The following is a 68,199-nucleotide window of genomic DNA, read 5'->3' as shown; positions in this document are numbered from 1 at the left end:
GAGTCAGGGGTGTTATTCAGCACAGCTTGGCATACCTCACATACTTGGCAGGGCGGTTTAGCTGCATGATGATGTAGCTCCCCTGTGTTGTTGCTCGAGCATTATTCAAGTTGTTATCGTACCGTTTGTTGGCTCCTGTTATCCCGGTTATTCGTTGAGCCTTTCATGCATTGCATATTACATTTCATTATATGATTATGCATGATTTATGTTATTGTTGTTATTGTTGAACTGTTTCATACCAGAATTCTAACATCAGTTGTTTACTGGAGGGGCTGCTGTGGTTGCATTTGGGCACCATGGTAGATCTCCCGAGTCGTTTTGCAGCATCAGGCCGAGGTTCCGCCATTGGAGCTCGGGATTGAGGCTGGATTGCTTGGTTCTGTTCAGTGGAGTCTCCTAGTTAGTCTATATGTATGTCTTGAGTTTATTTCAGTCTGGTAATGTACTTTATTTGCCGGCGAGATGCCCCGTGTATCTGTAGTAGTATTTGGTTGTTTTGTGATGTTCGGAGTCGATTATGTGGTTTGTATGATCTGGCGAGTATTTGGTAAGTTTTAAATTCTGTTTAGTCCTGGCCAGTGCGTCTTCAGGTTGTTGACTTTTGTTTTGTTTTAATGGCTCTTGTTGGAGTATATTTTGATATAAATTTCTGCTTGAGTTTTTCGGGATGTCCTATTTACGGGGAGGTCATGCCGAAATTTTTCTAGGCCTTGAGGTCCGTTTCAAATTATTTTAAACCATTTCCGCTGTAAATCTAAATCAAACCATTATTGTTTGATCATTAATTGTCATTAGAGTTAATGGGCCTCACACGGCATAACTCTTCTGTCGACTCTGAGCAGTCCTCATCCTGTCACGGATTACGACTACTAGATCAGCAGTCTGCTGAAGGATCTCTGGACCTAACTCTGATCTCTCGCCTACTTCATCCCAATGAATAAGCGATCTACACTTCCTTCCGTACAATGCTTCATAAAGAGCCATACCTATAGACGACTTAAAGCTGTTGTTATAGATAAACTCCACTAATGGCAACTTCAATTCCCAGCTCCCTGAGAGATTGATGACACAAGCACGGAGAAGATCCTCCAAGATCGATGACACAAGCACGGAGAAGATCCTCCAAGATCTAAACAACAATTTCGTACCCATCGCTGAATGCAGACTCTTCCAAAATGAGGAAGTGAATCTCGGATACAAATATCTCGGATACAAATATCCGGATCTCTCTCTTCATACCGGACCACCAATATAACATCTGCAGATCCTTGTACATCTTCGTACTCCGAGGATGAATAGAGTACTTGGACATATGGGCCTCAACTACAACTAATATGTCTGTTCGAATAGAATCGCTGCTAGGAACCCATATCCTATCTCGATAACGAACAATGCCATCATTCACTGTGTACAAAACACTGCGCTTCGCCTCATCTCTCTGCCTCCACTTCGCCAACTGCTCATCAGATGACTGACCGCTGCGAATACGGTCTAATAAAGAAGACTTAATCGTCAAGGTAGATAGACGGGGAACTCTACCTCGAGTATAAATCTCTAGATCACACCTCGGAATCTCACTCTGAAGAGGCCTCTAAACTGTCAAATGAGCCATCACTGCGACTTTCCGGCTCAAAGCATCCTCTACTACATTAGCTTTACAGGATGGTAGCTAATGTCACAGTCATAATCCTTGACTAACTCCAACCAACGCCTCTGACGCATATTCAACTCTTTCTGCGTAAAGAAGTACTTGAGGCTCTTGTGGTCGGTAAAGATCTGACACTTCTCTCCGTATAGATAATGCCTCCAAATCTTCAAGGCAAATACTACAGCAGCTAACTCAAGATCATGAGTAGGGTAGTTCTTCTCGTGGATCTTCAACTGACAAGAAGCATACGCTATTACTTTCCCATGCTGCATCAACACTGCGCCTAGACCAAGCTTCGAAGCATCGGTATACAATACAAAATCTCCGGGCCTAGAAGGCATGGACAAGATCGGCGCTGAAATAAGAGCTTGCTTCAAAGAATCGAAGCTCTTCTGGCACTCATTGCTCCACACGTACTTAGCATTCTTCTTAGTCAATAGAGGAGAAACCCTGAATAAACTTCCGATAGTATCCTGCTACACCAAGGAAACTACGGATCTCTGATGCACTATGTGGCACCTCCCAATCTCTGACGGTCGCAACCTTCGCTGGGTCTACCTCAATGCCACTGCTAGATATGATGTGGCCTAGGAACGCCACTTTCTCCAACCAGAACTCGCACTTGCTGAACTTAGCGAACAGCTTGTGCCTCTGCAACGTATGCAATACTGCAGTCAGATGCCTGTTGTGATCCTCTTGACTCTTTGAGTAGACGAGAATGTCGTCTATGAATACAATAACGAACTGATCAAGATACGGCTGAAATACACGATTCATGAGATCCATGAAGATCGTCGGCGCATTCGTCAAACCGAACGGCATCACAAGGAACTCGAAGTGCCAATAACGAGTCCTAAAAGCAGTCTTAAAAATATCGGCGTCTTTCACCCTCAACTGGTGATATCCCGATCGCAGAGCTATCTTGGAGAATACTGAGGCTCCCTGCAACTGATCAAACAAATCCTCGAGCCTCGGAAGTGGGCATTTATTCTTCACTGTAACCCTGTTCAACTCCCGGTAGTCAATGCAAAGCCTCATAGATCCGTCTTTCTTCTTCACGAATAAGACAGGCGCGCCCCATGGAGAGAAACTCGGGCGAATAAACTCCTTGTCAAGAAGCTCCTGAATCTGTTTCTTGGGCTCAACCATCTCTGACGGTGCTAATCTGTATGGCGCCTTAGAGATAGGCGCGGTACCTGGCATAATATCGATCGAAAACTTTATCTCTTGTACCGGTGGTCTACCAGAGACGTCATCGGGAAAAACGTCTGAAAAGTCCCTGACAACTGGGACATCTGCAACTGACTGGCTGGAGACCTCGGGAACAGATATAATGGTCGCGATGAATGCTCCACAACCCCTATGCATGAGCTTCCTAGCCTGAATACAATATATCATGATAGGCAAATTAAAGTACCGGTCAGGCTCAAATAGGAACTGCTCCCTTCCAAGCGGTCGGACTAGAACAGATCTCCGCTGAAAATCAATAAGTACTCTGTTCTTGTGCAGCCAATCCATCCCAAGGATAATATCGAACTCTGGCATTGGCAGCACGATCAAATCCGCATAGACAAGATTTCCATGAAGCTCGAGGTCTATGTCTCGTACTACGCTAGTCGCTGCCATTTCCTCGCCAGATGGAATAACCACAGAATACGCTACATCCAATCCAATCGTCTTGACCTCGATGGAATTCGCAAAGGTCTAAGATATGAATGAATGAGTGGCCCCTGAATCAATCAAGGCGTTCGTAGAAGCTCCGCCTATAAATATTCTTCCTGAAATGTTGGAACATATATCTAAATCCAATAATTTACCAAAATTAATCTTATAGACATGCAAAGGTCAAAGTTTTTCTAACTTAGATTCCCAAAACGACCCAAATAGAACATGCAATCTTATCACAATTTCTAAGTTCAAATCTTATAACCCAATAATTCAAAGCAATTAATCCCAAAATACTGAATTAAATATGCTAAAATTTTCCCAAATAAAAACTTAAAGATTTAAAATACCTGTCAAGAGCATAGTCCCTGGGTTTGCCTCCGCTGCATGGAGTGCAAACACTCTGCCCTGAGAAGGCAATGTCCCCTGAGGACAATCCTTTAGCAAAGGGCCTGTACCGCCACACTTGAAACACTTCCCAGAGCCATACATGCAAGTTCCGGTATGGCGGCGTGTGCACCTGGCACAGACCGGGTACTCCTGCTTTCTCGGGACCACACGTCCCTGCTGCTGCTGCTGCCCTATGCTCCTCGATGGGCCATGGAAAGGCCTCTTATGCTGCTGCTGCTGAGGACGGAGGTGGGGCGCCTGCAATGGCCGCTTACCCTGGCGGTCATTCTCGATATCTCTCTGATCCTGTTCTGCAGTAAGAGCTCTAGAGACAGCGACCTCATATGTCGTAGGGCCAGCAACCCTAACATCACGGCGCAAGATCGGCCGCAATCCATCCATGAATTGCCTAAGCCTGGCACCCTCGTTGTTTGCTATCAGAGGTACAAAGTGATAACCCCTCTCGAACATACGGATAAACTCCGTAACAGTCATGTCACCCTGTCTCAGGGTCATAAACTCCCTGGTTAACCTCGAATGTACATTATCAGTAAAATACTTAGAGAAGAACACCTCTCTAAAGCGCGTCCAACTGAGAGTAGCTAGATCCATAGCTACAGATGCGCCCTCCCACCATAGACGGGCGTCTTCTCCAAAAAGATAGGTCGCACAGCGGACCCTGTCAACATCCTCCAGCTCCATAAATCTGAAAGTAACCTCTAGGGACTTAATCCATCCCTCAGCAACCATGGGATCAGACGTCCCAGTGAACTCCTTCGGGTTCATCCTCATGAACCTCTCACAAATAGCCTCGGGTCTAGGTGGCCTAGCCACCGCTGCAGCATTGTTCCCCGCGAACTGTGCGAAGAACTGAGTCATACCCGCCATCATCTAAGTCTCATCAGCCTCGCTTTAAGCACCCCTCGGGCGGTCAATAACTCGTCTAGGAGGCATACTGTACCATGTAAAATCCTTACTTAACCAACATGCATAATTCTACTATTTTTCTTTAAATTTAAATATATATTTGCTAAAACATAATCTTGACATAAAATATTTTTCATGAGAACATGCTGATAAAATATTTCATGAGAAAATGCTGGTAAACTATTTCATGCTCAAAAAAATGTAATACGTGAAAGTATGACTCACTGACTGAAGACGTGACTTCGTGAGCTTCTCGAGATCAGTAGTAAGTACAACCCTTTACAAGGAACATCGCTCTGATACCAATTGTAACGTCCCAGATTCGACGACTGTCCTCACTGTACCAAGACGAGTCTTTCCAGCGTGCTTATGTCCTCACTCACACGCACCCTAGGAAACTTCCCAGGAGGTCACCTATCCCAGAATGGCTCCAAGCCAAGCACGCTTAACTTTGGAGTTCTTATTTGATGAGCTACCGAAAAGAAGATGCACCTTCGTGATATGAGTAGTACATATCAAATCTTTTAAGCCCTCTTCAACTGTACAGTCCATTACATTGAACAGTCTTGGAATCTCTCTCTTTCCGGTGCAAGATCGGTTCATTCATGTTCCCTTCGCCTAGAAGCCTGCCAGGAGCCGCTCATTGTCCGTGCAACCTCATGGCACCGGCGATCACCCCCCGCCCTCTTCGACCCCGGGCCTCACATGCCCACCAGCTTCCGCTTGGTTCGTCCCCGAACCCACACCGTACTAGGAGAGGTCTGCTCTGATACCAACTGTGAGGGCCCGTATTTTCGTATTCATAATTTTATTGAATTATTAAAAATTTTCTCTTTAAATAAATAAACCTGCAACGTATAAAAACTTTCGTAAAATAACCCAACGGTTTAACATAAACATAGCAGCGGAAACTGAATAATGTTTTAAACAATAACTTAAAATATATAAAAGTTATAACAAGAGTTTGAACATAAAACTGAATAACTAAACGTGAGGTCCTCGGGTTCGTACTACCGCCGATCCGAGCTAACTCACTGGTCCCCGCCCTCAGCCTCTTCATCTTCAGTACCTACATCAATCAAGTCTAGTGAGTCTAAAGACTCAGCATGCATATATCGTGAATAACAAGTAAATATATCATAAAATCGCATGCAACGTAAAAATATCGTATCGTAAAGCGTAACGTGAAAATCGTATCATGAGTAGTTATAAATACGTGCATATCTGAAAATCATACGTAAAAGCTTTGCTCGATAGATCTCTGTCATAACATATTATATCGTAATTTTTTCTGTAGAGATAATGTTCTATGCAAGCGGCCCATAACATAACATGCACGTCTGATCAGACTAAACCACAGTATACTGGGCGGTAGAGATCATCACAGCCCTTGGACTGGATATCCGTACCATACATAACCGTAAACCGGTCGTAAGTCACCGGGTGAAGCAATCCCATAAGCGTAAGGTGGCCACAAGACATATCGCATATATCTCAAAAATAAACATTTTCTATTTTTATGCACGTAATATAATTATTATCCTGTTTTAATTTACCAATTGAGTTGGATCATTCCCAGGCTCGCTGCGACCTAATTCTAACATGAGACACATGCAAATAATCCCAACTTGACCAACACTTCATAATCGTACTAAAGACGAGACAATTACGCCCAACAAACTTAGTATCTAACCATGACTCCGTACCAACCTGAACCAACATCAAACCATCGTTTAGTCATGATTAAAATACACCTAAAATACTGGAAACATAACCCTAGGGCTGTAATACACGAAAAATGTTAATGGAGGCCAAAAATCGTGAAATGCTCTTTCGAGAGTCACTTTGGCACATTGCACCGTAAATTCTCGTACGACCTCTAAACTTAACCAAATCACAAACGGTCAAAAACATGACCTTCTTAACTCATTGAGGTACTGTCCAGTCTAAGACCATAGGCTAAAAGCCAACCAAGATCTCGAAACAGCCCTCTGAACCGAAGCTCAAAGCTGCTGTCCAGAAAATGCAGCAGCGGCTGCTGTGATTCCTTGGCTTTGTTTTCAAGGCTTTGGCCATTGGGGGCTTGAACCACCAACCAGAGCCTCTTACCAACATTCGAAGGAGTGGCTCAGACCATGTATAAGGGCTAAAAGCCAACCACAATCCAAGCAACCACCCAAAACAATCCAAAGCTTCACCCGAGAAAACATATGCTGTACAGTGGGGAGTGTTGCTTGTTCTTGCTGTCATGTATCATTCCAGTGGCCATATGATTGACCATGGCATAATATAAACATCATGAGGTATTGTGTTAACCATGGCTAAGGGCTAGAAGCCAACCAAGATCCACCCAAACACATAGGACAACACAAAGCTCAAACCGAGAACACAAGAAAATTCTGTACCATGCGATTGTTTGGATCGCTTGCTATCAAATGAAGGATCCAATGGTTATGAGGTTAACCATGGTCCATGCTAGGCATGCTAAGGTGTTGTATGAGTCATGTCTAAGGGCTAGAAGCCAACCACAACCCACCTAATACCCCAAAACCGAAACTCAACACACTCAACAATACAAGAATTTTAAAACCGAAGGGGCGCTGTTCTTTGTTTGTTTTAAAAATCGATGGGGACATGAACCAAGCCATGAAAGGGCATCTTGGTCACGTCCTATACATGTCAAGAAGGGATTCTAACCATGGTTACAGGCCCAAAAGCCAACCAAGATTCGAACCTCCCTGTACAAACCGAAAACCAGAATTTTGAGACACAAAATGCACCATGGACGAGTTGCTGTCCATTCGTGTTGCTGGGGGAGAAAGGACTTTAACCAACGGACTAACACCTTCCTAGCANTTCCTAGCACACCATATACCATGTCTATAAGCAGCCTTGAGCCCCTAGAAATCGAGTCAACCCTGAAACCACAAAAACATCAAAAATGTGAGGTGCACAAGTGAAGAGTCGAAAAATCTGCACAATGTTTTTCGAAAGTTCTTGACATGATTTCGGTTTTGTCATAGATCAAGCATATGTAATGGTTTAAAAATAGATATATAACTTGATTGAAGAGCAAAGAAATAATATAGACATGCCTTAAGTTGTTTTTACAATAAACAACACAATACGTCGGATCGGGAGACACGGCAACGGAAATGAAGACACCTTGCTATTGTTGTTGTCTTGGCCAAGAATGGGAGCTGCCAAATCTCCTAATTTTAAGGGTTGTGGTCAAATAAGGTGGTGCATGGGGGAGTAAATGATGCAAAGTTGGGGGGGGGGGACATGCATGATGAATGGGTGGCCTTTGTTTTCTTGTTGGGGGAGTTAAATGGTGTCAAGTTGGGATTGTGTGGAGTGGAGATGACCGAGACTTGTCTTCCCAAATTGGTGTAGGATTTGTTTAAGTTTTGCTAAGTAGAATCCTATGTTAGATAAGCTTGATTAAAAGGTTAATTAAGCATAATCTTGATGAATTAAGAAGCCTACAATTAAATTGGTGATTAATTAATTAAAATAGACTTAAATCCACTTGATTTCATTAAAATAAATTATTTCTTAGCTTGGAATAAATTAAAGAATATTTTTGGATCATAAAATTCATCTCTGATTTCCTATCTCCGGTCCGGTCTCGCGTATATATTTAAAAAAGCTAAAATTTGAAATACGCGATTTAAAAATCCTTAAAAATTACGTAAATGATTTATATGCAATTAAATCAACAATTTCTTAAAATAATAACCATTTAAAATTAAATAATAAAAATTATGCACATATATACGCATATTGGTTTTTCGGGTACTACAGAATGTCTCTGATATGAATGAGTGAGTGACTTCTGAATCTATCAAGGCCTGAGTGGCTATTCTCTTAATGAAAATATTTCCTGAGAGACGTTAGCACACGCAAAACTTACATTCCCAAAAATTCTAACATTAACTTCAAACATATCAGAAAATTACTATCCCAAATCACTCAAAATATTACTAGCACCTTAGCAATCCCAAATAAAATCCACATGCAAGGCAAAATAATACTGAACTTGGGTAGAAAAGTTTACCGGTCAGCAAAGTCGTGTCTGGATTCGCCTCCTGTGCATGCATGGCGAATACTCTGCCCTGAGTCAGTTGCTTCCACTGTGGGCACTCCTTTAGCATGTGGTCACTGGCTCCACACTTGAAGCACTTGCCTGATCCATATAAGCATTGCCCTGGATGCTGGCAGTTGCACTTAGGACATACTGAGAAAATAACGGGCTTCTGAGGTGCCCCTTGCTGCTGAATTGGACCCTTGCCCATCGGCGGTCCCTGATAAGGTTTTTTTCCTGGTGGCCCTTGGTACGGCCTCTTGTGCTGGGGTCGCTGATGCTGATGCTGCGGCTGTTGGTGCGGTGGTGCTTGGTAGGGCCTCTTGCCCAACCTGTCAGCATCAATGTCCCGGTGTTCTTGTTCTGCCGCCAAAGCTCTATATACGGTGACTGCATAAGAAGTGGGGCCAGCTACCCTCACATCACGGCGTAAGATTGGCCGCAATCCATCCAAGAAATGCCTCAGCTTTGCCTGGACATCATTCGAAATGAGGGGTACGAAGTAACACCCCCTCTCAAACCTCCTAACAAACTCTGCAACACTGCTGTCTCCTTGTCGCAGCGTCATAAATTCCCTAGTCAGTATGGATCGTACTTCCTCAGTGAAGTACTTGGCGAAGAACACTTCCTTGAATCCAGTCCAAGACAAAGTTTGCAAGTTAACTGCCACCGACACACTCTCCCACCATAGTCTAGCGTCCCCTGACAGAAGGAACGTGGCACATCTGACCCTATCAGCATCGGTCAGTTCCATAAAATCAAAGATTACCTCGATGGACTTAATCCATCCTTCCGCTATCATCGGGTCAGTGGTACCCGAGAACTCCTTTGGACTCATCCTTCTGAACCTCTCATAGACAGCCTCAGGCCTGGGCCTCTCCCCTGCACCCACTGCTACAGCCTGGTTCCCCGTAAACTGCGCGAAGAACTGCTTCATACCTGCAAGCATCTGCGCCTGCATATCCGGAGGTGGACGAGGAGGGGTGACCCTCTCCTCATCGCGATGCTCTCTGTTCTCATCCCTAACTTCCCGGTTAATCAGACGTCTGGGAGGCATACTGTTCCAACAATTTACCCAACACGTAAATCCAATATGCATGAATATAATAACAATATCATAAGATGCATGAAATTTAACTTAAAACATGGACATGCTGAAATCATGATTCAATGCTAACTACATACATAATGCAAAATTTTAAAACTCACAGACTTGAGGTGTGACTTCGAGAGCTTCTTGCGACTGACAGTAGGCATAACCCTTTACAAGAACACCGCTCTGATAGCAAGTGTGACGTACCGTACATTTACTACTTAATATTTACGGAAAAATCAAAAGTTTTCTTAAATGTAAACATCCATACGGTCGTCAACTCATCGTGCATAAAAAATATATCTTTGAAATCATCCGTCACCAATAAAATTTTGGTAAACGAAAAGCTTGCTCAAAACATCTCGCAACAAAACATAAAATCAGAGTATTAATATTTTCATGCTTAAAATCTTAAAATAACGTGGGAGGTCCTCGGGTCTAGCCTTCCGCTCAGTCCAAGCCTGCTCCTTGGTCCCCACCTCCTGTCTCCTAATGAACATCCTCACCTGCATCGATCAAGTCTAGTGAGTCTAAAGACTCAACACGTATAAACTGGGAGTAACGAATAATACGTAATAAAACCACATGCAACTTCAAAATAGAGCTTACATACTTAAAACTTTAACTTGCATATCAAAAGCTTGAACATATGTACATACACATACATATACGTGCCATCAACATAAAACTTTTCTTAAACATGCTTGCATACTTGAACATACTAGAACATACATAACTTCATCATTTTTGCGTAGAGAATGTTTCAAAGCAAGTGACCTATAACATAATTCGCCTGATCAGACTAAACCACAATACTGGGCTGACAGGGACATATCCACTGCCACATACATGAGATCCCCGTTCATAATTTAACGGGCTGGTTGGTCCCCGTTCATAATTTAACGCTTTACAACCTCGATCTAACCCGTTCATAATTTAATGGGCGGATTGGTCCCCGTTCATAATTTAACGCTTTCCAATCCTAAACATAATTTGGTCACCAGACATTTAGCATATCTCAAAAACTAAAAATATTTTCTTGCACGTCATACATACTTACTTGGCGTTGAGGGATTCATTGGACTTCGATCGGGGCCGTTGCTGCACATACTAATATGAATTCACATACTTAACTTGCATAACTTAGACGTAGGTACACATGCTCACCATCAAACTCCATAGATAACTAGGACGTTCTAACACACTCGGGAATTGACCTTATTTAAATCAATGTATTAAACCACGACGTTGAACCTCGAACGATCCCTAAAAGATGTGTGAACATTCTCCAAGAATAAAAGACGTACACTTACTATTTAAAACTTGAAAAGAAGCAAGAACAACACATTTGGACAGAAGGGGTGGCGCTCGGGCGGTAAGAAATTACCGCCCGGGCGCCGAGCCTTCGAAGAATTTGGCCCCGACAGTGAAGGTGGCGCTCGGGCGGTAAATTCTTACCGCTCGGGCGCCGAGTAACTGCATTCCGCGACTTTGGTGACTTGAACCACCCAAACCGATCGTACGAAGCATGAGCAACACCTCGAGACCCATCCTAGGACGCTGATGCATTGACTCAGACTTCGTAAAAAATGTCCCAAAGGTTCCCAAAGAAACGACGCACTTCGTGCAATGCAACAAACACCATAAACCCAAATTTTGATACCAAATACTTCCAACGATTTCTAATGCAACCAAGGATTATCGACATGAAACGAAGCCCCAAAAATCAACCCAACATCCTACTCGACATACCTAAACGCAGCAGCGATCACGTCGATCCCCAACGAAGCCTGCAACAATAAAACTTCAAGAACACATCAATATCATAATTTTCAGAAAAACGCAGTTTGAGCAGTCTCACAAAAAACGCCATAACTCACTCAATATTTATTCAAATATTTTGAATTTTATATCAAATCGAAGGTATCAAAAGGTTTTACGATTTTGATGTTGAACGTTTTCTCAGATTCACGATCAAAAAGTCGCAATATTTAAAAAGACAGTAAAAACGAGTTTTCAGATCTAAAATCTATTTCAAAACTGATCCAAATCATTTTCCGCTCAAACGACGAACGTAACACATATATTTTTACGCATAAAACAACGCAACACATAATATGACATGATCGATGCAGCAAAAGAAAGATTATACGTGCCTTTTGATATCAAATTTTACCGAAACGACATCACCGAAGCGGAGATTGAAGCGAGGTTGATCCGGGACGAACGTGGCACGTTTTCTTGAAATAAAATCGATCAAAACTTGCTGGAAATTGACAAGGGAAGGGGCGGTTGCTTTTCTTGCCAAGAACCATAGTTTTCTTTCAATTAAAATCTGAGAATGAGTTGTGTAGTGTGTGTTGTTTGTGTTTCACGCTTTCTAGTGTGTAGAATGTGTGTGTGCGCGTGTGTTAGTAATTAATTTAGGGGAAATTATTGCTTAATTCAATAATTAACAAGCTAATTTAAAATGCTAATTGTCCCCTAATTAATAAATCCCTCAATTTAAAATAACTTGCACAAGTGATAATTTCTTAAAAGTTTTAAACTCATAGATTTACTAAATAAATAATTTAGGCTTTCAAAATGCTAAAACTACATAAAACATTTAACTCTGCCCCAATCCTAACTTAAAATAAAATACCACATTTTAAATTACCAAAATCGTCACCGGTCTTTTCCTCAATCCCGCTTCGAATGATCGCCTGAAACATGAAATTCGAAAGATATTTTAACGTGCATCACAATAAACATGAATAATTTAAAATAATACATTTAAATAAATCATGCAAGGCTAAAACTCATTAAAATAAATGCATTAACAATTTAAACAAGTGCATTAACAGTTTAAATAAATGCATGGGTTATACGTGTACAAAATTTGGGCACTACAATAAACGTTAAACAATAACAATTTCGTAAATATTTTCATAATGCATAAAATTTAAATAAATCATTTTTATAAACATTTTCTTGAGGCATAAACTTTAAATAAAACATTTTCATCAACTTTTTCATATCAACATAAACATATTCATATTCATAAATATATCCATATTCATATTTGTATCCATATTTATATTCATATTCATATTCATATTCGTATGCATATTCATGTTTGTTGAATTCAGATCGTGATTGTGACTCGTATTTTTGATCGTATTGGGCGATGGATCCATCTAAAGAAAACCACAGTACTAGGCGGTGGGGGACATCAGCAACACTCTCACCGGTCAACTAGGCCATGGCCTACGTATTAACATATTCGTATTCGTACTCGTATTCATATCTGTATCCAAGGAAACACGATCGTCGGGCTCCCACTAGGACCATAACCCTCACTATATTTCCAACATGTAGTAGTCACAATCTCTTCACGTCCTTCAACATGTTATCATCACTTAAAAAAAATCATGCATATACATATCGTTTTACTTTTGAAACCAAGCATGCAACACATCTTTTAAATGTCCCAATTAAACCATAAAAATTCATGAACATTTAAAAATCATAATTTATCATATTAAAATCTTAAGCATCCATAAACATTTTAAAATAAACATTTTAACAGATTAAAAATCCGTAAACATTTAAAATAAACGTTTTAACATATAAAAATCACAAAAAACCATAAACATTTTAAAATAACATGTTAATATCATAAATATTTAAAATAAAATTTTAACGTATAAAAATTTCATAAACATTTTAAAACAAACGTTTTAACATATTAAATCCTAAAAATCCATAAACATAAACATTTTAACATATTAAATCCATAAACAATTAAAATATATATTTTAACATATAAAAATTCATAAATATTTAAAATAATCATATTAGCATATAAAACAACATTCAGGACACTGCCATGACATTTACTAATTTTTTAGGTGTGAAAAGACCGTTTTACCCCTGGACGTCAAATTTCACGTTTTAGACTTTATCTTAATTCCATTGACTCTAACATGTCCCAAATAATTATTTAAGCCGACATGAATTTTCTCATATTTTTATTTCTCTTAAATCGAGGACTTTTAAATTAATCTTTAAATGTGACGTATTAATGCATTTTAATCCCGATTTAAACCAAACCTTAATATAAAATTTCCAAATTAAAAAATTAGACTTTTAATAATTATTTAAGCCTAAATATAATTTTTCATAATTTTATAAAGCTTAAAACTAGGCGTTTCAATTTATTCGTTAATTAGCGTTTCGTGCGGCGATTAAATCCCGAATAAATCCAAAACTCAATATTTTGATCCCAAATTTTTAACATAACCTTTTTATGATTTATTATACCCTTACAACTCATGAGCCACCCCCGTGGACCCTTGGATTCAAATTTAGCCTTTTAATTTTCGTTTTTGACACCTTATCGAACGCAACGAGCCATCTCCTAATTTACTCGGGCCATGCCCGAGCCACCTCAAGCCAAAACCTAGCCAACCCATCTATGGGCTCTACTGACCAAGCCCAGCCCGTAAAAAAATCCCTGGCCCACAAACTTGTTGGAACTCGCCCTAAAATTCTGCACGTGTGTGTTTGTAGTGTCCTTGTTGCATTGGGACTCCTAGCCGCCTAGGACTCTACCAACCCTTAACCACCGACCACCCATGACCCTAACCTTCCCTGGACCATGCCTAGACCAAGCCTAGACCAACCCAAGCACATGGCCGAGCCCCCTGAACCCTGCACCAGTAGCAAACCTGTGCTGCCTTTCATGGGGCTTCACGGGTTGGAGTCCTAGCTTGCTAGGACTCCTTCCTAGCCTCTTGTCTCGAGTCCTAGCGTGGCTAGGACTCTTCCCTTGTCTCGAGTCCTAGCGTGTCTAGCGTGAATAGACATCTTCATGTCCTTACCAATGAAACATGAAATTTACATGACAGATGCTAGTATCAAGATCAAGTGACATTTATCTTAATTTTAGGTGGTTGATTCGAATACGGAACAATTTAGAATATACAATACGCTTCTTAATGAGTTTCATGATCTTACGTTGAGAGACAGACTTCATGGTATATATATTCAGATACTTTATCTATATAGCTTGATGTGTATACAGATAAAGTAAATATCATAATTGGATAAAATCATAAAATATTATTAAAATAAAGATCATTTCTACATAAGAGTCAATAAAACTCAAGTCAAAAGTTGGCTCGCTCATGAGAACCTACTATAAGAATCTCCGACTTGCCATATAGCCAACTACCCACAGATCTCAAATTCATTGTTTCACAATGCTTCTCAAACAATGGTCCTAAAAGGATATTCGTCAATGGATCAACAACATTATCTGCAAAGACAACTCTCTCTACTGATATGTCTCATCTTCCCACAAACTCTCGAATTATGTGGAACTCGTTTAGTATATGTTTGGATCTTTGACAAGACTTTTTATTCCATTTGTTTGCGCAACGACACCAGTTTTGTTGTCGTAGACTGGGACTGGATCAACTCCTTGAGGAATTACACCCAACTCTTGAACTAAATACCACATCCAAACAGTCTCTTTTGCTGCAGCTAATGCAACTATGTATTCGAGCTCGGTGGTTGAATCTGTTGTGGTGTATTGCTTGGAACTCTCAAAGAGATCTTAAATACTAATATAGAGGTTGATTTCGAATTATTCATATTTTATCGGAAGCTAAAATCAATGTAGCTTTCCAATTTTAATTCTCCGCTCCAGTAAATCACGGACAAATTCTTAGTTTTATTTTTAAGTACTTAAGAATATCCTTCATGGCTTTTCAATGCAATAGACCGGGATTCGACTGATATCTTCTCGCAACATTTAGTGCAAAGGCAATAACTGGCAGAGTAGATATCATTCCAAACATAATACTGCCAATGGCAGATGAATATGGAATGCGAGTCTTAATTTCTATCCTTTCATCAGTCTTAAGGCACATGGACTTAGTTAGAATCACACCATGACACATTGGGAGATATCCTCTCTTGTACTCATCAAAGAGAATCTCCTTAGTATGGTATCGATATAATTGAATTGAGTGAGCCTTAACATCCTCTTTGATTTATCCCTATAGATATGTATTCATAATACATAGAATGTTTCACCCATATCCTTCATGGAGTATTTACTAGCTAACAACATTTTAGTTGATTGCAACATCCCTATATCATTCCCTAAGAGTAATATGTTATCAACATAATATGAGACCCAGTTATTATAATTAAAATTAATTGTCAAAAAATATTGATTTAATTTAAATTTTCAACGGAAAAATGGTTTAAAATACTTAAAAACAAATCTCAGGGCCTAGAAAAATTTTGGCATGACCTCCCTGTAAATAGGACATACCAAAAATTTAAATAACCTATGAAAGAAAAATGATTCAAGGACGACGCTGTTGTATTCATAAACAATCACCCACAAGTGCCGACTAGACACAATTCAACAATTCACAAGCAGCTGTTCAAATATAGACGACAGGGCTCACAACAACATAAACTAAATTCAAAATCACCATAACAACTCCAAATAACCATACAAATACATGGGGTCATCTCTCCGGTCAATAGGCTCTGAAATAAAACTGACCAGACTCCAATATAATAAAATGGACTATCTGGGAGACTTCAACTCCAACCCTCTAGAAATCATATCTCAGTCACGAGCTCCACGGGCAGAACCTTCACTGGTGCTGCAAAACTATTCGGGTGACCTACCGTGATGCCCAATAGCAACCATAGTAGCCCTCCAATATAAAATACTGAGGTTAAGATTCTGGTATGAAACATTTCAACAATAAACATAAATATGCATAAACATATATAAGAATCAAATATGCAATGTATGAACATGACTCAATAAAAATAGAACAATAAGAGCCAATAAACGGTATGATAACAACAGGAGTAATGCTTGAGCAATAACACATAGGGGAGCTACATCGTCATGCAGCTAAAGTGTTCTGTCAAGTATGCGAGGTATGTCATGCTGTGCCTCATAAACACGCACGACTCGGCCTCCATACAACTGATACGATAACAATACAACAAGAAGGCACAATAACGAACAACGTATGATGCCAATATATTAAGTGCATATCACATATAAAATACATCAAGAAATAGACAATCATTGTAAGGTTCAAAATTAAGAAGACGTAATCCAACTGCATGCGAATCTAGGAAACATGAAAAAACGGCTAAATAATGATTTTAATTGCTAATCGATTATGTGACATACATGCTTATATGTTAAATATGATTTTATTATCATCATGCATAAAACTATATTTTTAAGGATTATTGAAGTGACGATCGAGGAACGGGGACCGAGGGATGAAAAACATAAAATATTTTTATTAAATAATTGTTTTTAATTATTTAAAATACGAGTGTTGCTTTTTCATATTTTTGAAAACATGGGGTTCTGAGGTGATTTTATACGCCATAATGAAAATTTTATCGGTGTTGGTTTTTCAACAAAAATGCGAACTTTATAGTAACCCGGCTATTAAATTCACAAACTTATTTTTATCAAAACCATTTTTATGATTTAATTAAATCCTAATTAAGACTAATGAGCCTAATTTGTTTGGCTTAATAGGCCTAATCGTAGTTAGTAAGTTAATTAGTATTTAATTTGTTAAAAAACCCTACACCATGCAACACTAACTCACGACCACACACTCGACACTTTATCAAACTCTCCCCACCACCCCCTTACACGATACAACTTGCACACCACAAAGTAGAAGGATTTTCGAGAGGCAAGGGGGTTCAAAGCCAAGGTTCTTGCCCGTTCTTCGTCGTCAACGTTAATTCGTGCGTATAAAACGCAAAGGCACGCCATACACATCCTTTTATCATCCATCATATCATAATATTGTTTTATTTATTGTATGTATGAAGAACATGAATTTATTTTTCTGTATTTTCGGATTTATGGCATGCACAAGAGGTAAACTCATGATTCTATGATTTAAATTCACGTTTTATGTTGTAAAGAGGCTGCCATGATCTTAGGTGATGAACAAGTGATGTTTACACATGATTTTAAAAGGTCCTAACTCACGAGAAACACTGCACCACAAGCAACTCACAAAAAAATCGTTTTTGCTGTCATGAAGCTTTGGGGGTTCGGCTTTCATGTTCTAAAGGGAGGGCTGGCCTGGGCTTGGGTTCAGGGTCGGCCTAGGGTCTGGTTGTGTCAAGGGGAGAGACCTAGCCAAACTAGGACTCGGGTCAGAAGGGCTGGGAGGAGTCCTTGTAATCAAGGACTCATACCCGAGAAGTTGCACAGGTCTGCGCAGTTTGATGCGTGGGCTTGCAGGGGAGTGAAGGCTCGGTCCAGGGCTCGTGGGCTGAGCTAGGGTGTCTCAGTAGGGTCCTAAGATGGTTCACAACACGTTGGTTCAGGGGCTGGGGCGCCGGCTAGGTTCACACGTCCACAAACTTAGAGTCCTTGCACAATGAAACTCACGGCCAACATAGGGGTAAGTGAGGGGCTCACATTTTTAGGTTTTGGGGTGGTTTCTATGTGATCTAAGGGTTTAATAGGGTACTCTAGTGTGTTGGTCAGGTTTTGGATCAACATGGTTCGGGGGTGACTCGAGAAAATCGAAAGATGACTCGGGGTCGAAGTTTATGTGTCATAATAGGGTTTCTAAACTAAAATAAATTGAAAAACGGCTAAATAAAAAGACTAAATTTTGAATTTATGAATTTTATATTAAAGTTTGGGATTTTTCGAGATTAAAACACTGTAAAAACACTTAATTAAAGATAAATGAAAAAGTTTAATATTTAAGCTAAATAAAATTATGGGAAAATTAATTTAGGCTTAAATAATTATTTGGGACATGTTAGAGTCAATGAATTCAAGAAAAAGTCCAAACCGAGGAATTTTACGTCTAAGGGTAAAACGATCTTTTTTACACCTAAAAATTAGTTAACGTCATGGCAGTGCTTTAAATGCTATTTTTATGCTATTATGATTATTTTTAAAAGTTTATGAAATGTTCATGATTGAATTTTGATTTTTAAATGCCTATGGGATTTTTATGATTTAAGGAAGACATTTTAGAGACGTGTTGCATGCTTGGTTTCTAAAACAAAATTATATGTTATGCATGATTTTTATAAAGTAATGAGAATGTAAACGTTGAAGGAAGTGAATTAATTGTGACTAATTCGATAATGTTGGAGATATTGTGAGGGTGACGGTCCCAGTGGGAGCCCGACGATCGTATTTCCATTATTACGAATATGAGGTAACATTATGTGGTAATGGTAAGAATGGAATATCGTGAGGGGAAAAGGCCCCAGAGGAAGCCCCGACGATCGTATTCTATTCGAAAGAGGATAGGCCAGGCCCAGTTGACCGTTGAGAATGTTGTTGGTGTTCCCCGCCGCCCAGTACTGCAGTTTCATGTAGATGGATCCATCGAATTTTTGAGGTTTGAGGAAAGGCACGATTAACGATCTGAATTCAACAAAGGAAAAGGAAAAATGTTTATGATCATGAAAAATGTTTTATGTCACGATGAGGAAAAAGGGAAAGTTAAAGTTTATGTTTGCATGTCATGAAATGTTATTTTTACGTAAAAATATTTTCACTGTTGCATGTGGTTTTATACATATTATTTGTTACAAAGATTATGGTGTGTTGAGTCTTTCGACTCACTAGATGTGTTGGATGCAGGTGAGGTTGAGGGAGGGCTTGACAGATGATTTGACTGGACTGAAGGCGCACACAACCCGAGGACCAGCGCTTCTATTTTTCCGCATTTAAGATTTATGATTCATGATTTACGTTAAAAATTTTAAGACTATTTATTTATGCTTTTGAGAGATTTTTGAGAGGTTTAGTATATGCTATACTTTTCAAATTTATTGCTTTTTAGGTTTGGTGAAGCATGCGAGAATTTCATTTTTATGACTATTTCACTTGATTTTTAAAATACTAGTTGGTTGATGTTTTATTTTAAGGGGTAAAATATTTTATAAAAATATATTTTTGTGGTAAATGTACATGGCCGAAAATCGAGTGTAAAAAAAAATTCTAGTACTTTTTAAGCAATAAAAAGGGCAGAAGTTTCAGTTGGTATCAGAGCAAAGGTCCTGTAAAGGATTGTGCCACCTTCAGCGCCTGAAAGATCAGTTGTCAAGCCTCAAAGTTGTAAGTTTTTACATGCTTTATATGATTTAGTATAATGTTACCTGCATGACGACATGAATATTATGTTTGTGCTACATGTTTATTAGCTTTTTAAGTACTTAAGCTTGCATGCTTGGATTGCTAAAATGAGTAAAGATATGTCACATGATTAGAGAACTTAGACTTAAATGCATGTTGGTTACGTTAGAATTTGGAAAATGTTCAGATAAAATTCCTCCTAGACGTTCTCCCGTTATTGAGAACCAAGTAGAAAACAGTGTGAATCATCAAGGAAATACACCTCCACCACCACCACCAGAGGATGCTGCTACTCGTGCTTTAGAGGGGATGGCTCGTCTTTTCGAGCAGCAGATACAGCAACAGCAGTTACAACAGCAGCAGTTACAACAGATGCAACAGGCACCTAGACCACAACATGACGTTTATGATCAGTTTCGGAGGCTAGGGTCGAAGGAGTTTTCTGGCACCACCGATCCCTTTGCTGCTGAGAGTTGGATCAGTTCACTTGAGGTACACTTCCATTATCTGGATATGGGGGATGCGGATCGAGTGAGGTGTACTACTTATCTATTTAGGGACGACGCTTCTTTAGGGTGGGAAGCAGCCGAGCACAGTGCTAATCTCGCTACTATCACTTGAGCTCAATTCAAGACAATGTTCTACGAGAAATATTTTATTGCTAATGTGAGAAGCCGTTTAAAGAGGGAATTTATGACTCTCTGTCATGAAGACGCTACTGTTGCTGAATTTGTGAAAATGTTCGATAGGGGTTGTCACTTTGTACCCCTTATTGCTAGGGATGCCGAAGAAAAGCTTAGACACTTCATGGATGGTCTACAACCTACTATACGGAATAATGTTATAATGATGCGTCCTTTGGATTATGCTACTGCAGTTATTTATGCATACCAGTCTGAGCAATCCTTGAAGGACATCGAGTTTGAGTTACAGTGCAAGAGGCAACAGTATCAGAACAATAGTCAACCAAATAAAAAGCCTTATACAGGACCTCCTAGACCTCAAGGGCCTCAAAAGCCACAAGGTCAAGTCAAGAAACAAGCACCACAAAAGCCACAGAATCCTGGCGCACCAAAGCCTGCTGAAAGGCAACCATGCAAGGAGTGCAACCGTCTACATCTTGGCAAATGCGAATGGGGATCCTTTAAATGTTTCTACTGCAAGGAGGCTGGACACAAGGCTATTGATTGCCCAAAGAGGAAAGCAGCTACAACGGCACGAGCTTACGTTATGAATGCCGAAGAAACGGAGGAAAAGGCAGACACTACACTCATCACGGGTAACCTAGTCATTTAACATTTTTATATTGCTTATTATCTCATGAAATGTTAAATTGGTTATTAGAATTGATTTGGGAACAAGATTTAACCTAGCGGAATTCAGGTTGCATGCTCTACTTAGTTGGATTTAAGTTATTATTTTAGGAACCATGGAAAATGATATTAATTTTGTGTCTTATTTTATGTAAATGATGACTTAATTCCAAACAAAAAGTTGAGGGCCAAAATTTAGAGAAAATCATAACTAAAAGAATTATAGGGTTTCAAAATTTTAAGGGTTAAAGAAACAATTTTCGAAAATTTAGGGTCTAAAACGTAATTTTCGATAATTAAGGGACCAGAGCTCAATTAGCAATAGGATGAGGGGCTTTAATGCAATTATCAAATTCTTAAGGACCATGATTTTAACTTTTGAAACCTTAAGGGACTAAAATGAAAAATTTTGAAAATTTAAGGACAATAATGCAAATATCTGAAATTTTGGGGACAAATGTGCAATTTCAAAAAAAAATGGGAAGGCTGAAACGCAATTTTTTCAAAAAAATGCTTAAGTTCAACACGCAAACTACATATAGTTTTTGGAAATAATGATAGTAAATCCTTAAGCTTCATCACGAAAGGATTTAAAAGACATCTTTCGCCTCATGGAGGAACATCATTCTAGGTGTAACTACCTATGCATTGCTAGATTCAGGTGCTACATATTCCTTCATATCTGAAGCCTTAATCAAAAGATTGAATATTACTCCTCAAGATATGGGTTTGGGATTCAAAGTTTCTATTCCTTCCGATGATCAAATGCTCACGTCTAAGATTGTCAAGAATCTGGAGCTTCGTTTATTCAAAGATGTTGTGCGGGAAGATCTTATTGTGCTTCCTATGCCCGAATTTGATATTATACTTGGGATGGATTGGCTATCTACAAATGGAGCTTCGATTGATTTCAGTCAGCGATGAGTGTCTATTCGACCGCCTAGTGGTAAACCTTTTGTCTTTGAGGCGGCGAGAAACAAGCAAATACCACACATTATCTCATGTCTGTGTGCGAAGAAGCTTATTAGGCGTGGATGCCAAGCTTTTCTAGCATGTGTCACCACCACACATGCATCTATCAGTCAGAAGTTAGAAGATGTTGATATTGTCAAAGATTTTCCTAGCGTCTTTCCCGAGGACGTTTCTGGTATTCCACCCGATTGTGAAGTGGAAATCTCTATTGATCTAATGCCGGACACTGTTCTTATATCTAAAGCACCTTATCGTCTAGCACCCGCTGAAATGAAAGAATTGAAAGATCAAATCCAAGAATTGCTGGACAAGGGTTTCATTCGCCCTAATTATTCTCCATGGAGCGCACCTGTGTTATTTGTGAAAAAGAAAGATGGTAGTATGCGTCTTTGCATCGATTATCGAGAGCTTAATAGGGTCACTATCAAGAATAAGTATCCACTTTGCAAGGAGCATCGATATTTTCTAAGATCGATCTGCGATCTGGATACCAGCAATTGAAAGTAAAATAGTCAGATGTCCAAAAACAGCATTTCGCACAAGATATAGGCACTATGAGTTTATGGTCATGCCATTTGGGTTGACCAATGCGCTAGCGCTCTTCATGGATCTCATGAATCGCGTATTTCAGCCGTATCTGGCTCAGTTTATTATTGTCTTCATTGATGACATATTGTTCTATTCTAAGAGCAGAGAGGAGCATAGCCGTCACTTGAGAATCGAACTGCAGGTACTGCAAGACAGGAAGCTATATGAAAAGTTCAGCAAGTGCGAGTTTTGGCTTGATAGAGTGGCGTTCTTAGGCCACATCATTTCTAGTGATGGCGTGGAAGTTGACCCGAGTAAAGTGGAAGCAGTGAAAGAATGGCCAGTACCAAAAAGTGTTACCGAGAATCGTAGTTTCTTGGGATTAGCTGGCTATTATCGCAAGTTTATTCAGGGGTTCTCATCTATAGCGGTACCTATGACAGCCTTGACCAAGAAGAATGCAAAGTTTGTTTTGGGATCCGAGTGTCAGGACAGTTTTGACAAGTTGAAGCAAGCCTTGATATCAGCGCCAGTGTTATCTATGCCATCAGGGCAAAGGGAGTATGTTCTTTATACCGATGCTTCTAGACTTGGTTTGGGCGCAGTTCTGATGCAAAATGACCGAGTTATAGCTTATGCGTCGAGACAGTTGAAAATTCACGAGAAAAACTAACTTACTCATGATCTAGAGCTTGCAGCATTAGTTTTTGCACTGAAGATTTGGAGACACTACCTTTATGGGGAGAAGTGCAAAATATTCATCGATCACAAAATTCTGAAATAATTCTTCACCCAAAAGGAGCTGAATATGAGACAACGCAGATGGCTTGAGCTAGTAAAGGATTATGATTGTGACATTAGCTACCATCCGGGAAAAGCTAATGTGGTTGCAGACGCGTTGAGTAGAAAAGTAGTAGTTATCACTCATCTAACAACGATCACCCAATCCCTTGCATCCCAAGGTGGGTTTTCGGTAGGGTTTTGACAAGAAAAAAGGGTAAAAAAAAGAATAGAAATCTTTCTCCGTTCGTCACCAACGTTCCACCGCTTCGGTATTCGTATTTCGAGCGTTTTAAACCTAAATGCACATTTCTAAACTTTCTTTTTGTGGGGACTCGGACGCTAATCATGTTCTTAATCGTCATTGGGACTAATTAATCAATTATAATAAACAGCGTCTAAATATTTTTTTTTATAAATATAATATCAAATGCGGAACGTAATGGAATCACTCTACTATACATATTAGTATAAAAGTAAAGTACAAGTCTTGTACTATATACAATCATTTACAAACTAAGGTTCAACTACTAAATATCAATTGTTCAACCCTATCTCAGATCAAGTCCGTAGTCTCCACTCTAATCACGATCTCCCTCTTCATCTCCTCGACCCTGAACCTGTCCCACCTGTTGTCATGCACACATACAAACACGACAACAGCCGGATAACTCCGGTGAGAATAAATCCGAGTATAAATCAACGAAACATGTAATCATATAATTAATATAAAGCATGAAGCAGATATCAGATATAATATCAAAATCTGAAACATAATTAATATCAAACTATCAATCATCCTCGTGACTCCACGACTCAGACTAGACTCAATCCTAGTCTAGGGATCCCGGTTTCCAGACGTTGGTATTCCTATATCGACCAACAGTAATAGAAGAAACTCTGATTCTATCCACGTCGATATAACCAAACCTCCAGTGTCTTGACCTATCCGTCACAGACTATGGCACTATCGCCAATACACTATCTTGTGACATCGTGCAATGTGCCCGTGGCGATCCCGCCACTATCAGGTACTTCTGTCACAAGATCACTCGTCTAATATTCGTCTAACACATGCTCTCTATACATCAATAGAACAAGCGTATCAAATCAAATCAATGCAAATAATAACAAATAGTATGTGATTTAGGGAAACACAAGTATATCCTACTTGTGTCGATCTCCCAATACCACATTAACTTATACCTTTCGTTCGTAGTCTCGGTCTGAAGAATTGGAAGTTCTGAATTCAAGACTGTCTCTGTCAATCTGAAAGGACATATCGAGAATAAAAATATCAACATTCCATTCCCAATTCAATACCGAATCTGATCAATATGAATTTAATTCAAAATCAACGGCATAACGACACAATCCCAATATCCCCGTCGACTCAGACATCAATAGATATCAATTACAAATCATAACCAATATCCAATATAATCCATAATCCAACCATAATCCAAATCTGTCCAATACCACTCAATATAATCTGAAAAATCATAACAAATCCGTAATCAATCTGTTTCTTAATCTGACTTCGATTCTATGATGTCTAGCATGTCAAGAACATCATATATGAATCTTATTAAATTCTGGCAATAGCATAAATTCAAAACATATCAAAACGTAACAAAACTTACGTCCAGTTGGAGCCTGCGTTGATAGGAACACAGTACTAAGTCGGATTGAAAATCGGACGGACGGATCTTTCGTAAACTTCAAATTTCTAAAAAAAAGGCATAAGGATTTTTCACAACTTTCCTCTGGAGCTTCTCTCGATTTCTTTTGCTGAATCTCAAGAAGAATGTTGGACGTACGAATTATATACGTCCAACAAGCATGGCAAAGACAAGTGTCGAATTTCTGTCCAGCATGCCTCGCGCATATGCGCGTCGAATACCGGCGCATATGTGCGAGACTCTCGGTCTCGGCACCTTGTCTTCTCGGCTGCTCGCGCATATGCGCGAGACCTATTGTCTCGGCATACTTCAGTCTACCACCTCGCTCATATGCGCGAGGATCTCTGCCTGCCTCGCGCATATGCGCGCATCTTGTCGCGCATATGCGCGAGGTGTTCTTTCCTTGCACATACAATATCACATGCCAACTCCAATCGTGTCTCGGAGTGGTCCTTCTATAATCACATCAAGTCATAATCATTAATCTCCGATTAACATACTAAATATTTCGGGCATTACACTTTTAGCACCATTCAAATCATATTATGTGTGTTTTTTGTTTTGATGCATGAAAATTATATTGATTAAATTATTTGATGAATGGATGAATATTCTTCAAAGTTTTCGAAGATTTTATGCTTGTTGAATCTCGCTACGATTTCTAAGGGACACGCTGCCATTAGGGGACGTTTAAAAGCTGGAAAAAGGGTCGTTTAAGTAGAACATGATGGCTGGAAAGATGCTAGAGGGTCTGTGCACGGAAGGGCTCGAAGTGGCTAGGGTTTTTAAGGGTTTCTTGGGAGGAAGGGCTACGGTTAGGGGCGGCTACACTAAGGCTCGGCTAGCCATGGTCCTGGCCCTGTGCACGGGTTGGTTTAGAGGTTAGGAGGAGTCCATGAAAAGATGGACTCGTGGCTCAGTGATGATAGGTGGTGCGCGAGTCTTAGGTGATGGTTTGGGGTTGGACGCACGGCTTGTTTTAGTTGGCTAGACTGGTCTAGAAGGGTCTAGGGAGTCTGACTCGGGGTCAAGACGTGGTTTGGTGCATTCGTGGTCCAAGGTGTCTCTTTCCGCGGCGCACATTGCACGCTGCACAACTACAAGCTTTTGAAAGTTCAAGAGTATCTGCGATTCGCACGCCTTTAATACTTTTATTCGTGGCGTTCGTAATATTCATATCCGCAACATGTAAACAAATTATACGTCGCTAATTTTTGCGACTGTTTTGTTTAAGCTGTCACTAATTAGCGACAGTTTATGATACACTGTCGCTAAAATTAGCCACGGTGTTTGATAAACCCGTCGCTAATTATCGACGGTTTTTGACAAACCCATCCCTATTTAGCGACATATTTGTAAGAACCCGTCGTTAAAATCGTAATCCCTAGCTAATGTTTTTAGTTAAATAAAAAAAATACTTTTATAATTTAATAAATCAAAAAAAAACTAACAATCTGACTATGCTAACAATATTCATGATCTTAACTAAGACTTAAAAATTTACCAGAAATTGAAGCGAAAGAACGTACCCTAAATCGAAAATAAAATCGTCTAAGAGAAAAAAATTTGAAGTGTTATGAAGCGGTGTGGAAGAAAATGGATTGAAAATGCGGATATTTATAGACAATTTGCAACGATGTTGGTATAATAGCGACGGTATTTTATTAAACCGTCGCTAAAAGCGACGGTTGTAAATTACACCATCACTATTAGCGACGGTTATTCAAAAACAATAACCGTTTTATATTAAACCGTCGCTTTATTAATGAGAAATGGGCGCCCAATTCACGGCTTGCATAGTAATGAATGCTGCGAAAAAAACCGTCGCTATTTTAAAATTTGCGACAGTTTTATTAAGACGGTCGCTAAATATAGCGACTGTTTAAGCAAAACCGTCCATAAATATAGCGACGGTTTGAGCAAAATCGTCGTTAATTTAAAAATTACGACGGTTTTAATAAAACCGTCGCTATCGCTATATTAAGCGAAGGTTTAAGCAAAACCGTCGGTAATTTAAAAAATGCGACAGTTTTTACAGCCCATTTTTCGCAGCATGCAATAATATGCATGTCGTGAATAATAATATTGACGGCATGCGATTAATGTACGACGTTAATGTCTAGACACATTTTTTTAAAAAATTTTTTTACCATTAACAGCGCACATGTAAATGCACTCTGTCGTTTATATAATTTATTAATAGCACACATAAATGCACGCTGCGGATTTTACTATCTGCAGTGTGGTTTTAATGCACGCCGTTATTTCTGTCAAGTGCAACAATATTAACAGCGCACATATGGGTGCACGCCGTTAAAAGTAATATTCGCAGCAGCGTGCTTTTAATGCACGCTGTTGATGGCGTGCCGGGAAAAATCATTTTTCTTGTAGTGTTAGGTTTCGGTTTTGGTTAAGGAAAGAAAAGTTGTTCGAACCATGGTTCACGAGGGTTGGTTCGTGGTTCACAGGTGTAGTTTAGGGATAAAAAACTTATGTTTAAAATTTGAGAAGAAAATATTAAGTTTTGAATTTATCGGGTTTAAAACTCTTCACAGTTTAGCTATTAAGTCTATTAATCAAAAGGCTCGAGTTTACATTTAAGAAAAATATCAGAAGTCAAATTTAAGCTTATATGATGCTACGGGATAGGTTTGAGTCAATAAAAGTAAGAAAAAGTCAAAATTGGGAAGTTCGAGGTCCAGGGGTAAGATGGGCATTTTGCGTCCCGGGAAAGTACGAAAGGTCTAGCAGTGTCCTGAAGAATCATAATGCATGATAAATTATATTTTAAAATGGTTATGATGAAAATATGATATTTTTTATGATATATGCAAATGCTTTTTTCCCAAAAAATGCTATTCTTGAAACACACGATATTTTATAATAAAAGGAAAGGAAAAATATTTTGAAGGATGTGAATTGATTGTAACATAAAAGTATATGATTGAGGATATCATGAGGGAAAAAGCCCCAAAGAGAGCCCGTTTACAGTAGAAGGTCCCAGAAGGAGCCAGACGATCGTATTTCTATATTTGGCCACGACCCAGTGAAGAGAGTTGCTGATGCCCCCCCCCCCCTAGGTACTTGATGTAGCTAAGACAGATCAGTCGACCACATGATGATATGATTACATCTAGTCACTTTCAAAGATCAAACTTCACTCAAAATTAATATAAGATGATGAAAAGCTTTACGATATAATGACTTATGATATGATATATGATTACGAGTTTTTACGCAAGCTTATTTTAGTAAAAGATTTATTTTAAAGTTGTATGTGACTGTATCTGTATTATTTGTTACGTATGGTTAGAACGTGCTAAGTCATTTGACTCACTAGATTTGGATGGTCGTAGGCGATGATGATTTTGAGGGAGGCGCTGACGCTTGAGTGGATCGGGTCCGACAGTACACTCTCGAGGGAATTTTATTTTCCGCATAGCTTAGTATTTAAAGTTTTACAGTAAATATTTTGAGAATATGATTTAAAGATTTTATGATTTGTTTTGAAGTTCAGTTTTGAATTGTTTTAAAAATTGACGTACGATTTTGTGGTTGACGATTTATAGATTTTTATGCATTTAAGATTTTTAAATATTATTTTTATGTTGGATAATTTTGAAGATAAAAGAAAATGTTTTTAAGAAAATAAAAAAAAATCCCTAGTATTTATTTACATTTTTAAAGTTAAATGTAAAGGACGTTTCAATTGGTATCAGAGCCAAGGATACCATAAGGATTGTGTTACTGCCACTCCGAGAAGCCCAAGAAGTCAAGCCTTAAGTTTGTGAGTTTTAATGCTTTAAATTTTTTATGACGAAATTTTTTAAATGCTTTTATGATATAGAAATTTTGGAAGTTGGATGTTTTTTTTAAATTAAATGCATGTTGGTTACGTGGTTTCGACGGTGTATACGACTATGCCCTCGAGGCGTGTTATTCACGGGCATGGAGAAGAGGAGAGACGTGAGGAGAATTTGGTTTTTGCATATCTCGAATTTTGCACTACCTAAGATTAAGTTGAGGCGAATTGAACTTGGTGATTTAGGACTGCATGTTTCGAATTCTACACTGTGTAGGAAGAGAATTTCGAAGTTGATGGTATGGGTTGAATTTTAAAGAATCATGAACTTAGGGACTGAATTATAATCTTACAAAATTTGAGGGACTTAATTGCTAGTTTTCGAAAATATTGGAGGTGATTTTACTATAATTCGGAAGAATGGGGGCTTAATTGTGTGAATTCAAAAACTAGGAGGGCAAAATGCGAAAATTTGGGCCTAAATTTGAGAGTTTGAGAATTTCTGGGTCTTGATTGCAAATTTTAAGAAAATTATGGGGTCATTTTGCAATTTTCAAAAATTATGGGAACCGTTTTTCATTAAATTCGATAGTTTGAGGGGCTACGAATGCTATAATATAGGCTGAATAAAATAATCCGAGAACTTTGGGATTTAGATTGCAATTTTCAAAAAAAAATTAAAAGGGTTTAATTGAATGTAGAGCAAGTAAATTATCAATTAAGAGTTACATAAGGAATTATGACTGAAGAAGTCAGACAGATATGTAGGTATGAGGATGTCCAAGGAAGAAAGAGATATATTGGTATTAGCGATTTTGATGAGAAAGTAATATTTGTCAAATTAATAAATTTTGGGTATTATAATGGATTATATTGTAACGTTTCAAAAATTTGAAGGTCCAGGCGAACCACATACAGGGGCGTATGAATAGCATGGGCTGGGCTGGAAGATTTTTATTTTTTTTTATATAGTTATAGTTGAGCCCAGTCAAGATTTTCATTTTGTTTATATAGTTATAGTGTAGCCCCATCTATTACAAAATTTTTTTAAAAAAATTAATTATTTAATTAGTCTTTATTCTTGCGCCGCATCTCCTTTGCCCTTATTCTCTCCTTTTCCCAATTTTCTCATTCTCCAATCTCCACTTGTCAGGTATCTTTTTAATTCTTTAATTAGTCTTTTTCAAATATAATCTTTCTTGATTCACTGAAGCACCGAATTGCTCCAAATTTTTCTTTGACATATTGTAAGCAATCGCAACAAACAGTGGAAAGTATCGGTAATAATCAAAATTCATCTTTTTATTATTATTTATTTATTATTGTACTATTGGAGGAATTTATGCTAGACTGAATTTGTGTTCATGGCAGCTGCTCACATCGTTTTGAGTTTATTGAATCTGGATTTCTTTTTTTTATTATTATTATTTTGGGTTGATTGGTTTTGTGTTTTCCCCAAGATTCTTGCAGTTTCTAGTGTTTTTTGAATATGAGTTTGGTCTATTCTGGGTTCAAGATTAAAAACTTGCAATAAATTAATTGTATTCTTTTATGGAATCATAGCACCATGAATTATCTGTTTAGTGTCTTTGATGTTTGGTTACTCAAAAGACAGACAAAATTTTTTTTTTTAATCATATTTTAATTTAAATGAAGAGTATTCTTTCAGGTGAAATAAAATGATGTTTATAGGTTTATTATTTATAGGTGAATCAAAATATCAAAAAGAAGCATTACTGATTATTTCATTCAAAAGAACAATGAGCAGTTATCAAAAACATCAAATGATCCTCTTCCGTCAAGTTCAAGATCTACATTGAAAACCAAAAAACTCAAATCTAACAATGAAGTTGCTCTCGATCCATTAGAAGGAAATAATCCATATTATGAGCGTGATCCTGGGAAACGAATTAGAATATGGGAATATCCATTTGATAAAAAAGATGATGTTCGAAGAGAATATGTTGGTATGAGACCATATCAACCTATATATGAATATCCACTTGTTGATTTTAAGCATAAAAAACGTAGTTTTCAGTTTTCTTGGTTCGTAAAATTTCCATGGCTTGAGTTTTCTAAAATAAAAGAAAGAGCATTTTGTTTCCCGTGTTATCTTTTTGATGTTCCTTCATCATATCAGAAGAAATTTACGGTTGAAGGATTTAAGAATTGGAAAAGAGTGAATTGCAAAACATGTCCAAGGAAAAGACATGAAGGAGATTGCAATTCATTACATAGTACTGCTATGCAAAAATGGGAGAGCTTGAAAAATGTATCTCAACATATCGATAGAAGGATGAATAAACAATCTGAGAATATTGTAAAGCAAAACAGATTGCTTATAAAGACATCAATTAGAGCTGTAAGATGGCTAGCATTACAAGGGTGTGCATTCAGAGGACATGATGAGTCTGTAGATTCTCATAATCGTGGAAATTTTCTTGAACTTGTCAAATTTCAAGGAGAATTGTCTAAAGAAATTGGTGATATTATCTTAGATAAAGCATCTAAAAATGCCAAGTATACATCACCATCAATTCAACAGGAGATTCTAAAAATTATTGCCGATCTTTTGCGAAGCAAAATCCGTGATGAAGTAAGGGATGCTAAATTTTGTATTCTTGTTGATGAAGCAGTTGATGAATCTCATAGATCACAAATGGCTATTGTTTTGCGATACGTAGATTGTGATGGGTTTGTTAGGGAGATATTTTTTGAAGTTGTTGGGGTTGATGATACTAATTCTTTGACTTTGAAAACACATATATGTATTATCTTGACACAACACAAGCTTTTGATTGAAAATATGCGAGGTCAAGGATACGATGGTGCTGGCAACATGCGGGGAGAATGGAATGGATTACAAGCATTATTTCTCAAAGATAGTCCGTTTGCATATTATATTCATTGTTTTGCTCACCGGCTGCAACTAATGCTAAAGAGGTATCAGATGTATGGCTATTTTTTTTCAAATTGAGTTCAATTGTAAATTTTGTGGGTTCTTCTTCAAATAGACACTCTCAATTGAAATCAATTCGAGAAGATGAAATCATTGATTTGATAGAATCTGGAGAACTTGGGATTGGTACGGGAGTTAATCAAGCTAGTACTTTGCAACGACCTGCATCTACTCGATGGAGTTCACATTACGCTTCTGTTAGTCGAGTTATTGAATTGTTTGGTTCAGTTTGTACACTTCTAAAAGATTTCATGGGGGGAAGTCTGCCTTTAGTATACGTGCGGAGGCTAAAGGTTTTCTTAAAGAGATGATGACATTTGATTTTTGTATTTATTTTGTTGTTGATGCATAGAGTTTTGGAAGCATTTAATATGTTATTTCAGGCTTTGCAAAGAAAAAATCAAGACATTATGAATGCAATGAGTTTAGTCATGACTACAAAATTGCTTTTCCAGAAAATGCGAGATGATGAATGAGAAGATTTTCTATGGAGTGTGAATAATTTTTGTGATAATCATGACATTGTACTGCCTGATTTGACAGCTCGTTATGTTGAAGGTACTCAATGTTCTTGTCAATAGAAAAATCATTTTATAGTGGAAGAATATTATCATTTTCATGTATTCAATGTTGTGATTGACAAACAGCTGATGGATTTGAATACACGATTTACTGAGCAATCAATAGAGCTTCTCACTCTCTGTGAAGCCTTGAATCCCAGTGATGGCTTCAAATCATTTTCTGAAAGTGCTATTTATTCTTTAATTGATAAATTTTATCCCAATGATTTTTCCCAAGATGACATGAAACATTTGAAGACTCAATTGGATCATTACAAGCTTGACGTATTTGAGGATCCGAGGTTTAAAGATGTTGATTCTCTTCCTAAATTATGCCTACTACTAATTGAAACAAAGAAGTCGAGGATTTATTTCATTATTGATAGATTGATTCGTTTGGTCTTGAATCTTCCAGTTTCCACTGCTACAACTGAGCGAGCATTTTTAGGGATGAAACTTCTCAAGACACCACTTTGCAACAAAATGGAGCTGGAATATTTAAACAATGCAATGGTTTTGTATATTGAGAGAGAGATTGCTCATGACATTGATATAGATTACATAATTGATATATTTGATCTTTTGAAAAATCGAAGGTTGCGACTAAAGTAGTGTTTATTTAAGTTCCCCTCTTTTGGCGTGAGTTGTATTTTTTTTTTGTTATGCGTACTCTATCATATGATTAATGTTTGAACTTTTAGAAAATATTTATACAGATTTGATTATTATGTTGCGAAAATCGTGGTTTGCACTTAATCTTTATGTCATGCGTAAAATGTTGTATTGATTTCTAGAATATTTTGTTTTATTTTCTAGCCCATCATATTTTGAAATTCTGGCTACGCCCCTGACCACATACATACAAGTTATTAAATTCTTTGTGGATTTCAATTAATTATTTTAATTACATGAATTAATTATGTTGTGCATGTTGACATGTTTAAAATATATTTTTTCTACATGGTTGCATTAAAATGTATTTTTAAAGATTATTCGAGTTGCGATGGATGAACGAAGACCGAGAGCTGAAAAATAGAAAATGTTTTTATTAAATAATTGTTTTTGATTATTTAAATTAAGGGTGATATTTTTTCTTATTTTTTAAAATAATAAGTTTTGAGGTGATTTTATACCCAGGGACATAATTTTTATCGGCGTTGGATTTTCAACAAAAATACGAACGTTTTGGCAACCCGGCTAATAAAGTCACAAAATTTAGTAAAAAATATATTTTAATTACACACTAATGGGCTAATTGGATCTAATTAATTTTCCTATTGGGCCTAAACTTTGGTTAGTATTTTAATTATTATTTAAGCCTAAACACTACCCCATAACAAACCATAACCCACGCCCAACACCCCCAAAACAATCCCAACTCTTTTCTCTCCTCTCAATAGACGTCGCACACAATAAAAAACAGGAAGTAAGCTTCGGTTTTGGTCAAGTTTTCAAGCCAAGATTTCTCGTCGTCGTTCTTCGCTTCGTCAACGAATTGTCGTGCGTAAAATACGCAAAGACCATATTCTTTCCTTTACTCATCATCTCACCATATTATGTATTTAAATATGTTTTGCATGGAAAAACAAGTAACACTTTATTTAATTTTGTTTTATGCATCAACATGAATTTTAAGGTGCGGATTGTGATCCAAAAACATGATTTTCTTGTACCTAAAGGGTCTGTCATGATTAGGAAAGGTTTAAAGGTTGAATATAGTCATAACATGATAAATTTAAAGTAGAATTAAAGCTGGAAACCGTAGGTTAAGGGAGGAAGGTAACGTGGGTCTTTGTTTGGTTGTTCAAAGATTCTAGGAGCGGCTACTGTGCATGGGCCGTGGGAGCTTGTCCAGGGCTAGTTCAGGGTTTGTGGTTATCAAGGTCTAGGGCTGGGTTGGGTCCTAGGGTGGCTAGGTGCGTGGGAGTGGCTAGGGAAGAGTCCTAGTGAACTAGGACTCTTTCCCAATCTTGCTCGCGGCTGCTGTGGTTTGGGAGAGAGGGCAGTGCGGCTAGGGGTGAGCCAAGTGGGTCCTATAGGGTCTAAGGAAGATGGGTAAGGGCTGGGCCAGGGGCTGGAGCGGTTGGGCTGGACGCTAGCTCGAGAAGGTGTGAGGAAACTCAAGGGTGCAGGGTGTTCTTTGAATTCGGGTAGCTCGCTGCTCGGGTTCAGGGGCTGGGCTGGTCTAGATCCAAGGATGGTTAGGGTCGGGTGGGATTGGTGATGGCTCGGCTGGAAGGGTCCTAGTTGGGTTAGGAGTCCTAGATATGCTAGGAGACTCACATACACACATGCATGCAATCGGGTGTGGGGGCAGAGGTGTTCTGAGCAAGCTAGGGCTGGTTCCAAGGGTTGGGCTTGGTCAGTAGGGTTCCTAGGTGTGTTAGCTCATGTTTGGCTTGAGGTGGCTCGGGCGTGGCTCGAGCAATTTAGAAGTTGGCTCGGTATGTTTCACTATGTGTCAAAAACAAAAATTAAAAGGCTAAAATTGGAACCATGTGTCCACGGGTGTGGTTCATGGCTCACAAGGGTAGAATAAATAATAAAAATTTTATTTTTAAAATTTAGGATCAAAATAATGTGTTTTGGATTTATCTGGGATTTAATCGTCGCACAAAACATTAATTAAAGAATTAATTAAAACGCCTAGATTTAAGCTTAATAAAATTATGAAAAATTAGATTTAAGTTCAAATAATTATTAAAAGTCTAAGTTTTTAATTTGAAAATTTTATATTAAGGTTTGGTTTAATTCGAGATTAAAACGCATTAATACGTTACATTTAAAGATTAAATAAAAAGTCCTCGATTTAAGCTAAATAAAAATATGAGAAAATTAATGTAAGCTTAAATAATTATTTGTGACATGTTAGAGTCAATGAAATTAAGAAAATGTTAAAAACGTGAAATTTTATGTCTTAGGGTAAAACGATAATTTTACATCCGAAAAATAGTAAACGTCATGGCAGTGCTATGAATGCTGTTTTATATGCTAATATGATTATTTTAAATGTTTATAGATTTTTATGATGTTAAAATGTTTATTTTAAATGTTTAAGGAATTTTATATGTTAAAATGTTTTTTTAATGTTTATGGGTTTTACGATGGAACGATAACATTAAAAGATATGTTACATGCTTGGTTTAAAAGAAAAATGTTATATGCATGTTTAATTTTTATAAAATAATGAAAATACGAAACTTTGAAAGAAGTGAAGTAATTGTGACTAATACGATGATATGTTGGAGATATCGTGAGGGTGAAGGTCCCAGTGGGAGCCCGACGAGCATATTTTCATTGATACAAATACATTGATATGTTGGAGATATCGTGAGGGAGAAGGCCCCAATGGGAGTCCGACGATTGTATTTCTATTGACACGATATGATATGCTAATACTTAAGGCCAATGCTCAGTTGACAGGTGAAAGTGTCGCTGATGTCCCCACCACCTAGTACTGTTGTTACATGTAGATGGATCCATCGCCAAATATGTAGACGAACACGAAAGTCACAATTAACGATCTGAATTCAACGAAAGGAAAAAGAAATACGCATATGTTGATAATAATATGAATATGTATATGTTGATGATAATAATGAATGCGTTGATGATAATATGAATACAAATATGTTTATGATGATATGAAAATGTTTATGAAAATTTTTATGAAAATGTTTATGTTTAAAGTTGATGCATCAATATGAAAATGCTTTTGGTTTAAAGTTTATTCATCATTACGAAAATGTTATTTTACGTACAAGTATTTTCACTGTTGCATGTGATCTGTATATGTAGTACTTGTTATCAAGATTATGGTGTGTTGAGTCTTTAGACTCACTAGGTGTGATTGATGTAGGTGATTATGAATATGATAATGGAGGTCTTAATGGTCGACTTTGCTGGACTGAAGGTGCACATAACCTGAGGACCGACGCTAGTTTTCTGCACTAGTTTATGATTATGATTTATGTTAGAAATATTTTTACGACAATTTATTTATGTTTATGAGTTGTTGTGAGAGGTTATAGTATGAGCTATACTTTTCAAATAATGTTTTAGGTTTTGTAAAATGTTAGTTGGTTGTTTTTTTTTTAAATGGTGTCAAAAAAAATTTTTAGTATTTTCAAAGCAAAACGAATAGCAGACGTGTCAGTTGGTATCAGAGCAATGGTTCTGTAAAGGGTTGTGCCACCATCAGTGCCGGGAAGCTCGGCCGTCAAGCCTCAAATTTGTAAGTTTAAATGCTTTATATTATTTATGTAACCCTCTGACCCGAATTCATAAAATAACAGCGGAATTTAAAATATTTTTCTTGAAGGAAAGAAGGTTTAAAATACATTTCCATATAGTCAAAAGTATACACATGATCAATCAAATGATACAACAAAAAAACAAAATATCATTTTTATGATCATATCCAAAATGCTATCAAAATAATCTTTACTTCCTCCATCTCTATATGCATATGACTCCGGCCTCAATCAACGTCCCGGCTCGTCGCTCTTATCTGCATCACATGAAATAACTGAAATGAGTATAAAAAACTCAGCAAGTGGAACTCTTACATAGCAATGTACATATCACACTCTGAAAACATGGCTTTGAAAACATTAAATACCATCAACTCTGAAACATGAATATCATAGAATGAATAACAATAACGATGGTATTTCTCTTTTCTCTGTTGGATTGATATCTATATAGTAACTCTGTCTCTGTACCTATATCCCATCGATATACATCGATAACTCTGAGGGATATAAGCCTATGGTCGTTGATCAACTAATTGCATGCAATCTCTGACTATGTATCTATCAATCCAATAAAACATTTGAATTCTCTCTTTGGCATTAAAACAAACACTTTGAAGACTCTATTTTCTTTTGTATTTCCTTTAACATAATTGAGACATAAGAATGTCTCTAATATACAGCAAGGTGTATTAATACATAACATGAATCAAATGGAAGAGAATAACACTTTAAAACCATTGAAACACGATACATATATCATCATGTGAGCACAAGGTAAAGACTTCCACTTACAACACTCGGAACCTTGAATCTATACCCTTGGTACACAACCTACAACAATAAACCATAATTTGCACCATCAATAACCCAATAATCACAAGCTCATACCATTAAATCCATAAAACCAACACCATCAACAAACCCATGATTTCTCCCAACACCAAAACCAAGAATAAACTATACCACAAGCTTACCTTAGCTCCTTGAACCCACAAGAACCTTGATCACACTTCAATAATCCAACAAGTAGCTTGAATCAAAGAAAGAAAATGAAACCCTAACCTCCCCTTGAGAGAAAGAACCGAGAAAATGGGAGAAGAAATGAGAAAAATGAACCAACTCTTGCATTATATCACTTAAATCTCGAAAACACGCTTCTACTGTTCATGCACCGCGGGTGCGCTACATACCTCACCGCGGGTGCGGTGTACCTTCGGCACTCAAACAAATTTCTGAAATCGACGACCGCGGGTGCGGTACCTATCCCACCACGGGTGCGGTGTCTCTTCGGTAATTCCACAAATTCTGCAATAAAGACCGCGGGTGCGCTGTACAAATCACCGCGGGTGCAGTCTGCTCTCGGCCAAAACAACTCAATGCAACAAAAATCGAATCGCAACGCTGATACAACACAACTACCCATCAACTACTATCAACAATACCACAAAACAATAATAACCAACAATACTATGACCCATAATCACAAATCTTAACATCTAAATCAAACTTAATCTTAACCAAATAATCCATAAACATACGAAATCTTCAACTGTACCGTTCACCAGGCTTGGATATTACAATCTCCCCTCCTTAGAGGAAATTTCGTCCTCGAAATTGACGTCACTGCACAAACAACTCAGGATACTTCTCTTTCATCTCATCCTCTGGTTCTCACGTGGCTTCTTCAATCAGATGATTCCTCCAAAGGACTTTAACAATGCCGATCTCTTTGTTCCTCAACATTTTAACTTTGCGATCCAGGATCTGGACCGGAATCTCTTGGTACGTCAAATTCGGCGTCAAATCCAATGGCTCGTTGCGAAGAACATGGGAAGGATTCGTAATATATTTCCTGAGCATAGAGACGTGAAAAACATTATGAACTCTGTCAAGATCTGGCGGTAGGGCTAACCTGTAAGCTCGATCACCAATTCTATCCAAGATCTCAAATGGGCCAATAAATCTCGGACTCAACTTTCCCTTCTTGCCAAACCGCATCACACCCTTAAGAGGTGCTATCTTCAAGAACACATGATCGCCAACCTCAAACTGCAATGGCCTACGACGCACATCGGCATAACTCTTCTGTCTCGACTGCGCTGTCCTCATTCTCTCTTGGATAACAGCAACAACATCAGCAGTCTGTTGGACTAACTCTGGACCCAGCATCTGCCTCTCACCAATCTCATCCCAATACAAGGGAGATCTACACTTCCTACCATAAAGTGCTTCATACGGTGCCATGCCAATTGTTGCTTGGTAGCTATTATTATACGTGAACTCAACAAGAGGCAATTTAGAATTCCAGCTACCAGGATAATCGATAGTTCAAGCTCTGAGAATATCCTCTAAAATCTGAATAACTCTCTCTGATTGACCATCGCTCTAGGGTGATATGCTGTACTAAATGCTAACCGTGTACCCATAGCTCTGTGTAAACTCTTCCAAAACTCTGAAGTAAATCTATGATCACGATCAGACACGATCGACACAGGAACACCATGAAGTCTAACAATCTCTGCTATGTACTCTTCGGCATACTGGTTCATGGAATATGTCGTCTTGACTGGAAGAAAATGCGCTGACTTGGTCAATCGATCCACAATAACCCAAATAGAGTTAAAACCTTTCTGCGTTCTGGGAAGACCAGTCACGAAATCCATCGTAATGTACTCCTATTTCCATTGAGGAATCGGCAATGATAACAATGTCCCAGCAGGTCTCTGATGCTCAATCTTCACCTGCTGACAAGTTAAGCACTGAGAAATAAACATGGCAATATCTTTCTTCATACCTGGCCACCAATAGAGTCTACGAAGATAATGATACATCTCAGTGCTGCCTGGATGTATCGAGTATGGCACTGTATGTGCCTCTGTCAAGACGTCTCGCCGAATATCATCACCAGCAGGAATGAAAATACGGCCTCTAAACATCACCAAACCATCTCTATTCGTCGCGAACTCTGAATTACCTCTCTCCTCTGATCTAGCTCTCAACTCTAACAACTGAACATCAATAGCCTGCTCTCTACGGATCATGTCCGTCAATGTAGCCCGAATAACCAACGCTGAAAAACGAGCAATGGTTCTAGGAACCACCAAAGCTATCTCTTCTCGCTGCAAATCTAACAACAACGGCTGCTGAATCATAGAACTTAAAGAAGAACTCGACTTACGGCTCAATGCATCCGCTACAACATTCGCCTTCCCTGGGTAGTAACTAATAGTCACATCATAGTCTTTGACAAGCTCTAACCACCGTCTCTGTCGCATATTAAGTTCTTTTTTGTGAAAACAAATACTTTAAACTCTCGTGGTCTGTGAAAATTTCACACTTTTCGCCATACAAATAATGTCTCCAGATTTTCAGGGCGAAAACCACAGCTGCCAACTCCAAATCATGCGTAGGATAATTCTTCTCGTAATCCTTCAACTGGCGAGAAACATAGGCTATAACTTTACCTCGTTGCATCAACACTGCACCGAGGCCCTTCTTCGACGCATCGGTAAAAACAACAAAGTCCTCTGAACCACTGGGCAACGCAAGTACTGGAGCTGTCGTCAACTTATCTTTCAACTCCTGGAATCCTCTTTGGCATTCATTGGACCACTCAAACTTCACAGTCTTCCTCGTCAGATTAGTTAACGGCAGGGCAATCTTGGAAAAGTCTGAAATAAAACGACGATAATAACCCGCCAAACCAAGAAAACTGCGTACTTCTGGCACAGTGGTAGGAATAGGCCACTTCTGAATCGCCTCTATTTTCACTGGATCAACAGCTATACCATCCTTCGAGACAACATGGCCTAAGAAATAAATCTGCTCCAACCAGAACTCACACTTCTTTAACTTAGCATACAACCTCTTCTCTCTCAGCAACTGAAGAACAACTCTGAGGTGCTCTGAATGAAGCTCTTTGGTCTTGGAGTAAATCAAATGTCATCGATAAAAACAATGGCAAAGCTATCTAAATACGGCTTGAACACACGGTTCATAAGATCCATGAAGACTGAAGGAGTATTGGTCAGACCAAAAGACATCACAAGAAATTCATAGTGACCGTACCTGGTCCGGAACGCCGTCTTAGGGATATCAGACTCCCTAACCTTCAACTGATAATAACCAGATCGCAAATCAATCTTCGATAACACTGTAGCCCCTTGCAGTTGGTCAAAAAGGTCATCTATCCGTGGCAACGGATACTTATTCTTAATCGTCACTTTGTTGATCTCTCTATAATCAATACACAGCCGCAACGACCCATCTTTCTTCTTGACGAAAAGAACCGGAGCTCCCCAAGGCGAAGAACTCGGCCGAATAAAACCTTTATCCAATAGATCCTGCAATTGCGTCTTCAACTCTTTCATCTCTGAAGGGGCCATTCTGTACGGAGCCTTAGAAATAGGAACCGTACCTGGAACTAGATCAATCACAAACTCTACATCTCTGTCCGGCGGTAAACCCGGCACATCATCCTCAAATACATCAGAGAACTCTCTCACAACATCAATATCATCAATATTCAACTTCACAATTCTATCCATATCCACAATCGAAGCCAAAAACCCATCACAACCTCTAAACAACAACTTCTTAGCCTCAAGACACGAAATAAAAGGAAGGATCAGCGAAGTACCTGCACTGGCGAACAAACCTTCCCTATTGCCATCATCTGCAAATTTCACCGTCTTAGCAATGCAATCAATCACTGCACGGTAAGTTGATAGCCAATCCATGCCAAGTATAATATCAAACGCAACCATCGGAATAACAATCAAGTCGGCATAAACAACTCGCCCATCAATTTGAACAGAGCACGCATACACAATAGATGTTGGGCACAACACATCCCCCGAAGGCAAAACAACATTAAACTGGAGGGGAATAACAGAAGGAACTATACCCAAAGATCTCAAAAATAGTTCAGACATAAAAGAATGAGTAGCACCTGTATCAATCAATGTCGTAGCTACTCTGCCTGAAATTAAAATAGTGCTAGAGATCACAGAAGAATCATGGTTTATACCTTCCTTTGTCATGGTAAAGATGCGACCCTGCACCTTCTCTTTACTCGAGCCTCTTGGACAATCCTTGGCTATATGGCCTGCAGTGCCACAACGGTAACAAGTATGAGTACCAAATCTGCACTCTCCCCGATGATGTCTACTGCACTTGGGACACAATGGCTTCTCAGGATCAGATGGAACTGTCGGTGGTTTAGGACTCGGCTCCAACTTGCCTTTCCCTTTAAAATGGTCCTTTCCTCTTTGGCTCGAACCTTGACCTCTTTGAGCAACAAACTGCTGCCTCGCCTGTCTCTCTCTGGCAATGTCTTTCTCATCTTGCTCGGCCAACAAAGCCTTAGACACAATCTCTTTGAATGTCACCGCCTTCGACATATTGATGTCCCTTCTGATTTCTGCTCGAAGGCCTCTAATGAAATGAGCACCCTTGTCTTTGTCATTGGAGGCAATATACGGAGCAAACAGACAGCCCTCTTCAAACTTCAGAATATACTCATCAACATTCATACCTCCTTGACGAAGCTCTAAAAACTCAGTCACCTTCCGAGCTCGAAGTGCATCTGGGAAATACTTGTCATAGAAACGTTCAGTGAACTCTTGCCACTTCAATGCTGGAACATCAACACTTACCTTGGTAGCATTCCACCAAATGCGTGCAGCTTTGACTAACATGAACACTGCACAACTGATTCTGCCCTTATCTTCAAAGTTGAGATGATCGAAAATCGCCTCAAGAGCTTTGACCCACTCTACAGCCACCAATGGATCAGTGCTTCCTGCAAATTCCGGCGGATCCATTCTCTTGAAAGCAGTAAAGATCCCATCGGTCCCAACTGCCTGAGCCACTTGGCCTCTCCCTCGACCTCTACCTTGGCCTGTTCCTTGCAAACATAACAACTGTTGGATCTGCTCACTATGGACCTTAGCTTGCTCTTTCAGTAGCTAGCCGAACTCATCGACAACTCTAGAGGAAGAACTATCCTCACCCTCTGAAGCCTTTCTCTTAGGAGGCATACTCCTACAATGTGCTCACATAATACATATCAACCAATAACAATAATTAGATGTAGAAGAAGACATACCCGGACTGTTGAAAGTAGACGAAGTCATATGCATTGGTCCGAAGAACGGTGCTCTGATACCACTAAATGTAACCCTCTGACCCGATTTCATAAAATAACAGCGGAATTTAAAATTTTTCTTGAAGGAAAGAAGGTTTAAAATACATTTCCATATAGTCAAAAGTAGACACATGATCAATCAAATGATACAACAAAAAAACAAAATATCATTTTTATGATCATGTCCAAAATGCTATCAAAATAATCTTTCCTTCCTCCATCTCTATATGCATATGACTCCGGCCTCAATCAACGTCCCGGCTCGTCGCTCTTATCTGCATCACATGAAATAACTGAAATGAGTATAAAACTCAGCAAGTGGAACTCTTACATAGCAATGTACATATCACACTCTGAAAACATGGCTTTGAAAACATTAAATACCATCAACTCTGAAACATGAATATCATACAATGAATAACAATAACGATGATATTTCTCTTTTCTCTGTTGGATTGATATCTATATAGTAACTCTGTCTCTGTACCTATATCCCATCGATATACATCGATAACTCTGAGGGATATAAGCCTATGGTCGTTGATCAACTAATTGCATGCAATCTCTGACTATGTATCTATCAATCCAATAAAACATTTGAATTCTCTCTTTGGCATTAAAACAAACACTTTGAAGACTCTATTTTCTTTTGTATTCCCTTTAACATAATTGAGACATAAGAATGTCTCTAATATACAACAAGGTGTATTAATACATAGCATGAATCAAATGGAAGGGAATAACACTTTAAAACCATTGAAACACAATACATATATTATCATGTGAGCACAAGGAAATGAATTCCACTTACAACACTTGGAACCTTGAATCTATACCCTTGGTACACAACCTACAACAATAAACCATAATTTGCACCATCAATAACCCAATAATCACAAACTCATACCATTAAATCCATAAAACCAACACCATCAACAAACCCATGATTTCTCCCAACACCAAAACCAAGAATAAACTATACCACAAGCTTACCTTAGCTCCTTGAACCCACAAGAACCTTGATCACACTTCAATAATCCAACAAGTAGCTTGAATCAAAGAAAAGAAATGAAACCTTAACCTCCCCTTGAGAGAAAGAGCCGAGAAAATGGGAGAAAAAATGAGAAAAATGAACCAACTTTTGAATTATATCACTTAAATCTCGAAAACACGCTTCTACTGTTCATGCACCGCGGGTGCGGTACATACCTCACCGCGGGTGCGGTGTACCTTCGGCACTAAACCAAATTTTTGAAATCGACGACATCGAGTGCAGTACCTATCCCACCGCGGGTGCGGTGTCTCTTCGGCAATTCCACAAATTCTACAATAAGGACCGCGGGTGCGCTGCACAAATCACCGCGGGTGCGGTCTGCTCTCGGCCAAAACAACTCTATGCAACAAAATCGAATCGCAACGCTGATACAACACAACTACCCGTCAACTAATATCAACAATACCACAAAACAATAATAACCAACAATACTATGACCCATAATCACAACTCTTAACATCTAAATCAAACTAAATCTTAACCAAATAATCCATAAACATACAAAATCTTAAACTGTACCGTTCACCAGGCTTGGATATTACAATTTATATGATGATACCTGCATGACTACATGAATTATATGTTTACATCACATGTTTAATAGTTTTATGAGAATATATGTTTTATATTCTTTAGAATTTCTATACGTGATACGATATGAAATAAGAAATTAAATGAAATTTTATGATTTCAACCGATGTTGGCTTCGTGGTGGAATTGGACTATGTTGATTTTTGGGTTTTAGTATTGACGTTCTACTTCTTGGGTCATTAGTAAATCGTGAAGATTATGAATGCTTTTGGGACACGTAGATTTTTCTAAGAAAATACTGATGACTCGTGGGTACTAGTTGAGTTAATTTTGGGAATTAGACTTAAGGAATAATGATTCGAAGACTGCGATGATCTTTGGAAGTAAGAAAATGCATAAATTGAGATTTTAAGTTTTCATGAAAGGTAAGATTGGTTATGAGAATTGATTTTTTTGTAAATAAGTTTAAACTTATCGAATTTTATGTTATGTGAAACCTATAGAGGGAAATGAGAATGCCAAGAACTTATGGGTTAATTGTGAAAATTTTCGAAATTAAGGAACAATTGGATAATTTTTGAGAAAATTAAGAATTAATTTTGCAATTGTTAAGGAATTTGGGGACTAGTTTAGAAATAAGTAAGAATTGAATGGTTTAAATGATAAGAATTTTCGATGATTTAGACTTGTAAGAACATTTAAAACCTTGGGATATCTGGGTTATAAGGTTATAAGGAATTTTAATCAAGGGTTTTTGTAGGAGGAAACGATATTAGACTTGAAAATCTAAGCGTTAGCGGATGTGTTTGGGATTTTAATGTTGAAATATGATAAGTTGATGAACATTTTAGGTATAAAATAATAAAGTAATATACGATAAGTATGGTCATCCATCTTTTAATATTGGGGGTTATAAGAAAAGTTGAAATTCGAGGTTATAATAACATAGCACTAAGTCATCATGGGTCGTTTTAAGTTGCGATTCGCAAACGAGGATTTAGAAGGTAAATTTAATTGGGATCAAGGAGACATAAGGACATTCTAGAGCTTAAGTTTTATTAGGGTGGCGCAACGGAAGCGTGGATTTTAAGGATACTAGAACTAAGTCTAAACTTTTGATTATCAAGAATAAGCGAATTTCGAGGACAAAATTCAATTTAAGGGGGGAAAATTGTAACTCCCCAAAAATTTGAAGATCCACGCGAACCACATGCATGCAAGTTATAATATTCCTTGTGTATTTCAATTAATTGTTTTAATTGCATGAATTAAATATGATGTGCATGTTGACATGTTTAAAATATATTTTTTCTATATGGTTGCATTAAAATGTATTTTTAAAGGTTATTCGAGTTGCGATCGAGGAACGGAGACCGATGGCTGAAAAATAGAAAATGTTTTTATTAAATAATTGTTTTTGATTATTTAAATTAAGGGTGATGCTTTTTCTTATTTTTGAAAATAAGGAGTTTTGAGGTGATTTTATACGCAGGGACGTAATTTTTATCGGCGTTTGATTTAAAAAAAATACGAACATTTTGGCAACCCGGCTAATAAAGTCATCAATTTTATTAAACAAAATATTTTAATTAAACACTAATGGGCTAATTGGGCTTAATTAACTTTCCTAATGGATCTAAACATTTGTTAGTGTTTTAATTATTATTTAAGCCTAAACACTACCCCATAACAAACCATAACCCACGCCCAACACCCCAAAACAATCCCAACTCTTTTCTTCCCTCTCAATACATGGCACACACAATAAAAAACAAGAAGGAAACTTAGGTTTTGGTCAAGTTTTTAAGCCAAGATTTGTTGTCGCCGTTCTTCTCTTCGTCAACGAATTGTCGTGCGTAAAATACGCAAAGGCACGCCATATTCTTTCCTTTACTCATCATCTCACCATATTATGTATTTAAATATGTTTTGCATGGAAAAACTACATGGAATTCATCTCAGATTTCATAGCTTCAAGCCATTTGGATGAATCGGCATTAGATAACGCTTCCTTGGAGGTCCTTCGATCACATCCATGGTTAGACTCATCATGGCCCGCTTCAAGAAGCAGACCATACCTCATAAGTGGTCTCGAGGCTCTCTCGGATCTTCTAGGAGCTTGTATCTCTTCTCTTGGCTCTTCGGGTGTGGGTTCTACAATCGTGGGTGTCTTACGAACCTCTTCGAGTTCTATCATCTCCCCTTTTCTATCCAATAAAAATTCTTTTTCCAAAAAGGTTGCATCTCTAGAAACAAACACCTTTGTTTCTTGGGGATGATAGAAATAATATCCAACTGAATTCCTTGGATATCCCACAAAGTAACATAAAATGGATAGACTATCCAATTTATCTCCCACTGCCTGCTTCACATAAGCAGGGCATCCCCATATTCTAAGATAAGAATATTTGGGAGGTTTACCCATCCATATCTCATATGGTGTCTTATCAACTGCCTTTGAATGGACATTGTTCAACAACAGTGCCTCTGTCTCAAGCGTATATCCTCAAAAGGATGGCGGCAACTCCGTGAACCCCATCATAGACCGAACCATGTCCATCAAAGTCCGGTTACGACGCTCCGAAACACCATTCAACTGCGGTGTAGCAGGCGGAGTCCACTGCGAGAGAATCCCATTCTCCATAAGATACTCTTGGAACTCGGTACTCAAGTACTCACCACCTCGATCTGAGTGAAGTGACTTGATGCTTCGTCCCAATTGTTTTTCTACTTCATTTCTAAATTCTTTGAACCTTTCAAATGCTTCAGATTTGTATTTCATCAAACACACATACCCATACCTCGAAAAGTCATTGGTAAATGTGATGAAGTAGGCATGTCCATGCTTAGTGGTGATGCTAAGCGGACTGCACACATCGGTATGGATCAAATCCAATAACCCTTTGGCTCGCTCCACATGGCCCTAAAAGGGAATTTTGGTCATCTTTCCTTTTAGACAAGATTCACAAGTCATGAGAGAATTAATATTGGACATATCAAACATGCTTACTCCCACTAGCTTGTTCATCCTTCTTAGAGAAATATATCCTAATCGAGCATGTCATAATTGTGTCGAATTTAGAGTATCTTGTTTTCGCTTATTTGTTGTTGTTGTTGTTGTTGCTTGGACATTTTTTAGTGAAATATCTTTCAATTTTAAGTTGTAGAGATCGTTTTCAAGTTCTCCAGTACCAATCAAACAATCATTCTTGTAAATGTTGCAAACACATTTGCTAAATAAACAAGAATATCCATCTTTATCAAGCATATAAATGGAAATAATATTTTTCACCAAATCAGGTACAAACAAAACATCTCTTAAAATTAACTTAAAATCATTGTTCAAACGCAAGTAAACATCTCCAATAGCCTTGGCAGCAACTCTCGCTCTGTTGCCCAGCCTCAAGAAGGTCTCACCTTCCCTTAGTCTCTTACTTCTTCCCATCACCTGCAACTCATTACAGAGATGTGAGCCACACCTGGTATCTAATGCCCAAGAAGTAGAATTAATTGAAATGGTTACTTTGATATAGAACATACCATTTTCAAAACCTTGCTGGGCAAGATATTCTATGCAGTTACGCCTCCAATGTCCAGACTTCTTGCAGTGATGACAGATGTCAACAGTCTTTTCAGCCTTAACTGGTGTGGCTGCCACAACGGGATTCAGAGCTTGCCTCTTCAAGAGCACATTCTTCTTGAGACGTTGGAAAGAACGCTTCTTTCCCTTCCCATGTGGACCAGTCTTCGCACCAGATGAAGAACCCACATAAAGAACCGGCTTCTCTTTCTTGATGATGGCTTCAAACGTTACAAGCATATTCACAAACTCCTCAAGGGTAGGCTCCAGCTTGTTTATGTTGAAATTTACCACAAAAGGATCAAATGAGCTCGGTAACGACAAAATCAACATGTCAGTGGTCAACTCCGAAGGCAATGTAAGATCCATGCCAACGAGCTTGTCCACAAGCTCAATCAACTTTAGGCCATGCTTATGGACCGAGGCCCCATCTCGAATGCGTAAAGTGATTAGCTCCTTGACGGTAGCATGCCTAAGAGGTCAAGTCTGCTCATCAAAGAGCTCCTTGAGATGCAAATGAATGTCACCAGCACTCTTTGCATCCTCAAAACGCCTCTGCAGCTCATCATTCATAGAAGCTTGCATATAACACTTGGCTTTCAAGTCATGGTCACACCATTCCTTGTAAGTATGCAATTCCTCAGGAGTGCAGTCAGTCAGAGCCTCAACAGGGGCCGACTTAGTAAGTGTATACGCTATCCTTTCCGAATTCAAGATGATTTTTAGGTTCCTTAGTCAATTGAGGTAATTAGGTCCGGTTAAAATATGTTTGTCGAGTATAGCAGATAACGGATTGCGAATCGAAGACATTTTCAAATTTGTACTGAAAATTAAAGCAGATAAATGTTATTGACTATTTTAAAATACTTGGTAAGATATAAATTATGGACTTTTACTTCATAAATATTTACTCCCACTGTTTTGACATCTTTCACTACCCTCTAGTGAAAACGAGAAACTCATTTCCTCAGTAGGTACGTAAGGTCCGATTAGTAAATTATGATCCCGAATAATATCAGCCAATCATAATTCCTAAAAGGTAGTTTCCAATTGCATCACCATGAAACCCTTTACGTAAACTTTTGTCTCACGTTTGATTAGGACCCAATAATATGACGTCGTTCATATTTACGTGTCAAGCCTTAACCATCGATGTTGAACCTTAATGGACGGCCGCCATGAGTTCCCTCAATAATATGAGCCGAAATCATGAGAGTTCCATGTAGTTTACATCACTATGTCAATGGATTTTACAGCTTTCCGGTGTCCAGGGCCCTCCCAATAATATGAGCCGATCCCCGAACACGGGTAGCGTTTATCATGCACCCATTGTCGATGGAAGACATGGAAATTATAAACACCTTTATAATTGCCCTTTTCGAGCATGATAGTAATTTTGAATATTATTCAAAATGAGGGTTTTTTAATTTTGAAAGTTCTCATCATTAATTTTATTTAAAAGCTCGCCATGTTTGATCCTATGTTTTTGCCGGATTCATGCAACTTTGTTATTATCATAATAATAACGCATGTACTCATTATTTATAATATATCATGCATATATTATAAACAGTAAACTAAACAAGAATGATCAATCGCCCCAAAACTAATGGCCCGTGTGAGCTAAGCACGGGCCTAGGTCCAATCCTAGGGAAATGCATGGGATGCAAATGCAACTTTTACATAAGCCTCCAATATTTACATGTCTTCGATCTTCATAATCATCAAGGCCACCATCTTCCAATTTTTATCTTCCACTATACTGATATTTACAAATAAATATCCATGGCAAATAGGGATACATCTCATGGGGTGGGAACGAGCCATAAACCAAGCCCACTTTTAAATTGATAATTATTACAATCATTTAACACAAAATATCCTAGCATGCACCTAGCAAATTGGGCTTGGGCTTTTGATCATCCTTCATGCATAATATCATATATCATACACCTTCAATTAATTATCTCAATAATCAATTGATCCAATATTATATATCTTGATCCAATCACTAACCACCACGATTATAAACTAAATCAACAAAGTATACAAACTCCTTTGTCTACTTTGTAATTAATTTATTTATAATCGAATTTCTTGCAATTCACCATTTACTATAAATAATTAAAGTCCAACTTCAATTATTTATTTTATGAGAAAATATGTACAACTTTTGTAAATTTAAACTTAAGGGCCGAAAAAGACATTTTTCACCAAATATATTTTCGCCCATTTAAATTTCACAAATTACGTTAGCCATCTAATGGCCCAACAACTTCAAGGCCCATGACACTTTGATATTCCAAAACACTTTTGGAAATCCTAGTCGTCATCGCCGTAGCCGGATTCCGCCCAACATGCACCAAAAAAAAAATTTGTTTTATTTTTTAAAATGAAGTGGCTGTTCGGGCAACAACCGCCCCAAACCGACCTTGATTTTTGTTGCAACAAATTACCTCAAGCGGTTAGAAATTGACCTCAATATAATATCCAGTATATGCTACACAAAATAGTAAACATAGCTCTTGATACCACTTGAAAGGAGATCGATTAAGGTGCCCGTTTGCGCAACAGAAGTTTCAAAAATTATTTTTCTAGCAAGAAAACCGAGCACCCTAAACTATAGTGTTTAGCAAATACAATAAAACACAAAATGTCATACATATGGTGTTTTAAAGATATACCTATCAATCTCTCAAGATTGATGATGGCTCCAACTAAGTTGTAAGTAACTTAGCTTTTCAATGGCAAGACAAATCTTCAAGCCTCCCTTGAGCACTCCTTGCTCAAAATCAAGTCTACCACCAACAAGGAAGATCCCCTCTAATTTTGCACTAGAAAAATTAGAGGATTTTTCTTTTGAGAAGAGAGTGCAATCCTCAACAATTGAAGAAGCAAAATGAAGGAGAGTAAGGGAAGAATATTTCGGCCATCTAGTGTGCGAGGAGAGAAAGATTGCTTTTCTTGGTTGTGTGAAAAGGTGATAAAGTGCATGAGCATGCCATGCATTGTTTAATAAAAAATTTGTCTCCAACCCTTAACCTCCCTTGCATGCTTTTCTATTTGGGTTTGTAATAATTACAAAGCCCATGGACTTTTATTTAAATATCTAAAACACATTTGAGACCATTTAAACTTTACTTGAATTTACTCAAGCCCACTAGTTAAATAATTATTTCTTATTGGGCTCTACAAGATCCAATATTATTTAATTAATTTAACACTTGAATTAATTTAATTATTTAGACTCTACTAGGCCCACTAGTATTTAATTAATTCAACACTTGAATTAATTTAATTTAATTCAGAATAATGTTTATGAAAATCACAATTTTCAAATACATTATTTATTTGGCCGACTTTTAATATAGGAACACTTCCACAAATTAAAAGTTACAATCCCCTCATAGAAGTCGTACTTCTATTTTTATTTACGCTTATAAACTCCATTATAAGCCGTTCAACACATTGAACTATTTTCCTTCTCAACGGGATCTAGAAAGTTAGCACTTGTGTGGCCCTCAATGGTTCAATAATACAACTAGCCGTAGGTTCACACCTCAATATGATTCGGGACTAAACATGTCATTATATGAGCATACCCCAATTGCTCCATTCTTACTTATCAACTCTTTGATAATAAGAACGTCAGAACTCAAGTCTGATAGTACCCAACCAATCCTGTTAAATGCCTAGCAGCATCGCTTACATGATTTCCCAGGTATCAAATGATAGTGCTTGCGAGAACCAATCTTTTATGGTTAACGTACAGTACGGTCCCTTCAACTGATATATCCCGACTGATTCGACAACTATTGGTATATCGAGAGCTGTCAAAGAATCGATACTATGTGTCATGTCTTAGTTGCATTGATGGTGTAATCTATGAAACCCATTTCATAATTATCATCAATATTCTGATCAGAGATTTCATACTACACACATAGGATATCCATACCCGAAGGTAAGCGGTGAATCCCCGACTACAATGCATCGACTCCCATATATTTCGACAAAACACCCAACTTTTCCACCTGATGACCCTATATGAGTCGGTAAACAAGTGAAAGTGCAATGCTAGAATATAGAGTCTCAATGTTGTCTTGGGTCATAAGGACCAATGGTGTACAACCATGAACTAGGACGTTTCCACTATATAAGTGAGAACCACTTGGAAAGTCCTTTATGGCGGGTTGTTCAGTGCACTCTACCAAGAGCACCTATCTGCATGCTCGGACATCACAATGTCCCCTACCAATGAAACATGGTACTCACCTCGCAGATACTAGTCTCAAACTCGAGCGGCCTATATCTTTCTTAGCGGCGACTGAATCGACTAGGAATTGTTCAGAATATACAGTATTCCAAATATGAGTTTCATGATACTCATCATATGAGCATCTCATATTCTTTCTACTATTTGTATATTCAAGGACTTTATCTATGCAACTACCATGGGTATACAAATAAAGATGTGCCAAAACAATAATTTCAAATAATATTAAAATAAAGATTATTTATACATAGAGTTTCAACATGAATCATCGGCCAACACTTAGCTCGACGAGCACCTACTCTAACAAAAACAAGTAACACTTTATTTATTTTTGTCTTATGCATCAACAAGAATTTTAAGGTGTGGATTTCGATACAAAAACATGATTTTATTGTACCTAAAGGGTCTGCCATGATTAAGAAAGGTTTAATGGTTGAATATATTTAAAAAAATTATAAATTTAAAGGAGAATTAAAGCTAGAAACCATAGGTTAATGGAGGAAGGTAACATGGGTCTTTGTTTGGTTGTTCAAAGGTTCTAGGAGCGGCTACTGTGCATGGGCCATGGGGGCTCATCCATGGCTGGTTCGGGGTTTGTGGTGGTCATGGTCTAGGGCTGGGTTGGGTCCTAGGGCGCTAGGTGCGTGGGAGTGGCTAGGGAAGAGTCCTAGTGAACTAGGACTCTCCCCCAAGCTTGCTCGTGGCTGCTGTGGTTCGGGAGAGAGGACAGCGTGGCTAGAGGTGAGCCAGGTGGGTCCTATAGGGTCTAAGGAAGATAGGTAATGACTGGGCCAGGGGCTGGAGCGTCTGGGATGGCCGCTGGCTCGAGAAGGCGTGAGGAAACTCAAGGGCACGCAGTGTGTTCTCTTAATTCAGGTAGCTCGCTGCTTGGGTTCAGGGGCTGGGCTGGGTCTGGGCGTGGTCCAGGGATGGTTAGGGTCCGGTGGGCTCGGTGGTGGCTCGGCTGGAAGTGTCTTAGTTGGGTTACGAGTCCTAGATATGTTAGGAGACTCACATACGCACATGCATGCAATCAGGTGTGGGGGCTGAGGTGTTCTGAGCGAGCTAGGGCTGGTTCCATGGGCTGGGCTTGCTCAGTAGTGTTCCTAGGTTGGTTGGCTGGGGTTTGGATCGAGGTTGCTCGGGCGTGGCTCGAGTAATTTAGGAGTTGGCTCGGTATGTTTCACTATGTGTCAAAAACGAAAATTAAAAGGCTAAAATTGGAACCATGGGTCCACGGGTATGGTTCGATACTCACAAGGGTAGAATAAATAATAAAAATGTTATGTTTAAAATTAGGGATCAAAATAATGAGTTTTGGATTTATCCGAGATTTAATCGTCGCACGAAATATTAATTAAAGAATTAATTGAAACGCCTAGATTTAAGCTTAATAAAATTATGAAAAATTATATTTAAGCTCAAATAATTATTAAAAGTCTAATTTTTTAATTTGAGAATTTTATATTTTGGTTTGGTTTAATTCGAGATTAAATATCATTAATACGTTACATTTAAAGATTAAATAAAAAGTCCTCGATTTAGGCTAAATAAAAATACGAGAAAATTCATGTAAGCTTAAATAATTATTTGGGACTTGTTAGAGTCAAAGAAATTTAGAAAATGTAAAAAACGTGAAATTTTACGTCTAGGGGTAAAACGATAATTTTACATTTGAAAACTAGTAAACGTCATGGCAGTGCTCTGAATGTTGTTTTATATTCAAATATGATTATTTTAAATTTTTATGATGTTAAAATATTTATTTTAAATGTTTAAGGATTTTTATATGTTAAAATGTTATTTTAAATGTTTATGGGTTTTTACGATGGAACGATAACGTTAAAAGATTTGTTGCATGCTTGGGTTAAAAAAAAACATTATATGCATGTTTAATTTTTATAAAGTGATGAAAATACGAAACGTTGAAGGAAGAGAAGTAATTGTGACTAATACGATGATATGTTGGAGATATCGTGAGGGAGAAGGTCTTAGTGGGAGCCGACGATCGTATTTCCATTTATACGAATACGATGATATGTTGGAGATATTGTGAGGTAGAAGGCCCCAGAAGGAGCCCGTTTATGGGAGAAGGCCCCAGAGGGAGCCCGATGATCATATTTCCGTTGGCACGATATGATATGCTAATACGTAAGGCCATGGCTCAGTTGACGGGTGAGAGTGTCGCTGATGTCACCGCCGCCCATTACTGTTGTAATATTTAGATGGATCCATCGCCCAATACATAGACGAACACGAAAGTCACAATTAACGATCTAGGAAAAAAATTACGTATATGTTGATGATAATATGAATATGTATATGTTGATGATAATATGAATACGTTGAAGATAATATGAATATGAATATGTTTATGAGGAAATGAAAATGTTTATGAAATGTTTATGAAAAAGTTTATGAAAATGTTTATGTTTAAAGTTTATGCATCATTATGAAAATGCTTTTGGTTTAAAGTTTATGCATCATTGCGAAAATGTTATTTTACATACAAGTATTTTCAGTGTTGCATGTGATCTGTATATGTAGTACTTGTTATCAAGATTATGGTGTGTTGAGTTTTTGGACTCACTAGGTGTGATTGATACAGGTGATTATGAATATAATAATGGAAGTCTTGATGGTTGACTTTGCTGGACTCAAGGTGCACATAACACTAGTTTTCCGCACTAGTTTATGATTATGATTTATGTTAGAAATATTTTTACGACAATTTATTTATTTTTATGAGTGGTTGTGAGAATTTATAGTATGAGCTATATTTTTCAAATAATTTTTTAGGTTTGGTAAAATGTTAGTTGGTTGTTTTATTTTTAAATTGTGTCAAAAATATTTTATATATTTTTGTGTAGTGTTCGGCCGAAATTATGTGAGGTATAAAAAAAAATTTTAGTACTTTTATAGCAGAACGAATAGCAGACGTTTATTATATAGAATTAAAATTGTATTACATATGTTATAATTGTACGTCGTGAAACACATAATATAAATATTAAAAATAGGATTTAATCAACAATTTTTTAATTTTTTATTTTATCGTAAGACACAAATACTTTTGGTTCAACAATTGCTATTGTATTGGAAAGTTTGGTGAGTTTGTACTTTAAATTTAAGAATTTTAGTAAGATATTTAAGGAAACAAATGACTGAAGGAGAAAATAAGTAAATGAAATTTGTTTATATTAGGATATTAGGCGTAAAACTATTAAAGTAATGTTATGAAGGAATAGAGGCATACAAACTAAGAATATCCGAGTTCGTATAATTTTTGTAAGCTTCAGTTTATAGGGTTTGAGAAAAATATTATTTCGAGACTATACGAAGTAATTGCGAAATTTGGAGAAGTAAGTTAAATGAAAGCATTTCATTTTCGGTTGACACTACGACTGCTATGATTCCTAAGGTCCAAAAACCTTTATTTTATAATTTTGTCTCTAAACCTGGTAAGGATGAAGACATTTGAGGAATTGTTTAAAATTATTAAGAAATAACTTACAGGGTCATAAAATATTTTTTTTTGGATATTATGAAATTTTGAATCCAGGTTCTAATTGGCGATCGTATAGTTGTTGTCAGGAGACATTTATTGCATATGTTGGGATTTTAAGAATATTAAACACTTAAATTGGATATGTAGAACCTTGAATTATCTTGACTACAATAAATTAAGGAATGACATTTCTACGTTAAAGAAATTATTCTAATTTTTGGGATAACAAAATAGATAACTACCTTACGTAAAATAAGTCACAGAACATAGATAAACATCGATGAAATAGTAGCATAATAAGTTTTGAATTTATACGATACTAAGAGTAAATTATATTGGAAGGTGGATAAAAATTTTCTTCTCTAAGGTGTTAAGATTTTGTTAAGTGTAAGGTCATTTGACATGATCTTGAGTTCCCAGGTTACATATTAGTGTTTGATTTTATAGCAGGATTTAGAATGAAATCATGATGTAAAATGGTGACACGATAGACTTGAATCATTTAAATACTTTGAATATTTGGGATTTATGGAAAAAAATGATGATAGTGTTAAGGACAATATGTTTGGCATATACAGGAACGAGGTTTTAGTAAATATCAGTCAATAAAGTGTTTTATAATCATGGATACTATATGACAACTATGGATCGAAACTGGGTTTGGCAATAGAAATATAATTTGGGGAAATTATATTATACGATCATGAAGAATTAAGGTAAAGTAAACTAATTAATTACTCTGTTGGAATTATATTTTCGGAGTTTGACAAATTGAGCGTGAAAAGGCTGAAGAACTGATCAAGACAACTGAGGATAACTTAAATGAAAAAGTGTAACAGATAATTGCCTAAACCGAAGGTTAATGCGCAAAATATTTTAGGCAACTGAAGCGATCGAAGCTAACTGAAGCTGTGTAGTCAACTGGAAGGACGATCAGTTTGACAATAATCAGTTTGTAAGGCCTGAGATTTTATCTCTCTAATTCGACATTACTTAATTCACAGAATTGAGATTTCAGGAGCTAAATTGCAATGAATAGGATTTGAGTAGAAAAAGACATGGGATAGCATGATATGAGAATGGAGACCAGCATTTGTCGCGCACATGCACGGAGAAAGGCGCGCATATGCGCGAGCGGCCAAAATGCGGAGACGAAGGTCTCGCGCATATGCGCGAAAAGAAGCGCGCATATGCACGAGCAGGGCAGTAGCCAAGGTTCCGAGACAGAACTTTTGGCGCACATGCGTAGCGTGGGGCGCGCATATGCGCGAGATGGTGAAATTCAGAAATGCCGAGACAGAGTTTCACGCGCACATGCGCGGAGTAAGGGCGCATATATGCACGAGCGGCTAGATTTCAAGGCGCCGGGACAGAATGTCTCGCATATATGCGCCGGTGCTGGACGCGCATATGCGCGAGACGTGCAGCTCAAAGCGTTGTGCCACGTAGCTCTACCATGCATATATAGTATAAAAAATTTCATTTCCATTCATACTTTCCGAAGGAATCGAGAAAAAGTCCAGAGCAAACCTCTAGATTCATTTCATCCTAGAATTGTGATTGCGAAGAATCCGGTTATCAGATTTTCGATCTGAACATATTTCCGTGCTCCTCTCGTCAAAGGCTTCAAAAGGCCGTAAGTTTTATTATGTTCTAGCATGGTTTGAAATTTATGTATTGGAGAAATCAGTATTTAATTAATATTATGTGTTCTGGAGATATTGATAATCGTAGAATCGAAAACAGATCGCAGAACGGACATCGTATGAAATTGTTATTAATTTCAGATTATGTTGATTGGGGAAAATTCAGATTATTGGGATACGGATTGTCTTGGCTATTGGTTATGAATTGTAATTGGTATCTCTTGTTGTCTGAGTTGACGGGGATATCAATATTAGACTGTTATGCCGTTGACATGTACTTAGATTGAGTATTGATCAGAGCAGGTCTTGAGTTGAGTGTTATTTGATATTGTACTTTGCAAATATGTCATTCCAGATTTGGTATTGACGGCTTCAGAACCGATAGCAGAAAGATCAGAGTTACCTAGCTTTTGTACTGCGAAAAGAAAGGTATAAATAATGTGAAACCTGGAGAAACGACTCGAGTGAGATATAATTTGAGTTTTCCAAAATCACATACTATATTGCTTACTTCGATGTATTTGCAAAGATTGAGATTTATGTTCTTGTTCTATTGAGTTATAGAAAGCATAGAAGAAGAGATAGATATCGTGACAGAGTCTTTGGCAGAGGTGCAAAGGTTGGCAGAGGTGCCAAGTCACTATATCGTGACAGAGTCTGTGGCAGATGTGCCAAGTTTGGCAGAAGTGCTAAGTCATTGGACGTTTGGTTTATATCGAGTTGCGTAGGAGACAGATCAGTTCCTATTGTAGAGACTCGATATAGTGGACCAAAGTCCGGGAATATGAACGTACCGCCACCTCGGATGGGAGAGTAGGTGGAAGATTTGTTACGTTCTTATTCAGCCGTGATCCCTAGACTAGATAAGAGTCGATAAGAGTGTGACCTAGAATCGAGTCAAAGATTAAGAGTTCAAGAGTTTGATTTAAAGCCTTGTACAGAGTTGACTTATAGATTTGTATTTATGATGTGTTCATAGATTATGATATATGTTGTTTCATACATGCCTTATGCTTTGATATATGATTATATGAATTGCATGTATACATTGTTTATACTGTAAATATAATTCTCACAGGAATTATCCGGCTGTTGTTGTGTTTGTATGTGTGCATGACAACATGTGGGACATGAACAGGGTCAAGAAGAGGATGACAGATCGAGATTAGAGTGGTGATTCGGACTTAGAAGTAGAACTAGTTGTACAACTCTGATATGTAGTTGATGAACACTAGTTTGTATGATTTCTTTTGAACATGTTTTGTATTGTAAATCATGTTGTAGCTATTGAACTTGATTTTGTTTAACAACTAAAATGAAGCATAACTTGTTATAAGATTTTATACACTTGTTATGATGGGTTCACCTTTAAAATAAAAATAAATTAGCCCTAGTTATATAATTGATCCATTTAATCCCAAAGAATGATTAAGAATTGAATTAGCGTCCGGGTCCCCACACAGTTAATCCTATCGGCTATAAAGAGTCAACTGATAAATCAGCTTGACATGTCATCAGTTAAGGAACGTAGCTATCAAGCGACAATTTTTATAAGAGCATACTGAAACTTATAGTGGGAATGCCGCATATAAGAAAAGCTACAGTGTACAATTGTCAAAAGAATGTTAACATGTCTAACGGATATAAAAGTTTCAAATGCATTCAATGTTACCGTTGGAAGCAAAGCCTATAAATAGCCGATAAGATAAGCTGAGAAGAAGTTACAAAGTTACCCAGTTATTTAGTTATCTACAAGCTATTAGAAAACACACAACAAAGTTATTATCAGTTACAAAAAGCTCTCGCTTATTAGATTTATTCATAGTTTTCAGACTATTTTCAGAGCTTAAGCACAAACACTCATCGTTGTTATATTCGATCTCTTTAGAGATCAGTTGTGCTGAAAAGTTACATTAGTTGAGTACTTATAAAATTTTATTGATACTAAGAGTTTAAGTTTGGCAGCGTTAAGTCCAAACTGAAGTGGGTTTGTACAAATATTTGTATAGATCAAAGTGTTTTAGTCAATATCCAATCTTCGAGATAGAAGGGGTGACGTAGGATTATTTGAAATCTCCGAACATCCATAAATCTTGCATTGTTTATTCTGAATTTTATTCTATCTGTCATTCAGTTTATTTCCACACTTTCATTAGTTAACAGATTGACATTGACAAACAATATTCCCGAATTCAGTTTATCACTAAACTGATTCACCCTTGGAAAAGTTGTGAAAATTGTCAAGTGTTTATTCAACCCTCCTTCTAAACACTTTATCACACCCAATCGATCCTAACAAGTGGTATCAGAGCTGTTGAATCTTGTTTCTGAATATTTCCATCTTTATATCTGAATACCATGTCTTACTTAAATAAAATTCCAATGTTATCCAGAAAATGTTTTGATGATTGGGAGATAAGAATGAAGGCTTACTTAGCTGCACAAGACGATGATATATGGTATGTCATAACTGACGGACCAATGAGAATATATAGTGAAAGCAAATACTGTTGTTGCCATAACTGATGGTGCACCACACCGCATCGACAAACCACGTAAAGAGTGGACTGCAGAAGATAAAAGAAAAGCCAATTTGGATAATGTAGCCAAATATATTCTGTACAAGACACTAGATAAAATTACTTTCAGTAAAATAAAGATGTGCAGAATGGCGAAAGAGATTTGGGAGAAACTGATCTAGCTTCGCATCGTCGATTTGTTTTCGAGGCACGCCTTAACTATCTTTTTCTCATCTATCACACCATAATACATGTTTGAATTGTGTTTGAATGGAAAAGATGTTGGCCTTGCTTTTATTTTCGTTTTTATGCATTGACATGTGAATAATTCATGGTATTATGTCCCAAAACTTGATATATGATTGCGTGAAGGGGCTGCCATGTTAGGATAACTCTGAGGGACGTTTTTCCATCACGTTAGTGGTCCATAGGTGGTTAAAATAAGGCTGCACATGGGAAGATTGAGGCATGAATGAAATTATTGCTTGGTTTGGTGTGTGGAGGTGTCATAGTCATGCTAGAACTCAAGCACGACGGCTAGGGAAGATTCCAAGCGAGCTAGGACTCTTCCCAAGCCAACAGAGGATAATACCTTGTGCAATGGGATCGCGGCTAGGCGACGGATCCAGGCTAGGTCTAGTGGTGGTCTGGTGAGGGTTCACGAGGGGCTGGGCTCGGTGGTGGCTCGGGCAAAGAGTCGTAGTGGGGTTAGGAGTCCTAGGCGAAAAGCTAAGGTGACTCGCGCGACTTCTGTGCGTCGGGCAGGGGGTTGCAGTGAGCTAGGTCTAGTCCAAGGGTCCAAAGGGGTTCCTAGATGGGCTGGGCAAGGACTGGCTCGGGGTGGCTCGGGCTCGGCTTGAAGGAAACGTGAAGTGGCTCGAGGAAACTAACCTAGGGTTCAGTTATTAGAGATTAAATGGCTAAGGGTCGAACCATGGGTCCACGAGGGTGGTACATGGTTCACAAGGGTAAATTAGGCAATTAAAAGTCTATGTTTAAAATTTGAGAATTTAATAATAAAGTTTGAAATTAATTCGGGATTAAAACGCTCTACGAATTAATAATTACGAAATAAATAGAAAACCATGAATTTAAGCAAAATAAAAATAGAAAAAAATTAATTTAAACTTAAATAATTATTTGGGATGGTCTAGCGTCAACCAAAGTAAGATAAAGTCAAAATCGAGAAATTTTACGTCTAAGGGTAAAACAGTCATTTTATATCTGTAAATTAGTAAACGTCTTAGCAGTACCCTGAATGCTGTAAATAATTATAATATTCTTATTTTAAAGGTTTATGGAATTTTATGATTAAATGATAAAGCTAAAAATATGCTGCATGCTTAGTTTAAAAGAAAAATGATTATTATATGCATGAATTTTTTTAAAGTGATGAAAAAATGAAATGTTGAAGGAAGTGAAGTAATTGTGACTAATACAATGATATGAGGATTATGATGATACGATGATATGTAAGGCCAAGGCTCAGTTGACGGGCAATAGTGTCGCTGATGTACCCGCCGTCCAGTACTATGGTAATACGTAGATAGATCCATCGACTTCAGCTAATACGAAAGTCACAATTAACGATTTGAATTCAACGAAAAGTAAAATGTATACGTATATGATGAAAAAGGAAATGTTTATGATGAAAGGAAAATGTTTAAGTTTACGCATGTTCATAAAATTTTATTTTAAGTAAAAATATTTTCACTATTGTATGTGAGTGTATATGTATTACTCGTTATCATGGTTATGGTTTGCTGAGTCAATAGACTCACTAGGTGTGATCGATGCAGGTGAGCATGATATTGATGTTGAGGGATTTGATGGTTGATCTTACTGGACTGAAGGTGCACACAACCCGAGGACCAACACTAGTTTTTCTACATTTATGATTTAAAGTTTATGACAAAGATTTTTACGACTTTAATGATGCTTTTTGAGTTGTTTTTGAGAGGTTGTAAGAGTTAGCTTTATTTTGAAATATTTCTTAGTTCATTTTTGGTAAAACGTTTGACGATTTTATGTTTTGAATTCTTTCTTTTGAATTTTAAAATAAGAGTTGGGTGTTTTATTTTAGAAAGGGTGCAAAGTTATTTTAAAACTATGTATATATATATATATGTATAAATCGGCCGAATAGTTTAGGAGAAAGAATTCTAGCACTTTTTAAGTAAAACGAGTAATGGACGTTTCATGATATATGCCAACAACTGATTCTCTTAATTTTCAGTTATTTAGTTGCACAATATATAAAATATATCAGCTTTTCTTAACGAAGGATTAATTCAAGTATTTTTCGCTTGGTTTAATACCAAACTTGATCTTATTCATCCGTGTAAACATTCTTAGAATACGAGCTATTGCAGCTCATTGATTTATTGTGTTGAAATCACCTCAAAGGTGCCCAGCACATTATCCATCAATTTATGGCCGTTACACGGTGGAATTGTCATAGATATGGTCTCGTTCTTTTAGAGGAATAAAAATTAGGGACTGATATCAGTAAACCATGGAAAGTAGAGGAATCACAATTGCCTAGGCCAAGTTATGTTTATGTTTATTCTTATGATGTGTTATATGAAATATGTTAGTCATTATATCTTATTTCGAAGATCATGTATATTTGTTATGTATGCGCTCGAACGGCCCTCACTTATTGAGTGACGACAATATCACTCATCGCTTAATCTACCATCCTTAGATAAGTTAGAAGATGAAATCGAAGAATATGAATAGGACCAGTTTTGGGGATGTTAGTAAGATGAAACACGAAGTTTATTTTATTTTTTACTTATTTACGTATTTATTTCCCGTTGTAAACTCTTCCGCATATTTTTATCGTTTTAAGAATCTACGTTGTAAAGAAAATTTTATGATTGATTATGAGTAATAAACTGGTTTCTTGTTTATATTGTACTACGAGAATTGTTGTTTTCAATTGTGTGGTTGTAAAATAGCCGGTGTCGACTAAATTCAGTCTCGGGGCATGGAAATGTCTGAATACTTGAAAGGAAATAAGGACTTACAACAATCTGAAACAAGCTATTGATGGCTCATCATATTGTATATCATATTTATGGATTGACTTTTTAATGTGGAAAGGGAAATAAAAGATAAAAAAAATTAAAACCATACAACTGGATTAAACTGATTTATCAAGTGACCAAAAGATTCATACTAAAGCAATACATTTCAAGGATACTATCCATACCAGTTGTGACAAAATTTCTCTTAGAAGAGGTTGAGCCAGATATGTCACCCATTCACCTATTTGATGACTAAAATATTTGCTAAAAGTGTTGACATAGTTTCAAATTTTTTTTGTCTCCGGATAAAATTAAAAGCAAACAAACACTGGAAGTTTTGAGGATTACATTCCCAAAAACAAGATAAAACAACAATTATACCCTTATATAATAACTTAAAAATTAAAGTGATTGTATATTATGGTTGAACCTGCAAATCTAGAGTAGGTATCTTGTGAGACAGTCTCACAGATCTTTATTTGTGAATCAAACTTGTCCATATTTACAATAAAAAGTAATACCTCTCATGGGTAACCCAAATAAAATATATGTCTAACAAAATTGACATTTGAGACAATCGTACAGGAGTTTTTGTGTCAAATCTATTAAAAAAAAAATCAATTGCATTACTTAGAACACAGGTTGTAAGTGTAACGTACCGTACTTTTTACTACTTAAAATTTGCGGAAAAATTACAAATTTTCTTAAAGACCAATAAACTCTCAATTTGCATTCATAAATAACTGTCCAACCAAAAGTATTTGCAAAATAAAAATACTTGTTTAAACATTGTAATACAAAACGTGAAATCAAAGTATTTTGAACATTTCATAAACTCTTCAAATATGGCGGTCCTCGGGTCTAGCCTCCTGCACAGTCCAAGCCAGCTCACTGGTCCACATCTCTCGTCTCCTCAAATGCATCATCACCTGCATCGATCAAGCCTAGTGAGTCTAAAAACTCAACACGTATAAATTGGAAGTAACGAGTACTACGTAATAAAACCACATGACTTTAAAATAGAGCGTACATACTTGAAACTTTAACAGGCATATAAAAGCTTGAACTTACATATATAACATAGACGTGCCATAACGTGAAACTTTTCTTAAACCTGCTTGCATATAACTTGTACATACTTGAACATACATAAACTTCAACATTTTACGTAGAGGCATGTTTCAAAGCAAGCGACCCATACATAAATACGCCTGATCAGACTAAACCATAGTACTGGCCTGACAGGGAAGATCCACTGTCACATACATGAGATCCCCGTTCATGCTTTAACGGGTGGATTGGTCCCCGTTCATGCTTTAACGCTTTCCAATTCTGATCTAAACCCGTTCATTCTTTAACGGGGTGGATTGGTCCCTGGTCATGCTTTACTGCTTTCCAATCCCATACATAATTGGTTACAAGACATTTAGCATACTTAAAAAAACTTAAAAGTATTTTCTTTGCACGTCAAACATACTTACTTGGCGTTGAGTGATTCGTTGGATCTCGCTTGGGGCCACTGCTGCAACATACTAGATTGAGTTTAAATACTTAACTTGCATAACTTAGATGTAGGTACTCAAGCTCACCACCGAAGTAATTATATAACTTATGACATTCTAGATCGCTCGGGACTTCACCTCGTTTAATCATCTTACTAGTCGTGATCCTGAAGCCCGAAACAAAACCTGAGGTGAAGTCTAAAATTTTTTTCCCAAAACATGAAGTACACGGACCCTGTACCCGGGTCCGTGCATGGGTCCGTGTAGGCTCTGTATGTTGACACTTCGATGGAAACAAGGGCACGGACCCCGTGCCAAGATCCGTGTTGGGGTTCGTGTACCTGCGGGAGAAGAAAACCAACAAAATTTCTGTACATGTGCTGCTTAACATTCTTAACTCGATTGTACAGACTATGAACCGGCACCCCGAGACCCATCCTAGGAAGCTACTACATTGACACCACCGGTACAAACACCTCGAAGCAACTACATCAAGCCTACGACACAATACAACTCAAAAACACGGAAATTTACACCAAATAGTTTCCTACGACTTCCAATGAATTCAAGTGCCTATCGACACTAACCGGCATACCAAATACCAACCCAACATCATACTAAACATACCTAAATGCAGCATCGATCAAACGTCAATCCCCAACCAAACCTGCAACAATAAAACTACAAGAACACAATTTTCATGAAAGTCGCAGTTTGAGCAGTCCCACAAAAACGATCATAACTCACTCAATTGTTATCCAAATATTTCAAATTTTCTGTCAAATCAAAGATATCAAAAAATTCTACGTTTTATATGTTGAAAGTTTTCTCAAAATCATGACCTTAAAATCGCAGTTTTTAAAAGAACAGCAAAAACGGGATCTTTAGATCCAAAAAAGTTCAAACTGCTATTTAAACAACTTTTGCTCAAACTTTACACATCACACATGTATCTTTACGCGTAATAAACAACACAACGCATAATATGACGAGATCGATGCACAAACGAAAGAATATACGTGCCTTTAAATCATTAACGTTACCAAAACGATGACACTGAAGCGGAACGAGTGCGAGGATTGATCAGGGACGACCGTGGAACGATTTTCTTTGAAGAAAACTCAACAAAACCTTGCTGGAAATTCAATGGAATGGGGCAGTTGCTGTTTTTGCCAAGAACTCTAGGTTTTCTTTTCTCAAAAATAAAAACTGAAAAATGAAAGTGAATGAGTATATGTGTGTTGGCGTGTAAGTGTGTGTGCGTGTGTTAGGTGTGTGTAAAAGTGTGAGTGTGTGAGTTTAGTGGTTAATTAGGGAAATTAAATGGCTAAATTAATAATTTAAAAATGTTAAATAAAAGTTAATCCACACTAACTTCTACAAGTCCCCTAATTAAAACAAATAACATACACAATGACTAAGCTATAAAAGTTTAAAAATCATAAAATCACTAAATAAATAATTTAGGGTTTAAAAATATTAAAATTAAATAAATTATTTAAAATGCCCCAAACACAACTTAAAATAAAATAACGCATTAAAATTTTGCCAAAAGTCGTCGCCGGTCTTTTCCTCGATCGCGCTTCGAATAATCGCCTGAAACGTGAAACTCGCTAAACATTTAACATGCATCACATAAACATAATTAATTTAAAATAATGCATTTAAATAAATCATGCATGGCTAAAACTCATTTGAATTTAAATAAATCAATTAAATAATTGCATGGGTTTCACGTGTACTGATTTTGGGCTCTACAGTTCCTCCCCCACTTAAATATATTTCGTCATCGAAATTAAATCTTAACGAACAACTCTGGGTAGAGGATTCTCATATTTGCCTCGGTCTCCCAAGTGGCTTCCTCCACTGCTTGATTCAGCCACCGGACTTTGACCAACTTGGTCACCTTGTTCCGAAGTCTGCGCTCCTGTCTGTCTAGGATTTGGACGGGTCTTTCCTCATATGACACGACCGAAGCAAGTTGCAACGGCTCATATGAGGAAAGACCCCTCCAAATCCTATACAGACAGGATAGCTGAAAACATACGAAGGATTAGCTAAGTACTTCCTCAGCATCGAGACGTGGAACACATTGTGTACCCCGGCCAGATTACGGCGGGAGGGCAACACGATAAGCTAGTGTCCCAACTCTGTCAAGAATCTCAAACTGTCCAATAAACCTCGGGCACAGCTGGCCTCTTTTCCCAAATCTCATAACACCCTTCATAGGTGTTATTTTTACGAAAACGTGATCACCTACGGCAAACTCGATATCCCTTCTCCTCTTATCATCATAACTCTTTTGACGACTCTGTGCAGTCTTCATTCTGTCTCGTATCCTGACCACCACATCTGCAGTCTGCTGAACTATATCTGGACCAAGTTCTGCTCTCTCACCAACCTCATCCCAATAAATTGGAGATCTGCACTTCCTTCCATACAGTGCCTCATAGGGAGCCATATCTATAGATTCTTGGAAACTGTTGTTGTAGGTAAACTCCACTAGGGGTAGCTTCGATTCCCAAGTCCCATGGAAATCTATAATACAGGCTCGCAATAAATCCTCCAAAATCTGAATCACTCGCTCAAACTAGCCATCTGTCTGAGGGTGAAAATCTTTACTGAATAGCAACATCGTCCCCATGGTTGCATGCAAACTCTTCCAAAAGGACGATGGAAACCTCGGGTCCTTGTCGGACACGATAGAAATTGGGATTCTGTGCAATCAGACTATCTCCTTGATATAGATCTCCACATACTGCATCATGGAGAAATTCGTCTTCACGGGCAAGAAATGTGCCGACTTAGTAAGTCGATCCACTATAACCCAAATAGCATTGGATCCTCTGACTGACCTCGGCAATCCAACAACGAAGTCCATGGTGATATTCTCTCATTTCCACTCAGGGATAGGGAGTGGCTTAAGCATCTCTGCTGGCCTCTGATGTTCAGCTTTCACTTGCTGACAAGTGAGACATTCAGACACAAACCGACGGATGTCTCTCTTCATACCCGGCCACCAATACAAGATCTGAAAATCTTTATACATCTTGGTACCTTTTGGATTAATGGAATACGGAGTAGCATGTGCCTCTGTCAGAATATCCTCTCTGATCGAATCCACACTAAGCATCTACATTCTACCTCTGTATTTCACAATACCATCAGACACTGTGTAGAGTACACTGCCCTTGGCCTCATCCTTCAGTCTCCATTTCTGCAACTGCTCATCTTTCAGACTGACCCCTACAGATTCGGTCTAGCATAGAAGACTGGACTGTCAAATTAGACAACTTAGGAGTTCTGCCCCTATGATAAACCTCTAGGCCAAATCTCTGAATCTCTGACTGAAGAGATCTCTGTACTGACAGCTGTGCTACGACTGCAACCTTTCGGCTCAAGGCATCTGCCACAACATTAGCTTTTCCCGGTTGGTAGCTAATTTCGCAATCGTAGTCTTTCACCAATTCTAACCACCGTCTCTGTCTCATATTAAGTTCTTTCTGCGTGAAAAAATACTTGAGACTCTTGTGATCAGTGAATATTTGACATTTCTCGCCGTAC

General features: G+C 37.7%; 1 protein-coding gene across 1 annotated transcript; it reads left to right on the top strand.

The window, feature by feature from the left end:
* The first annotated feature begins 29,210 nt into the window (after positions 1 to 29,210).
* Positions 29,211 to 33,195, top strand: LOC140977620 (uncharacterized). The gene is made up of 5 exons (XM_073442369.1): positions 29,211 to 29,363; positions 30,833 to 32,007; positions 32,079 to 32,316; positions 32,567 to 32,581; positions 32,671 to 33,195. The coding sequence occupies exons 1-5, from the start codon at positions 29,211 to 29,213 to the stop codon at positions 33,193 to 33,195; spliced, it is 2,106 nt and encodes a 701-aa protein (XP_073298470.1).
* The last annotated feature ends 35,004 nt before the right edge of the window (positions 33,196 to 68,199 follow it).

Source organism: Primulina huaijiensis, chromosome 5, assembly GCF_012295235.1.
Source record: "Primulina huaijiensis isolate GDHJ02 chromosome 5, ASM1229523v2, whole genome shotgun sequence".
Lineage (NCBI taxonomy): Eukaryota > Viridiplantae > Streptophyta > Magnoliopsida > Lamiales > Gesneriaceae > Primulina > Primulina huaijiensis.
The sequence above is the reverse complement of the archived record's forward strand: the minus strand, read 5'-3'. Positions and strand labels throughout refer to the sequence as shown.

What these genes read in the sequence shown, in the direction of transcription:
- LOC140977620 (XM_073442369.1), top strand. Translation starts at nt 29,211, where the DNA reads ATGGAGAAGAGGAGAGACGTGAGGAGAATTTGGTTTTTGCATATCTCG. An exon ending in AGAGAATTTCGAAGTTGATG is followed by an intron (nt 29,364 to 30,832) that starts GTATGGGTTGAA and finishes AACAATGAGCAG; the next exon opens with TTATCAAAAACATCAAATGA. An exon ending in CTGCAACTAATGCTAAAGAG is followed by an intron (nt 32,008 to 32,078) that starts GTATCAGATGTA and finishes TTCTTCAAATAG; the next exon opens with ACACTCTCAATTGAAATCAA.